Source organism: Salvelinus fontinalis, chromosome 4 (assembly GCF_029448725.1).
Source record: "Salvelinus fontinalis isolate EN_2023a chromosome 4, ASM2944872v1, whole genome shotgun sequence".
Taxonomy (NCBI): Eukaryota; Metazoa; Chordata; class Actinopteri; order Salmoniformes; family Salmonidae; genus Salvelinus; species Salvelinus fontinalis.
This window is the reverse complement of record NC_074668.1, coordinates 33,031,980-33,085,339: the sequence shown is the minus strand read 5'-3', so window position 1 is coordinate 33,085,339 and position 53,360 is coordinate 33,031,980. Positions and strand designations below refer to the sequence as shown.

Here is a 53,360-nt window from a genome sequence, read left to right as displayed (position 1 = left end):
GGATAGGCATGTTGAAAAGAGTGGCCTTTGTGACATCTGGAACCCTTAAGAATCAGCATTCCATCAGGATTCAAACCATGAAGTTGGCATTCCATTATGAAAGTTTGCCAGCATTGGGCCTGCTGGCCGAGGCTGTGCTGCTTTAATAATGGTTGATTGGGTTGAATAAATACTTTTTTTGTGGGAATCTGAATGGTTGATAGGGTTGTGCTAACCTTTGGCTTACTGAATAATATTCTGTGCCCAGTTGTCCACTGCGGGCAGAGTGCCTACCTACTGTTAATTCATTTATAATGCAGTGGGCTGTGGGCCACTAGTGCAATGTAAATTGTGAGGATTGAAAACCTTCCTTTTGAGGGTGATATATTCTATATCAATCCAATATCTGACCATGCACTCAGGGACGTGTTGTCCAGCCAGGACTCCTTTCTGCCAGGGTAAAGTATTGCCAGTGATTTTACTGAGTACCCAGCCTGCATCTCAACAGTGAGGAACTACCTCAGTAGCCTTTCAGGGGGAATTTCCCTTTTAGGTGGCTTTGTTTACACTGCTGATGGACAGGGCAACATAATGCTCTGCCAGGCTTCAAATGGATTTATTGACACGGCTGGACAAAGCACACAATATGCAGAGGAGCAATTGGAAGCAGTGTGCAAACCTCAAAGGTTGGTTGTGTAAACCATTCCATGGTTTAGCAACTCGCGGCAAGCCCTATTAAGGGTCCTGGGCCTCTGCCCCCTTTCTGTGCTTTACTATGAACTATCTTTACTCTTTCTATGCAGATTCAGACCGAGGCTAGTTTAAGACCAAAATAATGCAACCCCTCTTGGAAGCAAATTACATGGTAAGGACAGTGGCGGGCATATCATTAGGCAGAAGAGGCAATTGTCTCAGACCTGGCATCATCATGGGAACTGGGCAGAATAAAAATATACTAGTAATTTTTTTCTAATATCTCAGCAGCAGCTAAATCTGCAAGAAGCTTCAAAGTTGCAAAGGAAATGGGGAGGGAGGGGGGTTTTGCCTGGCCGCTGTACCCAGGTTAATGAGGCCACATTGTTGACACAAAAGGCCCCCCAAAAAGTAAATGAATCCATAGAGCCGAATAATAATTAATAATAGATCAATTATTTATTTCATATTAATACAATCCCAAGTTTTTCTCATAACAGTAGAAACAAGTAATAAAAAAATGTATATTTATTTTAACAGAAAAATGACCTAATGCATTTAGTAAAAAGAAAGGTGCTGCTGATAATACTGCCATCGTCATCGGGGCAGAGGACATGTACAGTGGGTATAGAAAGTCCCCACCCCCTTTCAAAATGTTCACCTTTTGATGACTGAAATGAAGGAGCTTCAGACCTTTATGGCAAAGACTGGTCAATGTGTTCATGTGACAACAATATCACAAACTCTCCACAAATATGGCCTCTATGTGAGGGTGGTAAGAAAAAAAACACTCCTCAAAAAAAGCCACTTCAAGTCTTATTTGAGCTTTGCCAAAAAGCACATTGTAAATTCCGAGGCTAAGTGGCAAAAAGGTGCTGTGGTCAGATGAGAACAAAATCTAAATTTTTGGCGTGAACGCAAATTGATATGTCTGGCGAAAACCCAATACATCTTTCCAGCCAAAGAACACCATTCCTACAGTAAAGCACGGCGGTGGCAGCATCCTGTTGTGGAGGTGTTTCTCTTCAGCAGGGACTGGAGCACTTGTCAGGATAGAAGGGAAAATGGACAGTGCAAAATACTGACAGATTCTTAAGGAGAACCTGCCCTCTACAAGGAATTTGAAAAAGGGAAAATGGTTCACGTTTCAACATGACAAGGACCCAAAGCACACTGCCAAAGCAACCGTACAGTGGCTGAAGGACAAGAAGGTGAATGTCCTTGAGTGGCCTAGTTCGAGCCCCGACCTAAATCGCATCGAGAATCTGTGGAATGACTTGAAGAGTGCAGTCCATGAGCTGTCAACATGCAATTTGACTGAGCTTGAACAATTCTGCAAGGAATTGCAATATTGCATGTCTGTAATTCAAGCAAAAGGTGGTTCCAACAAGTATTAACTCAGGGGGATGTTCACTTATCCAAATAGGGTATTTTACTGTTTTAATATTAAGTTTAAAAAATGTCAAAGAATTCACTTGGATATTGTGGGTTACTGTGTGTAAATAAAGCTGAGAAAAGTCTGATTTGATGTGTTTTCATTTCTGGCTGTAAGGCAACAAAAGGTGAACATTTTGAAAGGGGGTGGTGACTTTCTATACCCACTGTATATGTAGCCCATGTTTCCGATGCTGTCTGGCCAAAAAGAGTACGGCATGTCATACTCTTTTTGGCCAGACAGCAACCGATACATTGGCTACATATATGTAGTGAGACAGAGGTTTGCTGTGTCGCTCGCTCGGATGCTTTCTCTGGTGAGATGGTTTCATCCACTTGCGAATTGAAGTGGCTTTTGGGATGCTGGAATTATTTTGGATGAATGTGTGAAGATAACCTACTGTTTGAAGTAATTTGTTTGACACAAGTGAAAACATCATGACTCTGTCATTAAAAGGTATTACATTTTTACAGTTAAATTGCGTCTTTACTATAAAATAAGGTCTGACCTGATTGTTCAACAGCTCACCATAATAAGTGGTCTGTAGTTTGTCCTGTTATCAAGTAACAGAGTAGGCTGTGAGGTCAGTGAAAAGCTGAATGTGGAGTCAGAATTATGATCTTCACAATATCAGTGTATCACTAAAAATGTGGCTGTTCTAGTGCAGCACTGTCAACGTAGTGTCTGCTCAAAGATCATAGCATAAGTGTAAAACAAACATATTTCTATCTTGTCAAGCATGGTGACAGACAGTGGTGGGCACACATCCAAATGGTGAGATGGGGTCAATCCAATTAAATCACACAGCTCGGCTCTTTTGTTTCCATCATTGAAATAAGTCAACCAGTTATGTTTTACAACAGCAGTGTCAGAGCTTGATGGAGTAGTTAATCAGAACTGTGCCTGGTCTTTTATCTTGTGGTCTTTGAACATTTGGCGTAGAGCAAAATGTTGCCAGCCCACTGACAATAACAGATTGAACATGATACACAATCTCTATAAATGAATAGGCTATGTGTTTTTTTTTTATGTTTAATGTAGTTTGTTTATTATTTGTGAAGTAGCCTAATATCTGGTATTTGACAGGCTAACAGCTTTCAGGCCCAACCATTCATAATCATTCCCCCCAGTCTCAGACTAGTCACAGACGTGGGATATAATTAGAAGGTATAACCTCTAGTTGGCTACACTAGCCATAGCTTGTATATAAATGCTACTTGCCTATATATTTCGGTGTTTGGATGTTTTGAGGTCTGGGTTAGGCGTCTGTGGTTTTTCATAGTAAAAGGTAGGCTTATTTGTAAAATATAAATAGCGGTATAAAAAAAACTGAGCGCCGTGGGCGGAGCTCCGAAGTTCATGACACAACATTGACAACAAGATCTGGTCGCGCGGGGCAGGACGAACTGTTCTGGGGCAAGCAGCACATGCACTGTTCCAGGTTTAAATCGGTTAAGAACCTAGTCCAGTTACCATGAAGAGATATACAAATCCTTTCCTGCCTGCTCTGACATTTCTTAGCAGACTTTGGAGATAACTCCTTCCCAAGGATATAGAAGCAAGACGGCGAACGACACCAGCCATCAACAAAAAGCGGGCAAGAGAAGAGCAGAAATAAATGATCAGGATTAATTAATTATACGACCGACTTCTTAAGGGCAGGTTATAGCGACCTATACAATACACCACCATAATCAGTAAACTGTTTGTAGCTAACACACGTACAACATTTGACTATCGCGTGTACAAGAGTTCTTCCTGCAGACTATTTCTGGAATTCGATCGTAATCATGGAAACGTACACTGACGTTCTACTTGTCACCGCAAATGTTGGGTCATTATTCGACAATGTAAGTATCAACACCATTTCACCTAACGATAACCTGTTTTAAGTCACTTTGAATGTTGAATCAAAATGTCCAAGTGAAACAGCGAGATTCCTATGTAAGCAGTTACTACACCTGCCAGAGAACACCAGAACCGTTACAAGACCAAATTCTACTACCTGTAACATTGTAGTTAACTACATTCGAATAGAGACCAGTTCAACTCCCACAGGCTGGCATCGGGCACGCGATCCAATATTTAATTTGATTATTATAGGCCCTATAATATATATATATATATATATTTTACATTAAGCTACTTCTTTAGACTATTACATTTAATCATGACAACCATGATTTCTGTAGCCTAAATGCTTTCTTCTCAAACTTTGAAGTCAATTGTTTAATGTCATTGTGGCTTCTGACGACACATTGTTTTCACTTCGATGGGCCTATACAACTGAAAGTCCTCTGTCTATAGTTATACTCACCCCGTATTTATCGTGAGCTGTTGCGGCATGATTCTTGAGGCGCGTGCGTGTTCTCACATCATATTGACAGATTCGCGGAGAGAATCTACCTATCAAGCAACAACGGGTCCCAGTTCAAATCAAACAGGAAATTGATGGCGTGCAACAACGACACGTTTGAAGTTATTGCCGCGAAAGTGCAGTGCGCAACTTTTTATTATTCACTGAGCTCCCGCTCGGCTACTGCAGAAACAAGTGATTTGATATAATTTGTAGCCTAGGCAACATTGTTGGCAATTAGATGTGTATGCCTATATTGTTTCAATACTGTAGGCCTAACACCTGTTATTAGTAACTACGGGTTAACAACATATATCAATACAATGCTGGTACCACAGTAGGCCTTACTCTATAAGTATTTTACACATGATGACTGAAATAGGCAATGATCATGGTCAGCATGGAATTGTCCATATTTGGGTGTAATTTTAAATAGGCTAGTTTTGCTGCACAATAACAACTCACATTATGCACAGTAGCCTAAAGCAGGGTTTCCCAAACTCGGTCCTGGGGCTGGCCCGCTTGTTTACATGGTCGGACAGCATTCTTGTGTAGATTAAATTACAGCAGAGCCAGCACAAGATATGGCTTGGAAAATGTACCTCAATCCATGGGATCAGAAATGCGTTGTACTCAGAACTGTCCCATTATTCCAATTGAAGATTAAACAACTGGTAGTTTTTCCAGAAAACTGGCCTTTTGGTCCTCATGCTAGGTATCAGAAGCCACAGCAGGCATTTTGGAATGTGTTTGTCATCCCTGGATTGAGATACGTTTTCCGAGCTACATCTCACGCCGGCTCCATGGTGTGTTAATCTACACAGGAATGCTTGTTGGATCTGCTGGCTACCTAAAGCAATTACTTCATGGCCCTAGACAACATTGTGCATTTACTTATTTCCTTTCATTCCGAGGAAGTCCCTGTCAATGGCTGTGAGGCTGAAACGTTTGCACAAAATACAAGTCAGCTTGTTTTCTTTGAACTAATTGTCATTTTCCATTAAATCTGGTAAAATATTTGAAGAGGCAAGTATTGTGAGTTGAGATCATGGAGACAGTTGCCTTGATATAGTAATTTGTATATGTGGTAATAACAGGACGGAATCAATAACATATGAGTAGACCTACTTTAAGTGGTTGTGATGTGATGAGAAATGCAAACACCAGTGCATTAGTTTTGTGTTGTGGTCTCTGGGAAATCGGGGCTTGGCTGTCATTTTGACTGAGGGGGAGGGGGGTTACACTAATGGAAATTTGGCTCAGGACCATGTTTCCGGTTGCCCTATCTGGCCCAGTTGAAAACAAGTCAGATCCCATTGTGGGTTCAAGAGATCTGTAAACAGATGATTATCTTCCCAGGGGTTTCTTCATGCTTTTCTTCTTATATGGCCGCCTAATACGTTTAAACAAACCCTTCCAAACATGGAGAAAAGGTTATGCCTCACATTTTAGGGCCTTTAGTCTCACCAGAGACTAGTAATCTTGTAGGCATATTTACACAAGAAAGATGGAAATCCAGGTTTTCTGTTATAGGGCTATACTTCTAGATAAAATCAAATCAAATTGTATTAGTCAGATGTTATTGTGGGTGTAGCGAAATGCTTGTGCTTCTAGTTCTGACAGTGCAGCAATATCTAACAAGTAATATCTAACAACTTCACAACATGTACCCAATACACACAAATCTAAGTAAGGAATTGAATATATAAATATATAGACCAGCAATGTCAGAGCGACATAGACCAATATACAGTAGAATAGTATAGAATGCATTATATACAGTTTAAGTCTGAAGTTTACATACACTTAGGTTGGAGTCATTAAAACTCGTTTTTCAACTACTCCACAAATTTCTGGTTAACAAACTATAGTTTTGGCAAGTCGGTTACGACATCTACTTTGTGCATGACACAAGTCATTTTTCCAACAATTGTTTACAGACAGATTATTTCACCTATAATTCACTGTATCACAATTCCAGTGGGTCAGAAGTTTACATACTCCAAGTTGGCTGTGCCTTTAAACAACTTGGAAAACTCCAGAAATGTCATGGCTTTTGAAGCTTCAGATAGGCTAACTGACACCATTTGAGTCAATTGGAGGTGTACCTGTGGATGTATTTCAAGGCCTACCTTCAAACTCAGTGCCTCTTTGCTTGACATCATGGGAAAATCAAAAGAAATCAGCCAAGACCTCAGAAAAGAAATTGTAGGCCTCCACAAGTCTGGTTCATCCTTGGGAGCAATTTCCAAATGCCTGAATGTACCACATTCATCTGTACAAACAATAGTACAAAAGGATAAACACCATGAGACCACGCAGCCGCCATACCGCTCAGGAAGGAGACGCATTGTGTCTCCTAGAGATGAACGTGCTTTGGTGCGAAAAGTGCAAATCAATCCCAGAACAACAGCAAAGGACCTTGTGAAGATGCTGGAGGAAACGGGTACAAACGTATCTATATCCACAGTAAAACGAGTCCAATATCGACATAACCTGAAAGGCCGCTCAGCAAGGAAGAAGCCACTGCTCCAAAACCGCCATAAAAAAGCCAGACTACGGTTTGCAACTGTACGTGAGGACAAAGATCGTACTTTTTGGGGAAATGTCCTCTGGTCTGATGAAACAAAAATAGACCTGTTTGGCCATAATGACCATTGTTATGTTTGGAGGAAAAAGGGGGAGGCTTGCATGCCGAAGAACACCATCCCAACTGTGAAGCACGGGGGTGGCAGCATCATGTTATGGGGGTGCTTGGCTGAAGGAAGGACTGGTGCACTTCACAAAATAGATGGCATCATGAGGCAGGAAAATGATGTGGATATATTGAAGCAACATCTCAAGACGTCAGTCAGGAAGTTAAAGCTTGGTCGCAAATGGGTCTTCCAAATGGACAATGACCCCAAGCATACTTCCAAAGTTGAGGCAAAATGGCTTGATGGGGCCTACAAACCTGACTCAGTTACATCAGCGCTGTCAGGAGGTAGGGGCCAAAATTCACCCAACTTATTGTGGGAATCTTGTGGAAGGCTACCCAAAACGTTTGACCCAAGTTAAACAATTTAAAGGCAATGCTACCAAATGCTAATTGAGTGTAAGTAAACTTCTGACCCACTGGGAATGTGATGAAATAAATAAATGCTGAAATATATCATTCTCTCTACTATTATTCTGACATTTGACATTCTTAAAATAAAGTGGTGATCCTAACTGACCTAAGACAGGGAATTTCTACTTGGATTAAATATCAGGAATTGTGAAAAACAGAGTTTAAATGTATTTTGCTAAGGTGTATGTAAACTTCCGACTTCAACTGTACATATGTGATGAGTAATGCAAGATATGTAAACATTATTAAAGTGACTAGTGTTCCATTTATTAAAGTGGCCCATGATTTCAAGTCTGTGCATATAGGCTGTAGCCTCTGTGCCAGTGATGGCTATTTAACAGTCTGATGGCCTTGAGATAGAAGCTGTTTTTCAGTCTCTCTGTCCCAGCTTTGATGCACCTTTACTGACCTCGCCTTCTGGATGATAGCGGGGTGAACAGGCAGTGGCTCGAGTGGTTGTTGTCCCTGATGATCTTTTTGGCCTTCCTGTGACATTGGGTGTTGTAGGAGTCCTGGAAGGCAGGTAGTTTGCCCCCGGTGATGCGTTGTGCCGACCGCACCACCTTCTGGAGAGCCCTGCGGTAGTGGGCAGTGCAGATGCGTACCATGCGGTGATACAGCCCAACAGAATGCTCTCAATTGTGTATCTGTAAAAGTTTGTGAGGGTTTTAGATGACAAGACAAATTTTTTCAGCCTCCTGAGGTTGAGAAGGCGCTGTTGCACCTTCTTCACCACACTGTCTGTGTGGATGGACCATTTCAGTTTGTCAGTGATGTGTACGCCAAGGAACTTAAAACTTTCCACCTACTCCACTGCTGTCTTGTCGATGTGGATGGGGGGTGCTCCCTCTGCTATTTACTGAAGTCCACAATCTTCTCCTTTGTTTTGTTGATGTTGAGTGAGCGGTTATTTTTCTGGCACCACACTCCCAGAGCCCTCACCTCCTCCCTGTAGGATATCTCGTCGTTGTTGGTAATCAAGCCTACTACTGTTGTGTCGTCTGCAAACTTGATGATTGAGTTGGAGGTGTCCTTGGCCACGCAGTCATGGGTGAACAGGGAGTACAGGAGGGGTCTGAGTACGCACCCTTGTGTGGCCCCAGTGTTGAGGATCAGCGAAATGGAGGTGTTGTTTCCTACCTTTACCACCTGGGGGATGGCCCGTCAGAAAGTCCAGAACCCAATTGCACAGGGCGGGGTTCAGACCCAGGGCCTCCAGCTAAATGATGAGCTTGGAGGGTACTATGGTGTTGGATGCTGACGTCACAAAAAGGTCACCAGGACATTAAATTAAAGGAACTTTACTTGTCAAGGAGAGAACAGTGCAAATCACCTCTAGGTTTAGAATTGTTAGGCATACTTTTCTTTAGAGGTTATGATGGAACAGAGAGTGATGGTGCTACAGGACATGTACAGTGCATTCGGAAAGTACTCAGACCCCTTGACTTGTAACATAGCAAAATGTGGAAAAAGTCAAGGGGTCTGAATACTTTCCGAATGCACTGTATGAAATGTTTCAGTCTCAGTTCCAGACTTCTTCTATTAAACATGCCCACATTACCTCTGGCAACAAACATCACCTGTGGTGCAGTATAAAGTTAAGGTCAAAACTGTTCCAGACTTTGGTTTTTCCATTTATTTTTTGAGGTTGGACTTTGACACGTACTGTAGATGCCACCGACTGTTGTCACCTCTTTAGTATGTATGTGTTATACCTGTGCCATGTCGTTAGTGGGAAGGTGTTTCACCTGTGCTGGACCAGGTGCTATTTAAGAGTGGCTGGCCGGTGCTCCAGTTGTCTTGAGAGATGTGGAGGGTCAACACCTTTAGTTGGCGCTCCCTATTTGAGTTCTAGAAAAACATTAATTTTGCAGAAATGTTCCACATTTTTGGTTTGCTTCCTGTCTTTAAGTTTGGTATGGTTTCATCTTTTTGTCTGCCTCTTCTTGGGCAAATTTAATGGGCGCTCATGGTGGGTGTCTTTTAGGTTCCAGTTGTTGTGGCTAGTCAACTTTCAGTGGACACCACCATGAGTGTCTTTCAGAACCCTGCTTAAAATCCCTGCTCTTTTGTTTTGGTTGTTGTTCAGTTACTTTTTGTTAGTTCACACTTTATGTTTGAGCGACATTTTTGGTTTTCTTGCTTGGGAACAAAACAATAGCAATGGAAATAATATAATTACCATTAATAGTCATCAATGTTAGATCGACATATTTATCTTGGTGTTCTCTACCTTTTAAAGAGCATTGTGTAAATTAATTTGGGTTGCCATGGTGCTTGGATCAGCATAAGGAAACAGCAGGTTGCCAAGTTTCACTTTCTTTGGCAAACACTTTCTCTTACTTGGAAAGCACTTCAGATGGACTTACAAGGGTAGGCTGGAGTTACCCAAAGCAACTTTCACGCAACTTTGACTGCTTGCACCCTGAGAAACTGTAAGGAATGGACACAAGGCACTGTAATGAAATGTTTCAGAAACTAAGCCCTTCAATAAAAACCTTTGCAAATAAAATGGCTTCTCAGCATCTGTTTTAGGCCTAATCATGTTTTTTTTATGGATAAGATTCATTGGGAAAAGACAGTACAGGACACATGCAGTTGGGTTTCTTCAGTCAGACACCTGTATTATGGATGAGCTGCTCTCCCGTCAGGTCATGGTGCCTGGGCAGCTGGGCATGGTGGGCAGCAGCAGTCATTTGGCCATGCAAATGCACTATGCAAAGCCACTGCTGTGCTGCTACAGCTCTGGCAGATTGGCCTGCATCCGGCTGGCCCTGGAGAATACAGCACAGTCTGTATTCTGGCCTGGCACTGGGGGAAACACAAACACACACTGTACTCTGGATACTTAGTAGCTCACAGAGGTTCCTGGAAATATTTTGTTGAAGAACAGACATTAAACAAAATGGAAGGATACATGTTAATTCAATCTCACATTGTTACACTGTATACATCAACAGGCATTCTTGCTAATAATGTTACAGATTAGAGTCTGATTCTTTATGCCACTTATGTAATAAACATATTACAACCATTCCAGAGGGACATTTGTTTTTTAATTGCATAGGTTATATATATATATATTTAACATATAATTGTACCTGTTGGTGTGTGGCTGTTTATCTGCATAAATCTTACTGTATGTCCCAACAAAACATTTGACAAGACTGTCGTGTTGTGCTTATCCGCCTGCCTACCTCATGCAAGTTTTATATCTTCCCCTGTCAAGTGCTAATATATAATTAAACATGTCATTTGGTCAGTGTATAGGAAAGGTGCCTGGCTGGGTTGATTGGTAAACCTGGGTTGACAAGATAGCACCCTAGGATCTCATTTAAACCATTCTGTTTATGCCCATTGTTTTCAATATCTCAACTGTTCGGTTATTATTTTTGGTAGAATCCATGTGTGAATTTAAATGTTGTTGTTTTTTCAACCCACAGGTGGGTGAGATTGAGAGTGACTGGCTTCGAGAATTATTTGGGGTGAGTTTGGGATCCCTCTCAGGTGTCCACTATTGATTCTCACATTTTTACTGTTGACATGCAAACACCTTAAGCCATCCTCTCATGTTGAGACTGAACCACGAGCCCTCCTGGATGGTGGACTTGTAAATCGATTAGATACTGTCTCCATTCCCAAAGAGGTGAAGAAGACACTTTCCACTATTTAGCCAACACATTATGCATAGTCAAATTCCAAAGTTGTATGTCATCTTAAAAAATAACATTTACTTACCAGAATTCAGTAGGATGCCCCACATTTGACCACCATTATGGCACATGATTGTGGTAGTTTAATGGCTTGCCTGGTGTCTATGTCTTGTCACAGACTGTCCAGAGTCACAAACCACGCTTCATCGCCCTGCACTTCCAGGAGGTTGGAGGCAAGGACTACATGGTCAATATGGGCCATGCGGAGAACTTCTTCTGGTAAGACATCACTGTGCCAAACTCTCTATGGGACACTTTCAAAAGTATCCACAAATGCTGCCCAGACTCCTTACAGTTTTATGACCAACAGATACAGTATAACTTCATGATTCATCTGGCAGGTAATGTGGTAGAAGGGTTTTTAACTGTGGTCTGAATAATGTTATCATAACCTCAGGACATCAACTGCCATTATCTATATAAGAGAGTGTCCAAACACAAGTGTACAGTGTTAGAGACAGTTACTTCAGTGTATCAGACTTTGAGTTGTTCAGTTTATCCTCTTCTGGTCTTTAGGAACATTGAGTCCAGTGAGGAGATGAGGGACTTTGACAGGGTCTGCATCTATGTGGACAACCACTTTAAGAACGTGGACAGCTTCACGGTGAGTACTACAGGACTGCACTGATCAACTGACAGAAGTTGAATTGAAAGACTTTATAACCACCATGTCTGGTTCCTCTAGCTCAGTTAATAACATCGATATAGTGGAGCTTGATGTACAGGAGGCTTAGGTAAAGCAATAACATGTTGTGAAAGCCCTTACGAGGGTTACCATTTGTGTCTTTGCCTTTAGAAGACCTAGTATCTCCTACTGCAGGGATTACCAAACTTTTTTGCATAGGCTACCCCATTTGTGATAGCAAATTCATCAGGGACCTCCTCATAATATCAGAACACAATTCCTACTTTAGAGTGCGATTAAAAATATAATTTCTTGCAGTTTTACTATGACTTCCGCAGTGCATGGTTGGACTAATCAAGTCTCGGGCCTTAGGAAATATTACATCTCCCGCACTTGGCATCAGAGAGAACATTTATTAGTGTATTAATATTTTGAGATCTGGCCGTGGACCCTGCAGTACCTCCGCAGACACCACTTTTTTTAGACAGCAATTCATCTCTGTGACCACAAGGTGGGGCCCTGCTCCACACTAGAGCTCCAATGAGGACCAGGGCTTCTCATCAATGCTATGTTGGGTATTTTTAGACTGAGAAACATGGATTCTTTGGTAAATATAGCATAATAGAACATTACAAATACATGGTACTGTACATACACATGATACATTTACATGTTCTGCTTTCCAATGCAAAATGCTATGTTCAGGAGGACATCCATTCTGTACAAGTTATGGTCTAATGCTTTTTGGTTTTATTGAAATAATATGACATTTAAGTATACCCAATACAATGTGTTTAACATGACCATCGGGTGAGGATTTAAATGATTGTTTCATCACAAAGACAGGGTAGCAAACAATTTGGCCTGAAAAAGTGCATGTATCCATGTTGTGACACGCTTTCCTCAAGAGTACAGTACAAAGGAGGACCAAACTCCTACAACATGAATGAAGTGCATGGTGGACCCTAACCCACTGGACAGCTCAGATTTATCATTGACTTAGGAGATCATAGTATATTTAACCGTTGGAACTAGGGTGATATTAGTTTGACCTCAGTGTGAATGTCACAAGGCAAGACTTTAGGTTACGTGCTGAGTTTGTTTCACCTGTGAAAGGACACTGTTCTATCCTCCCATATAGTTAATTACAACATGACAATGTGTGGGGGGGTATCTCAAAGAGAGTATAATGTACAGTACACTCTGAAAGTTATAAAGTGTGAGTACGGACAGAGGTGATGTGTTTAAAGGCTGGTTTATACACTTGCTCTTGGCTCTCCGCTAGTCTTATATCCTCATCTATCCTCTGGCCCCCCAACTCTCTCTTTATGTGACTACAATATGTACGGCTGTGTGTCTGTGCAGCGCTAAACTATCATTCTAGAGTTGTCAGGAGGCTGTCTGGGTCCTGGACAGTGTCTCAATCTCCACACTTGTCCAGACCAGCTCCATCTTCAGCCTCCCCTCTAATGGCCTCTGGACCTGGAATAAAGACTGTTTCCAGTGTTGCTTGTTCTGAGCCACCTTGGTTCTAAATGAGCCATGTCATATCAGAGCCTGGTTTATAAATGGGCTGGTCAACACAACACACAGGCCTAGTTGTTGCTTAAATCCAATCTTGGGAGGGTCCATCCCCATCATGTGCAGAGTGGCACAGGATTAAACCCATCCAAGCTAGACCCCAACACTGGAGCCATGACAGTGGGGTCAATGGATCTGTCTACACTCTGAGGTGTGTGAAGTGGAGGGGAAAGTCAATGTCCAGGTGTGGGGAGACAGGCCAAAGTCAATAAATGTAACTCTAGATTAAAACTATTGATCCCAGCCCATTTGTAAACAATAAATAAGGGCTGAGGGGAGTGGCGGACATCTGGGACTATGTTTCCCCTGTGCTTGGTTGTCTGTGCCCCCCCCCCCCCCCCCACCTGCCCTAAGAGAGCTGCAGCCCCCAATGCCACATTCTCATTTCGCCTGTGCCACCAGCATTGATTTTCAATTTGTTTCCCCTCGGCTGTGGATCAGCAGCTCCCTGGCCAGAAGAGGAGGGGGGTCTCTATGTTCAGAGGGGCTGTGAGGAGGGGGGCAGGCATGCATGCATTCCCTGTATAAATGGTGTTTTGATAAAAAATCACTTGTAAGTCAATCGTTTTTTATTCAACTGTGCACAAACCTGATTGATGAAGATGGGTCCTTGGCAGAGTATGTGGAGGTGAACCTTTCTGTGTGTGTTTTAAAAAACAAAAGGCACAGCAGACTTCCACGGTCATAAAATTGTTTTACAGTTTTAAGGATATCCCCCCAAAATGTAATTGCTATTGATAACGTCACTATATAGACATTAGACAATGTTTATTAGTTGGTAAACACTCAAACCAGCCTACCATGTTTTCTTTCAAACTAATGCATTCGATTTGATTTAATAACTGCTATAACTCAGGTTAGCGATTCAGCTGAAGTCAGCCGATGTTAGATTTAACTTGCAAAACCGTCACTTTAGTCCGAACCTCCTCTTCCTCCTCTAACCCCCGTCCCCTCCTTCCCCAACTTGGACAGGTCCGTCCCTAATCGCTGGTCACCCTGACTGGTTGTAATAGGGACAGCTCCGTCCCATTAAATGAGGATCGCTCTGGCAGTGAAGATGAATGGTCTCTTCAGGGAGCGATCTCTCATGCCGGGGGGGGAATAGAGCGGCCCATCACGCCTAGGGTTGCACGTTTTGGGGAATATTCAGAGGTGGAAACTTTCTGTGGGAATATATGGGATATATATGCAAATTCATATTAATACCATTTAAATATAGATGTTTTTTTGCATTGGATATATTTACCATATCATATGGAGACAGAAACATAAACCTTTTACCTTATCATAAGTAGACATAATTGCAAATTATTAAATCCTTCCAATAGAAATAAAACAAAACAATTTAGTTACGAATTGGACTTTAATTTAATTAGTTGACTATTCACATAGGAGGATTTCACTGAACTACAAAAAAAGTGAATATTGAATGATCTCCAATGATCCATCGCATCTCCCAAAAATGTTTTTAAAATATATCTGTAAAAGGATCGTCTAGAAACTAAAGCTTTGGTTGCCTTCCTCTCAGGCTTCCATGTCTTCTCCCTGGACCTCCTCAATGTCCACCTCTTGAACATCAGACTCAGGCCTCATCTTCACTGTCACTTTCCAACTTTTTTGAGGAAGGCTCGTTGTCAGGCTCAAAAAGCCTCAAGTTTGCCCAGATGGCCACCAATTTTTCAACCCTTGTATTGGTCAGCCTGTTGCGTGCTTTGTTCTGTGTGTTCCCCATCAAGGACCAGTTGCGCTCTGTGTCGGCTGATGTTGGTTGGATTTATAGGATGATGGAGGCAACAGAGGAAAGAGTCTTAGATCCACAAAGTCCCTTCCACCAGGTGGCTGATGAGATATGTTGGCACGACTGCCATATTGCATCTCCATCCCAAAGCCCATGCTTGGAAGTGTACTTTGCCAGACTGCCAAGAACCTTGCCCTCATCCAGGCCAAGGTGGCGAGACACGGTAGTGATGACACCATAGGCCTTGTTGATCTCTGCACCAGACGGAATGCTCTTGCTAGCATACTTTGGGTCCAACATGTACGCTGCGGCGTGTATGGGCTTCAGGCAGAAGTCTTCACGCTTTTTGATGTTTCAGAACTGCAGTTCTCTGCTTGGAGTAACAGTGAAGTGGGCAGGGCAGTATGGATTTCTTCTCTTACATCTGCAAGCAGAGTCTGAACATCAGACAGGATGGCATTGTCTCCCTCAATCCGTGCAATGTGTACTGCTATAGGTTTCAGGAGTTTTAGGTTGCTTACCACCCTCTCCCAAAATACATCATCCAGGAGGATCCTCTTGATGAGGCTGTTCATATCGGCAGACTGTGATATGGCCACTTCTTGGAGATACTCCTTCCCCTCCAGGAGACTGTCAAACATGATGACAACACCACCCCAACGGGTGTTGCTGGGCAGCTTCAATGTGGTGCTCTTATTCTTCTCACTTTGCTTGGTGAGGCAGATTGCTGCTATAACTTGATGACCCTTTGCATACCTAACCATTTCCTTGGCTCTCTTGTAGAGTGTATCCATTGTTTTCAGTGCTATGATGTCCTCGAGGAGCAGATTCAATACATTCAAGGGAAACGAGGCACAGGTGCAAATAATAACTGGAAACAAGGGAAAACAAAAGGGTCAAAAAAGCACAATGGGGGCATCTAGTGGCCAAAACCGGAACAATCCTGGCCAAATCCTGACAGCAGCATTGTCTGTCACCAGTGCAAATACTTTCTGTGGTTCAAGGTCATTGATGACTGCCTTCAGCTCATCTGCAATGTAGAGACCGGTGTGTCTGTTGTCCCTTGTGTCTGTGCTCTTGTAGAATACTGGTTGAGGGGTGCAGATGATTTAGTTAATTATTCCTTGCCCACGAACAATCGACCACCAATCAGAGATGATTGCAATCTCTATGGTTTGCTTGACCTTCACTTGAACTTTGTTGAACTCTGCATCCAGCAAATTAGTAGATAAAGCATGTCTGGTTGGAAGGGGTGTATGCTGGGCAAAGAACATTCAGAAATCTCTTCCAATACACATTTCCTGTGAGCATCAGAGGTGAACCAGTTGCATACACAGCTCGAGCAAGACATTCATCAGCATTTCTCTGACTACCTTCCTCCATTGAGTAAAAAAACCTTCTGATTCTAGGAGGACCATGAGCTGTTGCTATCGATAAGGTGTCTGATTCATCATTTTCACCTCGAATACAAGTAGAGGGACTTTTGTCAGAGGTTGCTTGTTGTGAGAGCTGAGGGAACTTTATGCACTTGGCCAGATAATTCTGCATCTTTGTTGCATTCTTCACATATGATTTGGCACAGTATTTGCAAATGTACACAGCTTTTCCTTCTACATTAGCTGCAGTGAAATGTCTCCACACATCAGATAGTGCCGTGGCATTTTCCTGTAAAGATTAGGGGGGAAAATTGTTAAAAAAAACTCCAAGTACAATTCCATGTACAGCTATATAGTTAAGCAGCTAGATTAAACAACTCCTTTGTAATATAAGTGTTTTAAAATGAAACATGTATGGCAACAGTTAAACTAACACTCCTCAGTTAGCAGGCTCAAGCAAGCTAAAATACACATGGTAGCAAAAACTAACTAGCAGAAATTGTTAACAAATTAGAAATGATTTAAACACACTTTGCTGTAGGCTACTATTTACTAGTTGACAAATAATCATGTATGTCATAAAAAATATTCACCCCACCCAATATTGTAATCAAAACTTAACAGAAAGCATGTAGTCCTTGGCTCAGACAGTGTAGTAGTGTGCAAGATCTTGAGAATCATCTGCACATGTGATGGAAGAATGCACTGTGCATGCAGAGGGTTGCAATTCCATTGAATTGGGGATAGTTTAACCAAAATATGCCACAAGACCTAGAATTGCCTTATGTGTATCCCACAAAATGTTTTACTGTTATAAGCTAACTTTTTTGTTGAATTTAAGCAAAATTCCCCAAATTCCAGGGCTTAACTTCCCATGGAAAATTTCTGTGAAAAATTCTGGAAATTGATCGGAAAGTTTCCGACCCTTTGCAACCCTAATCACGCCCGAGACCCTCTGGGTGCCGCCAAATTTTTTCTTCGGCCCGCAGCCGGCACGGCAGCCCTACTGTTTAATACATTTTCAATTGTTTTAATTTTCTGTCTTTATTGATCTCAGAAGGCATGATTAATCAGAGCAGGCAGTTAGTACATTAAAAATGGTCACATCGGGATGATTGGGTGCTAAAGTGTGTGTGTGTGGTGTGTGCACATTTGATTGTGTACTGTGTACATGTTATTGCAGTAAAGCTATGTGTTTCTGTGGATAAGAGTGAGTTGAGCATAATATAATTGCTTGAAAGAGGAAGGATTGAGAGACTGGGTGGCTGTGTGTGAAAGGAGACTAGAACTACTGAAGATGATAATGATGTAAATATTATGGAATCAGATCATGTTGCATGATACTCCTTGATGAATCAGAAATTAAGTTGTTTCTTTAAGTCATTATGACCGAAGGTTTCCAGTGAAGCCTACGTGTGCTATATCGGACCAGTGTGCCCTAGCATGACGCGTGAGCTTGTTGAAGTTAATCAAGCTGTTTCGCAAGAAATGATGATGTTGATATTTTAAACTGAAACAAACTTTGAGGGAGGTCTATGCAAGGTACAGTTGAAGTTGGAAGTTTACATACACTTAGGTTGGAGTCATTAAAAATCATTTTTCAACCATTCCACAAATGTCTTGTTACAAACTATAGTTTTGGCAAGTCGGTTAGGACATCTACTTTGTGTATGACACAAGTCATTTTTCCAACAATTGTTTACAGACAGATTATTTCACTTATAATTCACTATATCACAATTCCAGTGGGTCAGAAGTTGACATACACCAAGTTGACTGTGCCTTTAAACAGCTTGGAAAATTCCAGAAAATAATGTCATGGCTTTAGAAGCTTCTGATAGGCTAACTGACATCATTTGAGTCAATTGGAGTTGTACCTGTGGATGTATTTCAAGGCCTACCTTCAAACTCAGTGCCTCTTTGCTTGACATCATGGGAAAATCAAAAGAAATCAGCCAAGAAAAATTGTAGATCTCCACAAGTCTGGTTCATCCTTGGGAGCAATTTCCAAATACCACGTTCATCTGTACAAACAATAGTACAAAAGGAGAAACACCATGAGGTCATGCAGCCGCCATACCGCTCAGGAAGGAGACACGTTGTGTCTCCTAGAGATGACTTCAACTGTATTTCTGGAAGAATGCAATATTGGAACATGAGAGAGCTTGATAATGTCTCTAAACTTTATCATCACTGCAGCAAACTGACATTCTCAGCAATTGTTTAAAGGAGCTTGTATTGTATTCCTTGTCCTTACAGGCCCTGGGAAGCATGTACTTCATCCACAAGTCATTGAAAAACATCTACCAATATGATTTTAATGGTAAGAACATTACAATCATATCTATATCACGCCATTATTGACTTTGACTAATAATAATAAGATTAAGGACATTTTGTTATCGCTTTATGATTTATCACTTCCATTCAGGCCCTGCACGTGGCGATAATTTCAGAACATCTGTATCAGTCCTGGTGTGCAAACTTGGCCCTTTGTAATGTATCATTATTATAATATAATTAGAGTTTGTCACAAAACAGTTTAGGAGGTAAGAGCAATTTGGTATGTCAGTCTGGAGATTCCCATCTGTGTATTTTGATAATAAGTCAGAACATCTTTTGAACACTGCAGTGTGATGGCCACCTCTTCTGGCTAAACATATCAGGGAATCTGAATTGCAAGTGAGATGTGTTATTTTCTTGCTGCATAGTCCAGTCACGTTAGGCATGACAAATATCTTCAGAAAAGGCTTATGGAAAAGCCATAAAAATCCCAGGCCTGCCATGTTCTGTGTCGCCAGTCAGATTGGTGCACAGCGACCAAACACTGCCTAATGGCCTTATTATAGATCCTCTGGTCACGTATGCTGCTGTCATCAGCTTAACATCACTTTATTGATTGGTGTTTGCATGTTGTCTCACTCTTTTACCCTTCCCACCTCTCTCCCCCTCACAGTTAAGGATTTTAAAGCAGTGTCTGGACAAAACAAGAATGTGGGCTCCCTGGACGGGGTAACCACAATGGAGAAAGAAAAATTCCCAAAGAATTTCTGGCCCGATGTGAGTGTGTGTGTAGGGTGGGGGGGTAAAGTTCAGGGTGACCCAGGAGGTGTTGGAACAAATATGTGTGTGGGGGCTAAAGGGGGAGTCTATCTGACAGGGATATGAGACAAATTGTATGGAATAATCAATAATTACCAGCATGGCCCTCCAATTAGTTAGCTAAATGGTGGTACAGTATTTGGTGAACATTTAACATACAAAATATTAATTTGTATAACTTTTTGTTTGTGATGTGTTTTGCAGTTCAAATGGTCTAGGAAGGGCTTCATGAGGACCCGGTGGATCATTCACAACCAGTACGTACTCTAGTCTAGTGGTTCCCAAACGGTGGGTCGGGTTGCCATTTTTTTGTGTGTAGAATTTATATACTTTTTACATAGATGTTCAGAATGGAAAAACGCTTTCCGTGTAAACTTAGATGACTTAAACCAAATAGAAAGTATGTAGAAAAGATAAAGGACCTATATACAGTGCATTTGCAAAATATTCAGACCCCTTGACTTTTTCCACATTTTGTTACATTACAGCCTTATTCTGAAATGGATTAAATAAAATCATCCTCATCAGTCTACACACAATACCCAATAATGACAAAGAGAAAACAGGTTTTTAGAAATTTTAGCTAATTTATTACAAATAAAAAACAGAAATAACAAATGTACATACGTATTCAGACTCTTGAGATGTTTATACAACTTGATTGGAGTCCACCTGTGGTAAATTGAATTGATTGGACATGATTTGGAAAGGCACACCCCTGTCTATATAAGGTCCCACATTTTACAATGCATGTCAGAGCAAAAACCAAGCCAAGAGGTCGACGGAATTGTCAATAGAGACAGGATTGTGTCGAGCCACAGATCTGGGGAAGGGTACCAAAAAAAATTCTCCAGCATTGAAGGTCCCCAAGAACACAGTGGCCTCCATCATTCTTAAATGGAAGAAGTTTAGAATCACCAAGACTCTTCCTATAGTTAGCTTCCTGGCCAAACGGAGCAATCGGGGGAGAAGGGTCAGGGAGTTCCTCTCTGGAGATGGGAGAACCTTACAGAAGGACAATGATCTCTGCAGCACTTCACCAATTAGGCGTTTGTGGTAGAGTGGCCAGACTGAAGCCACTCCTCAGTAAAAGGCATATGACAATCCGCTTGGAGTTTTCCAAAGGCCACCTAAAGACTCTCCGACCATGAGAAACAAGATTCTCTTGTCTGATGAATGCCAAGTGTCACGTCCGGAGAAAACCTGTGAAGCATGGTGCCTTTTTCAGCAGCAGGAACTGGGAGACTAGTTAGGATTGAGGGAAAGATGAACGGAGCAAAGTACAGAGAGATCCTTGATGAAATCCTGATCCAGAGCACTGAGGACCTCAGACTGGGGTGAAGGTTCACCTTCCAACAAGACAACGACCCTAAGTACACAGCCAAGACAACACAGGAGTGGCTTCAGGACAGGTCTCTGAATGTCCTTGAGTGGCCCATCCAGAGCCCGGACTTGAACCTGATCAAACATCTCCAGAGAGACCTGAAAATAGCTGTGCAGCGATGCTCCCTATCCAACCTGACAGAACTTGAGAGGATCTGCAGCGAAGAATTTGAGAAATTCCCCAAATACAGGTGTGCCAAGCTTGTCGCGTCATACTCAAGAAGACTCGAGGCTGCAATCGTTGCCAAATGTGCTTCAACGAAGTACTGAGTAAAGGGTCTGAATACTTATTTAAATGTGATATTTCCGTTTTTTTAATGGGGTATTGTGTATTGTGTGTAAATGATGAGGGGAAACAACTATTTAATCAATTTTAGAATAAGGCTGTAACGTAACAAACTATGGAAAAAGTCAAGGGGTCTGAATACTTTCCGAATGCACTGTATTTCAAAATAATAGCCTAGAATCTTTGAGAACTTACAATCACCAAAAAAAAACTAGACAATCAGGCCCCCATTGATTTTGTTTTAATGCTTAAGCATAAGAACACAGAATTAGCCATAGCAAAATGTGTAGAATTTCAGAAAAGTAGTTGTAAAACTGCAACATTTTCTCCTCAAACAAGATGATATTCTTTACTTATTTTTTTGTCTGTATGTTTTTTCACCGCTCAACCCTCATGGTGGGTCACGACTCAAAAGACACCTCAATTGATGGGTCACGAAGCAAAAAGTTTGGGAACCCCTGCTCTAGTCTACTGACCTACTCTTCTCGACTCTACGTACTCTACTGTCACAGCTCATCAATAGATAGAGAGCCGGCTGTCATCCCGTTACTCAATGAATGCAGTGGTTAAAGCTGAAGCTCAGCAAACACCCTCTGTTTCCTCTGCACAATAGTTACTGCTTGCTCTCTTGTGTCACCAACACCAGTTCTTAGACAAAAGGAGTCTATGGGCAGAGTGCTACAAGGTCACCCTGTGAGTCAACATAGCCGTCTGTTGGATGCACAGTCATTGTTTTCAGGTGGCAGCAGCAGAAAAGGAGTGAATGCTCGGCACAGAAGAATAATGTGTTTGTTTGTGGACTAGCATTACCTCAAGTGCCCTCACTAATAACTAAACTCTTCATAACTGCCATCACTGAACAGCACACACACAGAGACGCTTCTAACTCGAATAGGAGAACAAATATCTTCACAATGCTTCCTTTCTTCATAGATATGTCTGACAATTCTCATTTTGTGTGTGTGTGCTCTCTGCAGGGGTCTGGACCTAGTCAACGTACACCTTTTCCATGATGCCTCCAACCTCATTGCCTGTAATGCCAGTCCCTCCATCTACTCAGCCAACCGCCAGAAGGCCCTCAGATATGTCATCAATAGGTTAGCCTGCCCATTCTCAGCTTTGAAGAACAACTCAAGTGCACCTACTTGAGAGAGATACTGTAAACCCACTTGGGAATCTAGATAAAAAAATAGTTGTCTGCAAGTTGGTTTGCAAGTGTATGTAGATCTGCGTTTACAATCATTTTAAAATAGAGGACTCAATTTATAGGCTAAAACATTTTGACTCATACCGGTGTCATTTCCTTCCAGGATATCAGAGAGCAGCTATACTCCACTCCCCTTCTTCCTGTTTGGGGATTTCAACTTCCGCCTGGACACCCTTAGCCTGGTCCAGGTATTATATGACCCACTTCCTCAAGAATTTAATCAGAATCAGAAAATCAGGAAACCTTACTAATGGTCAGCTGACTGTTGGCTTTTTTTAACCTAACTGTGTGTGGTGTGTTTGTGTGTGTTCTAGAACTTGTCCACTTCAGCAGAGGTGCAGACAGTGAAGAAGGACAGCAGTAACGAGGTGGAGAAAATAATCTGTGAGGAAAAGGACAATGACCACAAGGTGAGCCTCCCCATCCATCCACGTCTTCCATCCTACTGTCTCCTTGTTGTTATTCAGATTCAGATGTTTACTGTATCCCCAATTCCTTCATCTCAAGATTCTTCTCCATATTGAGACCAAGATGTTTGCCTACCTGCACCAGGCAGTGTTCAGAGAGGACAACGGCAGAGCGGTGAGAACATTAGTCTACTGTACACATCAACAAATTTACACCCCACCCATATTAATATCATGGTCTACCGCTCACTGCCATGACAACAATCCTAACTAAGCTAAGGACCCAGGGACTGAACACCTCCGTCTGCAATTGGATGCTGGACTTCCTGACGGGACGCCCCCAGGTAGTGAGGGTAGGCAACAACGCAGCCGCCATACTGACCCTCAACACAGGGGCCCCTCAGGGGTGCGTGCTTAGTCCCCTCCTGTAATCCCCGTTCACCCTCGACTGTGTGGCCGTGCACAACTCCAACACCATCATTAAGTTTACAGACAACACGACGGTGGTAGGCCTGACCACCAACGACAATGAGACAGCCTATAGGGAGGAGGTCAGAGACCTTGTCAAAGACTCCAGTCACCCAAGTTATAGACTGTTCTCTCTGCTACCGCATGGCAAGTGGATGCACCTTCTAGAACCAACAGGACCCTGAACAACTTCTACCCCCAAGCCATAAGACTGCTAAATAGTTAGTTAAATAGTTAACCAAATATCTACCCGGACTATCTGCATTGACCCTTTTTTGCACTAACTTTTTTTGACTCATCGCATAGCTGCTACTACTGTTTACTGTCTGCCACTTTATTCCTATTTGCTGTATATGCACATATCTACCTCAATTACCTCGTACCCCTGCACATCGACTCGCTACTTGTACCCTGTGTATATAGCCAAGTTATCATTACTCATTGTGTATCTATTATTATTTGTATTATTTCTCTATTTTCTTTCTCTCTGCATTGTTGGGAAGGGCCCGTAAGTAAGCATCTCACTGTTAGTCTACACCTGTTTACGACGCAGGTGACGTGTAACATTTGATTTGATTACTGCCTTGGCTACCAGTTCTAAAACAGAAAACAACCACAGAAGATACTTCATTAAATTCATTAATTCAATTACATCCTACCACAGAGATAGTTATGAAATTGAATTTTCACATTATGCAGATGTTTATGGTTAGCAGATTACAAGTTTTGGGTCCTCCAGTAATTGTTCATCTTTCTATATCGCTCAGATTTTGAAATATGACAAGGAGATTGCAGCCTTTCAAGATGTCATTGCAGAGGAAGAAATCCTGTTTCCACCCAGGTAAGCCTCATCCCTGACAGCCCTGTCACTATTACTGTCATTATTACTACTACCTGAAGATGCCATGCTGTTTGTCTCTGTCAGTTACCCCTATAGTGAAGACTACACTAAACCCACCCAGTACATGAACACTCGCTGCCCCTCCTGGTGCGACCGTATCCTTATGTCTCACACTGCCCAAGACATCATCCACAGGGTGAGTAAGCTGGCAACGCTCTGCCATCCACACTTACTGACGAGTTGATTCATTTATTTATTTACCATGGGGGCACTTTCTATAGGCCTATTAAAAAAATGTTGTTTCATTTCAGAGGGATGAGGGAGAGAGCAGTGTGGTTTACAACATACTGGGCCCTAATGTCTGCATGGGCGACCACAAAGTAACCTTTATTTATTTATACATACATACATACATACATACATACATACATACATACATACAGTTGGGAGAACAAGTATTTGATACACAGCCGATTTTGCAGGTTTTCCTACTTACAAAGCATGTAGAGGTCTGTAATTTTTATCATAGGTACACTTCAACTGTGAGAGACGGAATCTAAAACGAAAATCTAGAAAATCACATTGTATGATTTTTAAGTAGATAATTAGCATTTTATTGCATGACATAAGTATTTGATCACCTACCAACCAGTAAGAATTCCAGCTCTCACAGACCTGTTAGTTTTTCTTTAAGAAGCCCTCCTGTTCTCCACTCATTACCTGTATTAACTGCACCTGTTTGAACTTGTTACCTGTATAAAAGACACCTGTCCACACACTCAATCAAACAGACTCCAACCTCTCCACAATGGTCAAGACCAGAGAGCTGTGTAAGGACATCAGGGATAGAATTGTAGACCTGCACAAGGCTGGGATGGGCTACAGGACAATAGGCAAGCAGCTTGGTGAGAAGGCAACAACTGTTGGCGAAATTATTAGAAAATGGAAGAAGTTCAAGATGACGGTCAATCACCCTCGGTCTGGGGCTCCATGCAAGATCTCACCTCGTGGGGCATCAATGATCATGAGGAAGTTGAGGGATCAGCCCAGAACTACACGGCAGGACCTGGTCAATGACCTGAAGAGAGCTGGGACCACAGTCTCAAAGAAAACCATTAGTAACACACTACGCCGTCATGGATTAAAATCCTGCAGCGCACGCAAGGTCCCCCTGCTCAAGCCAGCGCATGTCCAGGCCCATCTGAAGTTTGCCAATGACCATCTGGATGATCCAGAGGAGGAATGGGAGAAGGTCATGTGGTCTGATGAGACAAAAATAGAGCTTTTTGGTCTAAACTCCACTCGCCGTGTTTGGAGGAAGAAGAAGGATGAGTACAACCCCAAGAACACCATCCCAACCGTGAAGCATGGAGGTGGAAACATCATTCTTTGGGGATGCTTTTCTGCAAAGGGGACAGGACGACTGCACCGTATTGAGGGGAGGATGGATGGGGCCATGTATCGCGAGATCTTGGCCAACAACCTCCTTCCCTCAGTAAGAGCATTGAAGATGGGTCGTGGCTGGGTCTTCCAGCATGACAACGACCCGAAACACACAGCCAGGGCAACTAAGGAGTGGCTCCGTAAGAAGCATCTCAAGGTCCTGGAGTGGCCTAGCCAGTCTCCAGACCTGAACCCAATAGAAAATCTTTGGAGGGAGCTGAAAGTCCGTATTGCCCAGCGACAGCCCCGAAACCTGAAGGATCTGGAGAAGGTCTGTATGGAGGAGTGGGCCAAAATCCCTGCTGCAGTGTGTGCAAACCTGGTCAAGAACTACAGGAAACATATGATCTCTGTAATTGCAAACAAAGGTTTCTGTACCAAATATTAAGTTCTGCTTTTCTGATGTATCAAATACTTATGTCATGCAAAAAATGCTAATTAATTACTTAAAAATCATACAATGTGATTTTCTGGATTTTTGTTTTAGATTCCGTCTCTCACAGTTGAAGTGTACCTATGATAAAAATTACAGACCTCTACATGCTTTGTAAGTAGGAAACACTGACGATTTTGCAGGTTATCAAATACTTGTTCTCCCCACTGTACATACATACATACATACATACATACATACATACATACATACATACATACATACATACATACATACATACATACATACATACATACATACATACATACATACATACATACAGTAAAATGTAACATGTCTGGTCTTGAAAATGGCCCTTGATAAACAGGACTTAACCTATGAATCGTTGTGTATTCCTCCTTTTCCCCCAGCCTGTTTTCTTGTCCTTTGCACTGAAGACAAATGGCCATTGACAAGGATCCCTCTGTGGTAAGAGTGTATGTGCTAGTGAGTGTGTAGTGTATGTTCTGTAGATTTACAGGATTATATCCAGGGGGTCTCTGAAATAGCGATCACAGGCCGTAATCTTGTCCAGCTCCCGGGCCTTATTCTCCAGAGAGCCATAGACCAGGCTGGCCCAGTGGAGTGCTGTTGGGATATGAACTAAGATGAAGAGCCTCTGTGGACAAACTGTCTCCTTTGTCCATAATGTAGCTGGGCCATCTATGTCTATAGAATCCTCTCCACTGTCGCTGTGTGTGGCTACACTAAGCCCAATGTGGGCCCTCTTTTCATTCATTACCAGACAGATCGCCGTCCAGAGAGACATTCATTGTGCAGGACAGTGTATTGGCATTTTTACGGCTGTGATTTTGTTTTGCTGCCATTTCTATGACTTTTTCATATGATGGTTTTCTCCTTAAAGAGGATTCCTCTTCAGAAGGTTCTAACAGTAATAAAAGCCATGCATCGGAACGACTTATCGGAAGGGCTTTTCAATGAGAGGGACAGCATACTTAAGCAAATAATATGTGATTCTCTGGTCTGCCATGGCTATCCTGGTTCTGTCTATGAATCCAGCAGGATTTCACCAAATTTTGACTTTTATCTTATTTCGTTTGTTAGGAACTCCTTTAGCAATCCTATATCATTAATTAACACATTGAAAGAGTTTATAGATGATTTCTAGATGTTACTGAATGTTTTCCTTGTGGATGGTAAAGAGTTAACTTTTCTCCCATTATGTAAGCCAGTGTCTATCCAACATTGGTCATCACCATCACACACTCCCACTCCGCTATCCGTACCAGAGGATAAACAGAGCAGATCCTACCCAGTCACGGCACCCAGCCTCTCCCTGAAGTGCATGCAGTCAGTTTCCACCCAACCAAATCTCTCACATTCTATTCTCCTCTCACTTCAAGTTATTGATTGCCATGACTTGGGTGACATCATCACAGATTTGATCATCAGTATTATGGATTTTTTTGACAGACAATTTGCTCTGTCCTGTGCTTGGCCATACGTCTTGCCACCCAGACCCCAAAACGTACACCGAGACAGGGTATTTTCTGGGAGTCCTCTCTTCAGTGATGGATCGTTGGGATTGGAATGCTGGATGGAATAGGACCAACGTAAAGACAATAGACTATGTGACTGTGGGACTGCTGATGTTTAGGCCATGGTCTTGTCAGGGAGGGACCAGCTCTCTCCCAATGGGAGGAATGAGACATGTGAGGACACACACACACACACACTCTGGCACTCTGCCAAGTAAATACCCTGACTTCAGCTGGTCAAACGGTTTTAAAGTGTCAAGGGTTTATAATTAAGTATTGACCTTCATTCCTTCTGACATTCCTGAATAGAAGATGGATGCATGCTTTTCATTTGTATGTTAGTAGTCTTTTATTTTACTTATTTATTTTCTTACTGTTTTAACTGTTTACTATCAATATAAGCATGCTAATAGCAAACATTCACAAACACAATAAACAAAAGCTGCTACAGTATTTCAATGCACCGTCAGCATGTTTGTCAGAATAGAGCAGTAGCGTAATACACATTTCTCTGTGCATTCTTATATTGTGCAGTCTTTTGTTGAAAGCATACATTTTACCAGTACGTACATACTATCCCAGCTCATTCTTGGAACAGTGAACTCCAACAAAACGCTCCATTTGCCCCCTAATGCCACGCTGAGGTCATTTTTCCTAACCTACAACTTCAATGGTGTTGTAATTACTCAGCTTAAATCAATAAAATGATGTAAAAGACCAGTGGGGCAGATTCAGGCTGGGAGCCCATAAGGTCAGTATGAAATGTGGAAATGCGCCTTCCTTTCCCATCGGACCTCAGCCTTGGATTTCCTCAGACTCTAAAGTATAACATCACATGCTGCTGAATACTGATGATCACAGCTCTGCCTGCCTGCTACCACACTCTGCTGGGTATACTCTCTGGTGGCTTGTACGTTGACATATTATGGGGTGGGCCTATGTAATGTACAAACATATGCTTCAACTGTAAGGTTAGTCTACTCTATCGGACATCAGAGCAGACATGGGTGGCTAAATACTGTTCCACATTCAGACAATATCAGCACAAAAAGACACCAAGCTTGCTAGATCAGTCACTGACAGGAGTTGATTTTGCTGCTCCCTTATAAGGACATCACGATTATGTAGTCTATTTTCATTTCTGATGCGTATTGCCGGTGGTACAGTAGGTAGCTACGTTCTTGTTACCACGAAGTGGTTTATTCCACAAACTATGACTGGGTCCTTTAAAGTAGCTCCTAAGAGATTCATAAATATGTTTTCATTTGTTTTTAGAGAATTGAAGAGTGTACTAATAGAGATTTCTCTTGTTCAGGGGAGCTGACACAATGTTATTCTGTTTTTAATAATGCATCCATTGTTTTACAAGGCAGCATCTTCTGGACTGTTTCAGTTACTGTGATCAATTTGACTGTTTTACTAAACAATAACTTGTTTACCATCCCACTCTGTAATTTGAATGTGGATGTGTCTGGAATGGATGTTTGATACCACAGTCACGCATACGCACACACATGCACACCCACGCACATGTTCACACACGCAAAGTTCAAACAATTTGAAGCTTGACACCTATGTATTATTTTGGTTTCCGTTATTTTATTGAGTATCTCTCTTTTTCTATGTTTTATTTGTGCTGTAGCAACCTCTTCAGATCTTTGTTCATTGTCCATGTTCTGTTTTGTATGAAATGGATGCATAGTTTGCATCATTTTGCTTTAATAAGAACTATTTCAAAGACTTTTAAAAAATATAATCATGGATTTCTTTATAGTTAATAGTTGTATCAGTGATATTCAGAATGCACTTACATGATCAATGCCTATTAATGAAGTTATTCAAATGTTGTACTCTTATTTTGAGGTAGAAAATGCATCATTTGTAATCGATCTTCCTCTGTAGTATGTGTTGATTGACTGACACTCAATCTGCTGTGAAGAAATTATAGACGGATATGACAAGGATTCATTAGTTCAAATGTATAGATAGATTATCCTTGTAATCTGTACCCTGTCAAATGTCCTTAATTAGTTTACTATCAATAATGTATGGGTCTGCGTGGAAAGTGCAAGTTCCACTCAATAATATACTTATACTAGTTGATTTATGGTATTGTCAACATATTGTAATGCCCTCCAGGGATTGCTCTTGGTTTAGAGTTCAACATGAGGCCAGTAGTATTGTTAGATGGAGTGGACTAATGTCGTTTGTCAAATTTTCTGGTCGAACACACAAAAAAACACTACACTCTTGTAATGCTTCCAGTTTTGTAAATAAATGTTGACCACTGCAATTATATTACTGTATTATTCTCCCTTAATGAGATTCTACCCACTGGACACACTGGTTAAATCAACTTTGTTTCTACGTCATTTCAATGAATTTCTGCTAAACCAACGTGTAATATACTTTGAATTGACTTCTGTGCCCAGTAGGTACCTTGTAAAACCAATGTCATTGTTATTGCTGCGAGCTTGATTCTTCTGTTGGCATTCTACTTGCACCTCTCGCAGGGTCATGCAAGTGTTTTTCTTTGGGTAGGTATCTATGATCGCTATTTGTCTTTCTCTTTCTGTTACACCAGTAATGGCATGCCCTGCCTGACACAAACATTGCCATAAGATTTCAGATTAAGTTCTTAAGGAATAGCTTCACTCCAATCCAGAACTGGATGCACCTGAAATGTAACATACAATACCATAGACGACACATCACACAAGTTCACCTTTAATGTAGAAAAAAAAAGCGGTCTGCATATTTATAGGACTTTGTGTGAAATATATGGGATATTAAAGTGCCCTCTCAAGGTGGAATGGGCTGGCTATTTTGGACCGTCAAAACTGGCCAAGTTTTTCGATTGATACTCTTTAAAGCTCCAGAAAGAAGAGGTCAACTGAAATTGTGAGTTGCATTAAAGAAGACAAATGTTGATCCAATACCGTTGTCTCAGATGTATCTTCAGTGCAAAGGCAAAAGCATCAGCAGAAACAGTACAGTCTGCAGTGAGCAACTGAATCTATAATGCTCACCAAAAACAATGGAAATGGCTTTTCCTGGCTTAGATGCTGAAAAATGTCTATGAATATGCATGTCTCATTTCTGAACCGCTTCTGCATTTATCACAGAACTGGGCTACTCTTAAATAGACTGCGTGTAAGTAAAGTGTGAATCCAATTGGTGCAATAAATGCTCATGTGATCAGCTGATGCCACCACTCAGGTTTCCCTTTTGAACTCCTTTCACTTGATATAAAAGTCAAAGTGTAAAAGTAGATTTCTAAGTTGACCAGTTCTACACATGCTTCCATGATGTGCTCATGCACTGGTGTATCTTGCTGCCATTGCCATTGCTCGTGTAACTAGCTGTTACTCTTTCTGCTTGCTGTTTTCTGATATCCAATTACCACCCCAGCCTTCACCTGTATGGGTTCTGTTTCTTCCTTCAGGGGATTTGGTATAGCATATCGTACTGACCTCCTGTAGTTATTTTATCATCTGTGTATGATGATTTGCTCTGGCAGTGAGCTACCCTGAAGGAGCAGAGCTTAACGCCTAGACTATGCATTGTAATCTTATCTATTAAATGGTTAAACGTGGCATTTCCTTTCTTTTTTAAAAATTTGTTTATACTTAGTTTTTATTGTAGGAACACAAATAAAGTACAAATAAAGTAAAATAAAATAACAAAAAAGATCTGGCAGTTACAGTGCACTTCATACCTTCATCATTTTTTATTTATTTATTTAACCTTTATTTAACCAGGTAGGCAAATTGAGAACACGTTCTCATTTACAATTGCGACCTGGCCAAGATAAAGCAAAGCAGTTCGACACATACAACAACACATAGTTACACATGGAGTAAAAACAAACATATAGTCAATAATACAGTGAAAAAAATAAGTCTACAGTATATACAATGTGAGCAAGTGAGGTGAGATAAGGGGGGTGAAGGCAAACAGATATATGTATAAATAAATAAAAATATAAAAAGGCCATGGAGGCGAAGTGAGTACAACACAGCAAGTAAAATAAAAACTAAAAAAAACACTGGAATGGTTGGTTTGCATTGGAAGAAAGTGCAAAGTAGAGACAGAAATAATGGGGTGCAAAGGAGCAAAATAAATTAATAAATAAATACAGTAGGTAAAGAGGTAGTTGTTTGGGCTAAATTGTAGATGGGTTATGTACAGGTGCAGTAATCTATGAGCTGCTCTGACAGCTGGTGCTTAAAGCTAGTGAGGGAGATAGGTGTTTCCAGTTTCAGAGATTTTTGTAGTTCGTTCCAGTCATTGGCAGCAGAGAACTGGAAGGAGAGGCGTCCAAAGGAAGAATTGGTTTTGGGGGTGACTAGAGAGATATACCTGCTGGAGCGCGTGCTACGGGTAGGTGCTGCTATGGTGACCAGCGAGCTGAGATAAGGGGGGACTTTACCTAGCAGGGTCTTGTAGATGACCTGGAACCAATGGGTTTGGCGACGAGTATGAAGCGAGGGCCAGCCAACGAGAGTGTACAGGTCGCAGTGGTGGGTAGTATATGGGGCTTTGGTGACAAAACGGATGGCACTGTGATAGACTGCATCCAATTTATTGAGTAGGGTTTTGGAGGCTATTTTGTAAATGACATCACCGAAGTCGAGGATTGGTAGGATGGTCAGTTTTACAAGGGTATGTTTGGCAGCATGAGTAAAGGATGCTTTGTTGCGGAATAGGAAGCCAATTCTAGATTTGACTTTGGATTGGAGATGTTTGATGTGGGTCTGGAAGGAGAGTTTACAGTCTAACCAGACACCTAGGTATTTGTAGTTGTCCACATATTCTAAGTCAGAGCCGTCCAAAGTAGTGATGTTGGACAGGCGGGCCGGAGCAGGCAGCGATCGGTTGAAGAGCATGCATTTGGTTTTACTTGTATTTAAGAGCAGTTGGAGGCCACGGAAGGAGAGTTGTATGGCATTGAAGCTCGCCTGGAGGGTTGTTAACACAGTGTCAAAAGAAGGGCCAGAAGTATACAGAATAGTGTCGTCTGCGTAGAGGTGGATCAGAGAATCACCAGCAGAAAGAGCGACATCATTGATGTAAACAGAGAAGAGAGTCGGTCCAAGAATTGAACCCTGTGGCACCCCCATAGAGACTGCCAGAGGCCCGGACAACAGACCCTCCGATTTGACACACTGAACTCTATCAGAGAAGTAGTTGGTGAACCAGGCGAGGCAATCATTAGAGAAACCAAGGCTGTCGAGTCTGCCAATGAGGATGTGGTGATTGACAGAGTCAAAAGCCTTGGCCAGGTCAATGAATACGGCTGCACAGTATTGTTTCCTATCGATGGCGGTTACGATATCGTTTATGACCTTGAGCGTGGCTGAGGTGCACCCATGACCAGCTCTGAAACCAGATTGCATAGCGGAGAAGGTGTGGTGTGATTCGAAATGGTCGGTAATCTGTTTGTTGACTTGGCTTTCGAAGACCTTAGAAAGACAGGGTAGGATAGATATAGGTCTGTAGCAGTTAGGGTCAAGGGTGTCCCCCCCTTTGAAGAGGGGGATAACCGCAGCTGCTTTCCAATCTTTGGGTATCTCAGACGACACGAAAGAGAGGTTGAAGAGGCTTGTAATAGGGGTGGCAACAATTTCAGCAGATAGTTTTAGAAAGAAAGGGTCCAGATTATCTAGCCCGGCTGATTTGTAAGGGTCCAGATTTTGCAGCTCATTAAGAACATCAGCTGACTGTATTTGGGAGAAAGAGAAATGGGGAAGGCTTGGGCGAGTAGCAGAGGGGAGGGCAGTGCTGTTGTCCCGGGTAGGGGTAGCCAGGTGGAAAGCATGGCCAGCCGTAGAAAAATGCTTATTGAAATTCTCAATTATAGTGGATTTGTCGGTGGTGACAGTGTTTCCTATCTTCAGGGCGGTTGGAAGCTGGGAGGAGGTGTTCTTATTCTCCATGGACTTTACGGTGTCCCAGAACTTTTTTGAATTTGTGTTGCAGGAAGCAAATTTCTGCTTGAAAAAGCTAGCCTTGGCTGTTCTAACTGCCTGTGTATATTGGTTTCTGGCTTCCCTGAAAAGTTGCATATCACGGGGGCTGTTCGATGCTAATGCAGAACGCCATAGGATGTTTTTCTGTTGGTTAAGGGCAGTCAGGTCAGGAGAGAACCAAGGGCTATATCTGTTCCTGGTTCTAAATTTCTTGAATGGGGCATGCTTATTCAAGATGGTGAGGAAGGCATTTTAAAAAAATGACCAGGCATCCTCTACTGACGGGATGAGATCAATATCCTTCCAGGATACCCCGGCCAGGTCAATTAGGAAGGCCTGCTCGCTGAAGTGTTTCAGGGAGCGTTTGACAGTGATGAGTGGAGGTCGTTTGACCGCTGACCCATTACGGATGCAGGCAATGAGGCAGTGATCGCTGAGATCTTGGTTAAAAACAGCAGAGGTGTATTTGGAGGGCAAGTTTGTTAGGATGATATCTATGAGGGTACCCGTGTTTACGGAATTAGGGTGGTACCTGGTAGGTTCATTAATAATTTGTGTGAGATTGAGGGCATCAAGCTTAGATTGTAGGGTGGCTGGGGTGTTGAGCATGTTCAAATTTAGGTCACCTAGCAGCACGAGCTCTGAAGATAGATGGGGGGCAATCAGTTCACATATAGTGTCCAGAGCACAGCTGGGGGCAGAGGGTGGTCTATAGCAGGCGGCAACGGTGAGAGACTTGTTTTTAGAGAGGTGGATTTTTAAAAGTAGAAGTTCAAATTGTTTGGGAACAGACCTGGATAGTATAACAGAACTCTGCAGGCAGTCTTTGCAGTAGATTGCAACACCGCCCCCTTTGGCCGTTCTATCTTGTCTGAAAATATTGTAATTGGGGATAAAAATGTCTGAATTTTTGGTGGTCTTTCTAAGCCAGGATTCAGACACGGCTAAAACATCCGGGTTGGTAGAGTGTGCTAAAGCAGTGAACAGAACAAACTTAGGGAGGAGGCTCCTAATGTTAACATGCATGAAGCCAAGGCTATTACGGTTACAGAAGTCATCAAAAGAGAGCGCCTGGGGAATAGGAGTGGAGCCAGGTACTGCAGGGCCTGGATTCACCTCTACATCACCAGAGGAACAGAGGAGAAGTAGGATAATGGTACGGCTAAAAGCTATGAGAATTGGTCGCCTAGAGCTACCAGAGCAGAGAGTAAAAGGAAGTTTCTGGGGGCGATAAAATAGTTTAAAGGAATAATGTACAGACAAAGGTATGGTAGGATGTGAATACAGTGGAGGTAAACCTAGGTCTTGAGTGATGATGAGAGAGATCTTGTCTCTAGAAACATCATTGAAACCAGGTGATGTCATCGCATATGTGGGTGGTGGAACTGCAGGGTTGGATATGGTATAGAGAGCAGGGCTAGAATCTCTACAGTGAAATAAGCCAATAAACACTAACCAGAACAGCAATGGACAAGGCATATTTACATTAAGGAGAGGCAAGCTTAATCAAGTGATAAATAAGGGTCCAGTGAGTAGAGGTTGGTTGGGGTCGTGGCGATCCAGACAGCTGGCCGGGTATATGGCTATCGGTAGCAGCATAGGATGGAGGTCTGTTTGTAGATACCTCGTGCGTTTCCGTCGGTAGGTTCCGTGTAGTGGGGTTTTGTTCAGATAGCAGCCGATAAGACAGCTAACGATTAGCGGGCCTCAGATGAGCGTTCAGGTAACGCCGGGACGGAGGTGCCGGTTGGATAAATCCCTCGGGCAGATAACGTCGGCAGTCAGTCGTGAAGGCCCGGTGGGGTTCCGTATCTGCAGCAGCAACAAAGAAGCGGGTCCGGATGGTGATGGAACTCCTCAGCTGGCTAGCTCCAGCATGATTTGAGTTAGCTCCGGGGTCAACGTAATGGTAGGTGTCGATCATCATATTAGTTACATTGGCATCTTTGAATTAGACCTTTTCCAAGTATGAAACCCATTTATCCCAGTATTCCTGACCTCTCCTGTTGAGTTCTTAAAGCAAAGGTCAAGGTGGTGTATTTCTTCTACAATGTCTATCCATTGTGTCAGTGTGGGAGGGTCTTTTTGTAGCCATTTCCTAGTGATAGCCTTTTTACTGGCTGCCAGTAGGACCTTCAAGAGGTACGTTTCTCTATTGTGTAAGTGTAGCGTGGTTCGTTCTGCGTTGTGTAATTCTTAATGAAGACGCTGCCACAACTGATGGTCTGCTCGTTGAAATCTTTTTATTTGCCCTGCACACGAAGAGACAACACACACGTTACCCTTGGTGCAGTCACAGCTCTCCGGCACCTTGCTAGCCGAGGGTCAGGCAAAAGAGAACGATAAAGTGGTATGGGGATACAGATAACCCGCGATGGGCCAAACCAAAATATACAAAACTTTTACAATCACTTGTATGTACAATATTGGTATGAAAAAGTGTTTGTACACCAAATAAAAACATTAGCTATGCAGCTGTAATTAAATAAAAAAATACACTGAATTATTATTATTATTATCAGATTATTAACATCCCCTCCTGACCTGGCCTATTTGAATTGGTCCTTGTGTGCAATTTGGTGCGTAATCTAGGGGAACAACATCACACTGCTACATTCACCCCCACTGTTTTACACTAGATTATAGGCCCAAAACAAAACACATTACCTCAAAGGTAACAAAGCAAAGAAAGAAAAAAAAATTCACACCCACAGGGCGACAGAGTAACCCAGTGTAGTCCCTTAATTCTAGACCCACAAATGGTCGATCAGCTGAAAAGCTATCCCGCGAAGGATTAGGAAAAATAAGGGGTAGCTAATCCCTTATTCAACCGTATACGAAAAATGCCATATACATTTTATGCCGATGGACTACACACAAAGTTACATGAATTGTCAAATATATTAGACAAATCCACAAATCATTCTAAGACATGCTTAGATTCCTACATTCCTACAAAAGAAAAGGTAGGCAATATCCTACCGTCACTGAGAAACCAAGAACTGTTTCATTTCCTGTGTAGACATAGTTTGGATTAGCCTATCCACTGGCTTAATAAGTCTACCCAGTCTAGTCCGAACACCCTCACCCACAAACCTAGCAGGAATGTCACAGACAGCACTAACCCTGCTCAGAGGTCTAACCTCAGGATGGGGAGTACTACAGATCCACATCTCCGGAGCCAGCACACTTTCAGTTACCGACTCAACACTAGTAGTGTCAGACGACTGATCAGAATCCTGGTAGATTGTCACAGACCACACTGACGAAGCATCTTCAACCAAGGTAACATCATCCACACTGAATGGAGTTTCGCAATCAGAACTCTTGTAGGCTTCGGGGATATCTCTCTGGTCCACTTCTGCTGAGCACACCTCACTTAAGGGGACTTCATACGGTTGTTCCACCTCACTTCCATCAGCCGGGACTTCACCATCCTCTTGGAGTATCCTCCCAGAAGACTCAGGAAGGCCTGCCACCCAGTGGACAGTCCTGGCGTCACTCCCATCCATTTGGCTGGACATTGCAGACATCTCAGAGATCACGTCACCACTCGATAGAGATCCGTGACCCTCAGGTTCCTCCCACGAAGGTAAAGGCAGAAAGTTGACTGGCATAATCAGGTTCCTATGCACAGTTTTGATGCGTCCAGTGGTAGGGTGTTGGATACGATATGTGTTCAGTGAGCTGTTCTTTGCAACCACTATGTACACCACACTCTCCCAGCGATCAGCCAGTTTCTTCTTGCCCCTCTCCCCCTTGTTAGCAAGTAGAACTCTTATCTCCCTTCTGCACCGAGTGACCCTTAGACCGTCTGTTGTAGACCTCGGCTTGTCTCTTTTGTTGCTTACTGGCATGCTGCTGGGCCAATGTCATGGCCTCTCTCAGATCCTCACCCAGAGACTGGACATACTTATCCACATCTACTATGTCCCCATCCAGCAGCACACTTTCAAACATAACATCTACCGGCAACCTAGGGGTGCGTCCGAACATCAAGAAAAAGTGTGGAAACCCAGTAGTCTCATGAACAGTGCAGTTATAGGAGAATGTCAATGTGTTCAACATCTGAGGCCATTTAGCCTTAGACCTAGCTGGCAGAGCTCTAATCATCCCACCCAGTGTGCGATTCAGACGTTCTGCTTGACCGTTACCCATGGGATGATAAGGTGTGGTGTGGGACTTTTCAACACCAGATAACTGAAGTAATTCTGCAATAAGTAAACTCTCAAAGTTAGCACCCCTGTCAGAATGGATGCAATCAGCGAACCCATAAATGCAGAAGAAATTATTCCAGAGAACACGAGCAACAGTCTTAGCAGACTGGTTTGGACATGGATACGCACAGGCCAGCTTAGTAAAGTGGTCAGTCACTACTAACACATCAATAGACTTGTTATTTGAATCTTCGGCAGTCCATAAATCAATACACACAAGTTCTAAAGGTGCCGTTGTCACAATGGAGACAAGTGGAGCTCTTGCTTCAGGCTCAGGTGCTTTACTCAACACACATCTCTTACAGTGGGCCACGTATTCCTTGACATCCTTCTCCATAGATTCCCAGTAAAACCGCTGTCTCGTGAGCCACAATGTGCGCTGCTGACCCTGATGACCAGCATCATCATGAACTCCCTTCAACACAAGGCCTCTCAAAGACACAGGTACGACATACTGGAATATTTTCTTCTTACTCACTGGGTGTTTTGAAACACGATACAGAATCCCTAACCGCGTGGTGAGTTTCCCCCACTGTCTTAGAGTATAAACTGTTTCTTTAGCTTCAAAGACTCGCTCTCTCCTAGATGGGCACCGGCCTCTATCTACAAAGAACATGACTCTGCTGATGATAGGATCCAGTGACTGGTTATCATACAGCTCCTTGTGTGTAAGGACAGGTAAAGGGCTCTGACCCATGAACATCAACTTCTCAAGATGCTGCACATGTGAAGCGGCCCTCACTGTGGCACCATCATCCCATCGGCGATGGGCTTGGAGGACAGCAGACACCTCTTCACAGGAAACCAACCCACTGACATCGTCTCCAGCTCTACTCAACTCACTCCCAGGAGCCATAGACGTTCCACAGCCAGCCTCGGGCTGCTCACAGGAGAGACGGAACATGTCTTGTACATCATCCAGTCGAAGACCTCTGGCTTCCTCCAGCAGGACATCATATGGAATTCTTGTCAGTCGGTGCAGAACTTTGGAGCGGACAAATGGCTCTCTGCTCAAAGCATCAGCAACGACATTCTTGGGCCCTGGTATGTACTGGATATCAAAATCAAAAGGTGCCAGCTTTGCAACCCATCTCTGCTCACATGCATCAAGTCTCGGCTTTGTAAGAATATATTTGAGTGGATTGTTGTCGGTCCACACCGTAAACTTATGCCCTCGCAGCCAATGGCTGAACTTATCATGAATGGCCCATTTCATGGCTAGAAATTCCAGCCGGTGAGCAGGATACTTGGATTGTGCATGATTAAGAGATTTACTAGCAAAAGCTATTGGCCTGGCTATGGCCTTCCCATCTTGCACTTGGGATAGTACAGCTCCCAAACCACTAGTAGATGCATCAACAGAAAGCAAAAATGGCTGAGAAAAATCTGGATGAGCCAGCAGTGCCTGGTCAACTAGTGCTGCTTTCAAAGCTTCAAAAGCGAGTTGACACTCGGCAGTCCAGTCTGCAGCAGTGAGCCTGCGAGAGGGACCAGGCCTCTTTCTGCCCTTGCCTCTCCTAGGCTTCTTCTGACCTGTAGTCAGCTGAAACAATGGCCTAGCAACCATGGAACAATTCTCAATGTAGTGTTGATAGTATACTACCATACCAAGGAAAGAACGGATTTTGCTAGGAGACGGAGTGACACCATCAGCTTCCATCATCTCACTCTCAGTCACATTCAAAATGGTTTGAACCTTAGCAGGATCAGTGGCTACGCCCTCCTGAGAAATGATGTGGCCCAAAAACTTAACAGACCTCCTCAAAAACTTGCACTTAGACGGAGACAGTTTAAGATTGTGCTCCTGCAACCGCTGGAAAACCATCTCAAGTCTCTGCAGACTCTCTTCCTCCGTCTTAGCAAAAACCATCAGATCATCCAAATAGCAAAGGAGACTTAGAAAGTTTTGGTCCCCAAAGATGGTCAGCATCATTCTCATAAAAGTAGCTGGGCTGTTGCAAAGGCCCTGAGGCAAACGATTGTACTCGTGCAGACCTAAAGGAGAGGAAAAGGCAGTGTATTTCTTATCCTCTTCATGCAGTGGCACATTGTAGTACCCTGATGTCAAGTCCATTGTGCTGAAGAAGGCATTACCTCCCAGCGCCGCCAGTACATCAGCCTGATGAGGCAGTGGATGAGCATCCTTCACTGTGCGGGCGTTTAACCACCTAAAGTCAGTACATAGACGCAAGTCCCCATTCTTTTTCCATACCAGCACCAATGGTGAGGCATACTCGCTGCTGGATTTTCTGACGATTTCCTTTTCCTCCATATCATCCAGTGTTTCCCTGAGTTTTTGGTAATCAGCTGGAGAAAGCCTACGATAAGGTAATCGAAATGGGCGGTCATCAGTCAGCCGTATGCGATGGCAGAACTCTTTTGCCTCTCCACAATCCAGGCTATGTCTAGAGAACACCGTGTCATACTTCTCAATTAAACCGACAAGTTTGTCTTTCCAGAACTGTGAAACTGGACACTCCTCAACAGACAGGCCTTAAAGTCCAAGATTGCTCAGTGTACTGTTGTCATTAACTACACTGCCACCAACTGAACTCTTAGCTGTAAGACTGCCATGTGAGCTGTCACATTGTACTTTTGCCACGTTCTGGTAAGCAGCTTGCTGCTTGACATCATCAAAATCCTCCAATGCAATACAAGGGTACACATCTGCCACTTTAGCATTTCGTCTCAGGGTAACTGGCGAAGTTGTTGGATTCACAATCTTCACAGGCAGCCATCCATCCCCCCACAGAGGCGTAACTACTCTCCCTACTAGTATGTGTTGATTCACACAACGAGACGTGCTGGGCTCGACAACAACAGTACTGCCCACAGAGAGTTTTGTCTTTGGGGGTAAGCGGCCCCACACCAGATGCTCACTCATGGGTTGGAGCGTTACTGCCCTCTTCAACTTAATGGTGCCCACTTTATCTGGGATGGAGTCTCCTCTCCATCTCTCCAGATTTGATAGGAGACGCAGGAACTGGCTGTCCTCACACTGGCCAGAGGGACCTGGCGTACCCACCACCCGCCAGTAGCTGTCATTTGATTTGAACTGTCTAATCAGAGACTTCAACACGTTAGTGCCAACAATGAGTTCATCAACCTGCCCATCTACAATCAGCACTGGGACTACATAACTGAAGCCATAAAGCTGTACTTTCAAGTCACACATGCCCACTGGGCTAATTTGCGTCCCACCACAACCCACCAGTATGATGTCTGAAGGAGCTAGAAAGTTCCCCTCTACCACTCCTGCCTCCCTCAACCGAGGTACAATATCTGCGCGCAGAGTAGTAGCCATGGACCCACTATCTAACATCCCCTTCAGCTCAACTTTATCCTGTACAAGCACGGTGGTGTAAAACAAACTGTCATTCTGAGAAATTCTCATTGTGTTCTGAAAAATTACTGTGTTGTTCTTGGGTACTGACTCACAAAAATAAGAATAAACAGATTGGATATCATCATCATCAGAGGAAAAATTAGCCTGCCCCACATTGCCATCCTCAAAATGTAGGCTTTCTAGTTTTCCAGACCTGCCAGTCTGTCCACATCCAGGGCTCTTTCGCTTCCCAGTCTCACTACAGTCAAAGCTCATGTGGCCAGGAGAGAAGCACTTGAAACACAGCTGGTGCATCTGACAGTGAGCTTTGGTCCAGTGATTAGTGCTTCCACAGACGCACTCACACTCACGTTTGGGGAACTGTTTACGGGGCCCTCTGTTCACAGACTGAGTATTGCTGACAAGAGCCTTCTCTAGCATACTCAAAACTTTCTCTAATGTCCCACCCTCAGATACAGATTGGGCCTGTTCTGGTTCACGGCCACATCGAGAAAAAGATGACACATTAGGTCTGCTCTCAGGATCCACTTCCTCCTGGGGGGAGTCGAAGACAGCAGCCACCTGCTGTGAAAGTTGTATTCTACATGCTTTACGCTCCCTTAACAGTTCATCCAAACGATCCTGTACCTCACTGGCTGTCCAGTCACGCAGGGGTTTGCATTTGAACACTTGGACCAACTCTTTATCAGGACAGTTGCGTACAAACATGACTGCCAACTCTGAGCGCTGATTGGGCAAAGTTCTACCCTCACCTACAAGATACTGTTCAGCTGCGTCTGCAGCTTTGTTAAGCCTATTCCAGAAATCTAGTGGACCCTCATTAGCATATGGTTTCATTGAATAGAAATCAGCTAATGGCATACCTGAGTAGACAGTATCCCCAAAGTGTTGCTTGAGAACACTGAACACTGCCTTAACATCTGTGACAACAGGGTTGTTACGCATCCAGACTTTGGTCACATCCCGTGCCCTCCCCATGAGCCTAGACATCACCTCCCCAACATTCTCAGACCCAGTGTAACCCCTCTTCTCTAGGTAGACTCCCATTAGCTCCTCCCACTCCAGGACAGAGTACTCATCTGAGCCATCACCCCTGAAGAAAGGTGGAGCACTAACCTCTGACTTCACAACCAGATTCAGCTTGGACGCATCAATAAAAGTTGACCCACATTGTTCAGGCAGGGGAAACTGCTGGGATTGGTCAGGGGAATGGGCAGGAGAAAGACTTGAAGCCCCAGGCTGCAGTAAACTCGCTCTGATAGATTCTCCTATCTCTGAGCCAATCTGCTTAATAAGGTCACTAAGCTGACTCGGTGTCCCGTTATTACTGAGGACTGGGGACGATGGTACATCAAGAGACAGAGGTGGGATACCCTGGTCAGGTGGAGTAAACAGCCTACTCCTCCCAGTGCTTGTAAACTCAGGACTAGCAACCACTCTACTCCCAGGAGCTGACTGTACCAATGGTGTAAATGCATGGACACCCCTCCCTCTACCCACACTAACCACACCAAAATCCCCAGCATAACTCATCTTATGGACTTGAGAGTCTTCCATGGCTCAATAGAGAACTAAACTACATGTAATTTACTGCGTACAAATACAAAAAAAAAATGCAATAAACAAATTCCCTCAAAACATGCAAATAAACACCAATACAATTATCTAGTGAATATGCTACATTCACCTTCACTATTTACAGTATACATTCACTTATAGCAAACCATCAACAAGTGCGCATCGCGGATCGCGCATCTCCTCCACATGCACAGCTCCGGTGGTCAGCTTGAGCTAACCAGTCGGCAGGTCGCGGCACCAGTTTGTAGCGTGGTTCGTTCTGCGTTGTGTAATTCTTAATGAAGACGCTGCCACAACTGATGGTCTGCTCGTTGAAATCTTTTTATTTGCCCTGCACACGAAGAGACAACACACACGTTACCCTTGGTGCAGTCACAGCTCTCCGGCACCTTGCTAGCCGAGGGTCAGGCAAAAGAGAACGATAAAGTGGTATGGGGATACAGATAACCCGCGATGGGCCAAACCAAAATATACAAAACTTTTACAATCACTTGTATGTACAATATTGGTATGAAAAAGTGTTTGTACACCAAATAAAAACATTAGCTATGCAGCTGTAATTAAATAAAAAAATACACTGAATTATTATTATTATTATTATCAGATTATTAACATCCCCTCTTGACCTGGCATATTTGAATTGGTCCTTGTGTGCAATTTGGTGCGTAATCTAGGGGAACAACATCACACTGCTACATAAATTATAAGGTATTTCACCCAAGTACAAAGAAATTAATGTTTGTTCTATGTCAAATCCCATTATTTTCCCAATTTCCCAGGACCATCTTATTTCTCCCCAGTAAGTTTCGATTGCGGGGCAGGACCAAAAGATATGAGAGTGGTCTGCCCACAATAGACCGCATTCTCTCCAACAAGGGTGTGGTGAGCCAGTCTGTTTTGATTTCAGTTTAGGTGTTATTAAGAAACGTATAACATTCTCTCCAACAAGGGTGTGGTGAGCCAGTCTGTTTTTTTATTTCAGTTTAGGTGTTATGAAGAAACGTATAACATTCTTCCAACAGAATTCTCTCCATGATCTTAAGTTGTTGGAGCTTTGTTGAGTCTCTAATATGTTCAACCATGTTTCATCAGTTATTTCAATGTTAAGTTCCTCCTCCCATTTCTTTTTAATATAGTTTGTAGAACGTTTCTTTGAGGATTGAATACCCAAGTAGAGATTTGAAATTGTTTTTTTGTTACTCCCCAAGTTGTATGCGTTAGTGAATACTTGGATTAATTTTGGAGGTGCTCGAGGGTCAGTCACTTTTATCTCCCTTAAGAAATAGTGTCGGACTTGTAGGTATCTGTAAAAATCTTGTTTATCCAAGCCATGTTTTTTTACTTAGGTCCTGGAAGTTATCTAGGTTCCCATTCCTTATAATTGTACTGAATGATGTGATGCCTTTCTGCGTCCATTGTTTAAATCTGCTGTCCTGAGTTGCAGGGATGAAGCTGGGGTCATATGTGGGCCAACTCAGCAGTTTGATCTCTGTCTAAATTATTTTGCTTAACTACCCTAAACCATGTCTTCAGAGAGAAATTAATCCACTGATTTTGTCTATTGTATATTTATTTTACCATATCCTTATTTCCCAAAACTGACTGTATGGGTATCTCTGTCAAAGTAGTCTCGATGTCTTTCCATTTGGATTCGTATTCTGAATTGCACCAACAAACCAGAGGTCTCAATTGGGCTGACACATAATAATCTTTTAGGTTTGGTAAGGCCATACCCCCACAGTTTTTGGGTAATTGTAATGTTGTATATCTAGTTCTTGCTCTCTTACTGTTCCAGATAAACCTTGATAGCCGTTTATCCCTTTCCCTAAATTGTTTAGGTGGGATTTCTATGGGCAGTGATTGGAACAAATACAGTAACCTCGGCAGGATGTTCATTTTGATTGTTTCAGTTCTACTACTAAGATCTAAGGGAAGTGAGTTCCACCTGTCTAGGTCATCATATATTTTCTTGTTGATGTGATCGTAATTCATGCAATAAAGTTTGGGTGTATCTTTTGGTAGGTATACTCCAAGTGTGGCATTTCCTTTCTGTAATGAAGTTGCACCAGAATGGCCTAAGGTGTTCTGAGACTTTCCTATATTCATTGACAGTTAAAGTACCAGCATTCTGTTTAACACTTTTTTGGTTACTACATGGTATGTGTTATTTCATAGTTTTGATGTCTTCACTATTATTTTACAATGTAAAAAATAAATAAATAAAAACCCTTGAATGAGTAGGTGTGTCCAAACTTTTGACGGGTACTGTATATATATATATATATATATATATATATATATATAATGTAACATGTCTGGTCTTGAAAATGGCCCTTGATAAACAGGACTTAACCTATGAATCGTTGTGTATTCCTCCTTTTTCCCCAGCCTGTTTTCTTGTCCTTTGCACTGAAGACAAATGGCCATTGACAAGGATCCCTCTGTGGTAAGAGTATATGTGCTAGTGAGTGTGTAGTGTATGTTCTGTAGGTTTACAGGATTATATCCAGGGGGTCTCTGAAATAGCGATCACAGGCCGTAATCTTGTCCAGCTCCCGGGCCTTATTCTCCAGAGAGCCATAGACCAGGCTGGCCCAGTGGAGTGCTGTTGGGATATGAACTAAGATGAAGAGCCTCTGTGGACAAACTGTCTCCTTTGTCCATAATGTAGCTGGGCCATATATGTCTATAGAATCCTCTCCACTGTCGCTGTGTGTGGCTACACTAAGCCCAATGTGGGCCCTCTTTTCATTCATTACCAGACAGATCGCCGTCCAGAGAGACATTCATTGTGCAGGGCAGTGTATTGGCATTTTTACGGCTGTGATTTTGTTTTGCTGCCATTTCTATGACTTTTTCATATGATGGTTTTCTCCTTAAAGAGGTTTTCTCTTCAGAAGGTTCTAACAGTGATAAAAGCCATGGTTCTGAAGGACTTACGGCTGTCAATTAGCTTTTCAATGAGGGGACAGCTGTCACGACTGTCATCAGGGTGGAAATGACCGGACCAAGGTGCAGCGTGGTAAGCGTACATTTCTTTTTATTTTGAATGTCGCCAACAAAAACAAGAAACAACAAAAATGACCGTGAAGCTGACTAGGGCTATACAGGCCACTAACACAGACAACTACCCACAACTAAGGTGGAAAAACAGGCCGCCTAAGTATGATTCCCAATCAGAGACAACGATAGACAGCTGTCCCTGATTGAGAACCATACCCGGCCAAAACATGGAAACAGAAAATATAGAAATAAAGAAACTAGAATGCCCACCCTAGTCACACCCTGACCTAACCAAAATAGAGAATAAAAGCCTCTCTATGGCCAAGGCGTGACAACAGCATACAAAAGCAAATAATATGTGATTCTCTGGTCTGCCATGGCTATCCTGGTCCCATCTATGAATCCAGCAGGATTTCACCCAATTTGGACTTGTATCTTCTTTTGTTTTTTAGGAACTCCTTTAGCAATCGTATATCATTAATTTACACATTGAAACAATTTATAGATGTTACTGTATGTGTTCCTTGTGGATGGTAAAGAGAGTTAACTTTTCTCCTATTATCTAAGCCAGTGTCTATCCAACATTGACCATCACCATCACACTCCCACTCCGCTATCAGTACCAGAGGATAAACAGAGCAGATCATACCCAGTCACGGCACCCAGCCTCTCCCTGAAGTGCATGCAGTCAGTTTCCACCCAACCAAATCTCTCACATTCTATTCTCCTCTCACTCCAAGTTATTGATTGCCATGACTTGGGTGACATCATCACAGATTTGATCATTAGCATTATGGATTTTTTCGACAGACAATTTGCTCTGTCCTGTGCTTGGCCATATGTCTTGCCAGGCAGACCCCAAAATGTACACCGAGATGGTATTTTCTGGGAGTCCTCTCTTCAGTTATGGATTGTTGGAATATGATTTACTAGATGGAATAGGACCAACGTAAAGACAATAGACTATGTGACTGCTGATGTTTAGGCCATGGTCTTGTCAGGGAGGCAGGGGCGCCGCCAGGGATTTTGGGCCCCTCCACCACAAGCCACACCAACCCTGCACAATTGCTTTAACCACACACCTCCAGAACCCAATCGACCCATTCAAAGCTTTAAATAACTCTACCTTTGCAGGCTTGCAACTCTCTTGTAGTCCAATATTTACTGTACGATATTTACGGACGGTGAGCTGTGAAAATATAACACTGCAGACATGCATGCAATATTCTGCCCTCTATAAGAAATGTGCCAAAGGCCATCTTTTACAGTCTAAATGTAATTTTAATGGTCAAATTCTTGAATGAAAAATTCTCTTAACATGAATGAATAACTTAAAATAAATATAACTTAAATATACATTAACTTCTTCAATTAAAATAAATTAACATTATCATCTATAGAATGATATACCAAACAAAATAATAAAATCAGCAGCAGATTTTTTAACTAAGTATACATACCAACTAGAAAATAAGCAGCTGTAAAAGTGGAAAATGGAAATGAAAAGGCCTGATGGTGGCGCTAGAGCAATGTTCAAGTGGTTACCAAATCAATAGGTTTCTTCCACTGGGGTCTTGATTGTGCACAACAAATGTTATGGTAATCCAGCCATTACTTTGAGATATATCTTGTTCTCAGCCTGTTCTCAGCCTTCTCTCAGTCTTGTTCTCAGCCTGTGGGCATCATGTGTCCATGGCAATACCATTTAGCAGTTATCAATGGCCCTTGCTCAGCCTTACTCACCAAGAGCCCAGCACTGAGCCTTCTTGCTAGCAAAGTCACTGATCAAGTTTTTGAAGTCTAGCTTTCTAGCTAAGTTACTTTCAATGGACAGCATGGCAAGACTGCAAAGCCTATCCCTGAGCTGACAAGGTAAAAATCTGTCGTTCTGCCCCTGTTCCTTGGCCGTCATTGTAAATAAGAATTTGTTCTTAACTGACTTGCCTAGTTAAATAAATGTTAAAAAAAAAAAACATAGTGGACCTCAAACAGTTTAAAAAAAATCAGTTTTAGCTTACTGAAAGCTTTCTCGACACCAGCAACAGTCATAGGCAGTGTGCAAAATATACGTAAAGCAATGAAGACTTCTCCAAAAATGCTTTGCAGTTGCATCTTACAAATTGCATTCAGGAGACCAAGAGGGGACAAGTTAGGAGGGAAGTGGCAGCATATACAGTGTTCAGGTGTCTTACTTCATGTTGAAACTCAGGTGTAAGATCTCTGGAATACATGATCAGTGGTTGGCACACAGAAGGGACGTTATCCTCACTAATCTGCCCAACTTTCAGAACAGCAGTGGTGTGGAACCTAGTGGCCAAGACACTTATGATGTTGTCCATAGCAGTAAAAAACACTGTGGTCTGAAACAGCATACATGCACTGTCCTGAGCTGTCTCCTCTTGAGAGGTCTCATCATGGAATATCTTCCTTTTCCTCTGGCGGCTTTGTTCCTTGCTAAATCGAGGTGCAACAGACATTTGCATAGCAACCAGTGTTGTCTCAATCAGGAGAGACTCCCATCCAACTCTTAAGAGCCTGCATCTCTTCCTTTAAGGCTCTGAAATCGGCAGCCTCTGTGTCAAGTGATATTTTTTTCTGACTGGAGAATCACATTCCTGTCCTCAATGCATTGCAATTATGCCAACTGACATGTCATTAAAACACAATGCTGCTCACCTCCTTCAGACCTGCCAACCCGGTCCAACTGTTTAGAGTACCAGACACGTGCGGCAAATTGGAGATTCAACTCTCACGCATAGCACACGCGGAATTGGGGTTTTCTTTCCCCCGCACGCTCGACCGAGCGCTGTTTGTGAGTCTGATCGCAATTATAGAATTGTACCAAATCAATTCCATTACATGTACAGTGTAGAATGGAGATAATTATCTATAACGTTTTTCTTAGCACATGCCACCACGTTTAGCCTATAGTAGAGGAACGCTTGTTACCTCCCAAACAGGGCTAATCACCAGGGCCAGCTCACAAGCATTGACTTTTTAGACACGGTTCATAATCAACACTAAAAGCAAAATCATTTTTGAAAACATAAAAACACAAAAAATGTATCGCATCGACACAGACCGCAAACTATCTACACAAAGCTTAATACGTAGGCTACGGCAAAGGGAATCTGAACGCTGTTCGATAGAAGAGTCCGCTGTTTCAGCCGATGTAAAGGTGCCTATTGCATTTCTTTGCAGCTCATACATCATTTCAGATTTTAGAAATTTATAAAATCTCGAATCTAGTGCAAAGACATTTTGGAAGCGTTGCCTCTATAGCTAATACCGGACACTCATTCGTTCTTCATCGCGCAGTCTTCTAAACTCCCGACTCCATTTAATGCCAATATGTTTTTATTTATTTTCGATTATACTTTTGTAATGTTTTTTTGTGACGTGGATCATAGTTACAGTATATCAGTTTGCGTGAAAATACAACTAATGGGACGCAGAATGAAATGTATTCTGATAGGAACAGCACAAAATTGCACGTCATGCAATGCACGGCTCACCATCCAACTCTGCACTCACGCACTGTACAAAATATATGAACCCCCCCCCCACCAGACACAGTAAGTTGCTAGCTAGTACTGGCGGGAATTCTTTACAACCAAAATGCACAACCAATATTCTCCAAAAAACACTGCATCTTATGTGTGATGTTCGAATAACATTTACAAACAAAATTATATAAATTATACATTTAAATCATCACTTGGGAGTATAAAATTCACTTTTGATGTGCAGTGCTTTGCAACCAACAACTTACCGCTGGTTTGGTGCTTGTTCACTGGGACGATTCTAACTGAAACATCCTCCCTCGTAAGCAAGCTACGCAAACCAGCCAATAAGATGCCATGTTGAGTAGGTGAAGGCAAGACAAAACTAACACCAAAAACCCATTGGCTTAACAATAAAGTGGCAAGGGGAATCACCAATAAAACCCTGTTACACGTACTTTTAACTCGAATCTCGTACCTGCGTACATGGACAGAGAATTGCGTAGTTGGTACACAAAATGCGTGAATGTTAGCAGGTCTACTCCTTCAGTTGGGAGTAGGGCTGGTTCATTGGTATGGGAACGGGGAGACAGGGCTGCTGACCCTGGGCCTGGCATACAGAGGCTCTCTGAATGTGTACTTTTTGCCAAAGAAAATAAAAAGAACCCGTTAGTTTTATTAGTACATTGTAAATAACACATTATATTAATGATGATTGGTTAATAATTTAACATTTAACCTTTTTTACCTAATGTTCTAATAATAGGGTCCATGTCAGTCACAGGCCCTTAGAATCATCCTAACCCCCCCTCCTCCCCCATACAGCGCCCCTGCGGGAGGAACCAACTCTCTCCCAATGGGAAGAAGGAGACATGTGAGGACACACACACACTGGCACTCCGCCAAATAAATACCATGACTTCAGCTAGTGAAACAGTTTTCAAGTGTCAAGGGTTTACGATTAAGTATTGACCTTTTATTCCTTCTGACATTCCTGAATGGAATATGCATGCATGATTTTCATTTGTATTTTAGTAGTGTTAACTGTTTTCTATCAATATAAGCATGCTAAAATCAAACAATCACAAACACAATAAACAAAAGCTGCTACAGTATTTCAATGCACTGTCAGCATGTTTGTCAGAATAGAGCATTAGTATAATACACTTTTATAAAATCAAATTTTATTGGTCACATACACATGGTTAGCACATGTTAATGCGAGAGTAGCGAAATGCTTGTGCTTCTAGTTCCGGCAGTGCAGTAATATCTAACAAGTAATCTAACAATTCCCCAACAACTACCTAATACACACAAATCTAAAGGGGTGAATGAGAATATGTACATATAAGTACGTATATGGATGAGCGATGGCCGAGTGACATAGGCAAGGTGCAATAGATTGTAGAAAATACAGTATATACATATGACATGATTATTATAAGATATGTAAACATTATTAAAGTGGCATTATTTAAAGTGGCATTGTTTAAAGTGACTAGTGATCCATTAAAGTGGCCAGTGTTTGGGTGCCAATGTAGGCAGCAGCCTCTCTGAGTTAGTGATTGCTGTTTACCAGTCTGATGGCCTTGAGATAGAAGCTATTTTTCAATCTCTCGGTCCCAGCTTTGATGCACCTGTACTGACCTCGCCTTCTGGATGATAGCGATGTGAACAGGCAGTGAATCGGGTGGTTGCTGTCCTTGATGATCTTTTTGCCTTCCTGTGACTTTGGCTGCTGTAGGTGTCATGGAGGGCAGGTAGTTTTCCACCGGTGATGCATTGTGCAGATCGCACCACCCTCTGGAGAGCCTTGCGGTTGATACAGCCTGACAGGATGCTCTCGATTGTGCATCTGTAAAAGTTTGTCACGGTTGTGGGTGACAAGCCAAATTTCTTCAGCCTCCTGAGGTTGAAAAGGCACTGTTGTGCCTTCTTCACTACACTGTCTGTGGGTGGACCATTTCATTATGTCTTTGATGTGTACGCAAAGGAACTTAAAACTTTTCACTTTCTCCACTGCTGTCCCTTCGATATTGATAGGGGTGTGCTCCCTCTGCTGTTTCCTGAAGTCCACAATCATCTCATTTGTTTTGTTGATGTTGAGTGAGAGGTTGTTTTCCTGACAACACACTCCGAGGGCCCTCACCTCCTCCATGTAGGCTGTCTTGTTGTTGTTGGTAATCAAGCCCACTACTGTTGTGTCGTCTGCAAACTTGATGATTAAGTTGGAGGCGTGCATGGCGACGCAGTCGTGGGTGAACAGGGAGTACAGGAGAGGGCTGAGCACGCAACCTTGTGGTGCCCCAGTGTTGTGGGTCAGCGAAGTGGGATGTTGTTTCCTACCTCCACCACCTGGGCCTGGCCCGTCAGAAATTCCAGGACCCAATTGCACAGGGTGGGGTTGAGACCCAGGGCCTCCAGCTTGATGATGAGCTTGGAGGGTACCATGGTGTTGAATGCTGAGCTGTAGTGAATGAACAGCATTCTTACATACAGTTGAAGTCGGGGGTTTACATACACCTCAGCCAAATATATTTAAACTCAGTTTTTCACAATTCCTGACATTTAATCTGAGTAAAAAGTCCCTGTCTTAGGTCTGTTAGGATCACCACTTTATTTTCAGAATGTGAAATGTCAGAATAATAGTAGAGAAAATTATTTATTTCAGCTTTTATTTCTTTAATCACATTCCCAGTGGGTCAGAAGTTTACATACACTCAATTAATATTTGGTAGCATTGCCTTTAAATTGTTTAGCTTGGGTCAAACGTTTTGGGTAGCCTTCCACAAGCTTCCCACAATAAGTTGGGTGAATTTTGTCCCATTCCTCCTGACAGAGCTGGTGTAACTGAGTCAGGTTTGTAGGCCTCCTTGCTTGCACACGCTTTTTCAGTTCTACCCACAAATTTTCTATGGAATTGAGGTCAGGGCTTTGTGATGGCCACTCCAATACCTTGACTTTGTTATCTTTAAGCCACTTTACCACAACTTTGGAAGTATGCTTGGGGTCATTGTCCATTTGGAAGACCCATTTGCGACCAAGCTTAAAGTTCCTGACTGATGTCTTGAGATGTTGCTTCAATATATCCACATCATTTTTCTTTCTCATGATATCATCTATTTTGTGAAGTGCACCAGTCCATTCTGCAGCAAAGCATCCCCACAACAATGCCGCCACCCCGTGCTTCACGGTTGGGATGGTGTTCTTCGGCTTGCAAGCCTCCCCCTTTTTCCTCCAAACATAACGATGGTCATTATGGCCAAACAGTTCTATTTTTGTTTCATCAAACCAGAGGACATTTCTCCAAAAAGAATCATCTTTGTCCCAACGTGCAGTTGCAAACCGTAGTCTGTTTTTTATGGTGGTTTTGGAGCAGTGGCTTCTTCCTTGCTGAGCGTCCTTTCAGGTTATGTCGATATAGGACTCATTTTAATGTGGATATAGATACTTTTGTACCGGTTTCCTCCAACATCTTCACAAGGTCCTTTGCTGTTGTTCTGGGATTGATTTGCACTTTTCGCATCAAGGTACGTTCATCTCTAGGAGACAGAACGCATCTCCTTCCTGAGCGCTATGACGGCTGCGTGGTCCCATGGTGTTTATAATTGCGTACTATTGTTTGTACAGATGAACGTGGTACCTTCAGGCAAGTTTTCTCTAAGGTCTTGGCTGATTTCTTTTGATTTTCCCGTGATGTCAAGCAAAGAGGCACTGAGTTTGAACGTAGGCCTTGAAATACATCCACAGGTACACCTCCAATTGACTCAAATGATGTCAATTAGCCTATCAGAAGCTTCTAAAGCCATGACATAATTTTCTGGAATTTTCCAAGCTGTTTAAAGGCACAGTCAACTTAGTGTTTGTAAACTTCTGACCCATTGGAATTGTGATACAGTGAATTATAAGTGAAATAATCTGTCTGTAAACAATTGTTGGAAAAATGACTTGTGTCATGCACAAAGTAGATGTCCTAACCGACTTGCCAAAACTAAAGTTTGTTAATTAACAAGAAATTTGTGGAGTGGTTGAAAAAAGAGTTTTAATGACTTCAACCTAAGTGTATG

The 53,360-nt window shown here is 42.5% G+C and overlaps 1 protein-coding gene across 4 annotated transcripts; it reads left to right on the top strand.

Moving 5' to 3' along the window:
* The first annotated feature begins 3,462 nt into the window (after nucleotides 1-3,462).
* On the top strand, nucleotides 3,463-45,646 carry LOC129853574 (inositol polyphosphate-5-phosphatase A-like). Of its 4 annotated transcripts, none has more exons than XM_055919748.1 (16): nucleotides 3,463-3,957; nucleotides 11,016-11,057; nucleotides 11,404-11,504; nucleotides 11,802-11,889; nucleotides 18,865-18,928; nucleotides 19,562-19,665; nucleotides 19,912-19,964; nucleotides 22,354-22,473; nucleotides 22,687-22,771; nucleotides 22,898-22,993; nucleotides 23,091-23,165; nucleotides 24,226-24,299; nucleotides 24,384-24,495; nucleotides 24,611-24,679; nucleotides 26,547-26,604; nucleotides 27,369-29,972. In XM_055919748.1, the coding sequence occupies exons 1-15, from the start codon at nucleotides 3,898-3,900 to the stop codon at nucleotides 26,586-26,588; spliced, it is 1,185 nt and encodes a 394-aa protein (XP_055775723.1). In that variant the 5' UTR covers nucleotides 3,463-3,897; the 3' UTR covers nucleotides 26,589-26,604; nucleotides 27,369-29,972. The 4 variants fall into 4 exon arrangements, with proteins under 4 accessions (XP_055775723.1, XP_055775724.1, XP_055775725.1 ...); XM_055919749.1 differs by having other exon boundaries at nucleotides 27,365-29,972; XM_055919750.1 differs by lacking the exons at nucleotides 26,547-26,604; nucleotides 27,369-29,972 and adding an exon at nucleotides 45,176-45,646.
* The last annotated feature ends 7,714 nt before the right edge of the window (nucleotides 45,647-53,360 follow it).

Bases quoted from the DNA above. Each gene is read 5' to 3' on its own strand.
- LOC129853574 (XM_055919750.1), top strand. From the start codon at position 3,898: ATGGAAACGTACACTGACGTTCTACTTGTCACCGCAAATGTTGGGTCA. The intron at 11,058-11,403 runs GTGAGTTTGGGA...GTCTTGTCACAG, and splicing joins GGCTTCGAGAATTATTTGGG to ACTGTCCAGAGTCACAAACC. The intron at 23,166-24,225 runs GTGAGAACATTA...TATATCGCTCAG, and splicing joins GAGAGGACAACGGCAGAGCG to ATTTTGAAATATGACAAGGA.